The sequence below is a fragment of the Salvelinus alpinus genome, chromosome 37 (genome assembly GCF_045679555.1).
Source record: "Salvelinus alpinus chromosome 37, SLU_Salpinus.1, whole genome shotgun sequence".
Classification (NCBI taxonomy): Eukaryota; Metazoa; Chordata; class Actinopteri; order Salmoniformes; family Salmonidae; genus Salvelinus; species Salvelinus alpinus.
In genome coordinates, this window is record NC_092122.1 from 12,748,860 (window position 1) to 12,820,948 (window position 72,089).

General features: G+C 42.5%; 2 protein-coding genes across 2 annotated transcripts in view; one reads left to right on the forward strand and one right to left on the reverse strand.

The window, feature by feature from the left end:
• Positions 1 to 12,279, reverse strand: part of lrig3 (leucine-rich repeats and immunoglobulin-like domains 3) — a 20,670-nt gene extending 8,391 nt beyond the window's left edge. The window contains exons 1-7 of the mRNA XM_071386116.1: positions 11,929 to 12,279; positions 8,347 to 8,418; positions 8,153 to 8,227; positions 1,811 to 1,945; positions 1,496 to 1,639; positions 1,001 to 1,144; positions 582 to 725 (exon numbers count right to left, since the gene is read on the reverse strand). Coding sequence (XP_071242217.1) covers positions 582 to 725; positions 1,001 to 1,144; positions 1,496 to 1,639; positions 1,811 to 1,945; positions 8,153 to 8,227; positions 8,347 to 8,418; positions 11,929 to 12,131 — 917 coding nt within the window. The 5' untranslated portion in view covers positions 12,132 to 12,279. The remainder of the gene's footprint in view (positions 1 to 581; positions 726 to 1,000; positions 1,145 to 1,495; positions 1,640 to 1,810; positions 1,946 to 8,152; positions 8,228 to 8,346; positions 8,419 to 11,928) is intronic.
• Positions 12,280 to 37,502: 25,223 nt separating this feature from the next.
• On the forward strand, positions 37,503 to 59,717 carry LOC139565613 (monocarboxylate transporter 2-like). The gene is made up of 5 exons (XM_071386040.1): positions 37,503 to 37,642; positions 49,846 to 50,097; positions 57,479 to 57,622; positions 57,886 to 58,695; positions 59,151 to 59,717. The coding sequence occupies exons 2-5, from the start codon at positions 49,881 to 49,883 to the stop codon at positions 59,423 to 59,425; spliced, it is 1,446 nt and encodes a 481-aa protein (XP_071242141.1). The 5' UTR covers positions 37,503 to 37,642; positions 49,846 to 49,880; the 3' UTR covers positions 59,426 to 59,717.
• The last annotated feature ends 12,372 nt before the right edge of the window (positions 59,718 to 72,089 follow it).

Genomic DNA, 72,089 nt, shown 5'->3' on the forward strand with positions numbered 1-72,089 from the left:
AACCAGGAAGAAGGCTATTTACCAAAGAGCGGTTGAAAAAAGATCAGTCAACTGCCAATTTGTTTAACGCTCAGCCTCACTTGATAAGAGAAAAGGAAAAAACAACAACTCTCCTTTCAGAAACAACCTAGTCGCTAGTAAAAAAAAAACATGGCGGACTTAGTAATTGGCCAGTGCCATAAACAAAGTTAACAACAAAGGAAACAATATGTTGCTACCGCCACTTGTCGCAGCAGACACTCTGGTTGTGAAATCCCTCCCTCCTTATCCCCCCCTTCTCCCCTATAGACGTGGCGAGGCATTAAAGGAAGGGGGCTATAGTGGCGGGGGTGAAGTGGGGGAGTAATATTTTGTCAGGAGCCCTGCATTGGTGTTGGCACTGGGCACTAGGGGTGGAGGAAGAGAGGGTGTGTGTGTGGGTTGGGGGGGGGGGTGGAGAGTTGGAGACTGCGAGGAAGGTGGGGGAGAGCAAAGGAGAGAGCGAAAGAGAGAGGTGTTTGGAGTTCACAGTGTGAGTAGGAGAGAAAGCGAGAGGGAAAAAGAGAGGGAGGGAGAAGAAGAAGAAGAAAAGGGTCACTCACAGCTCGCTGAGTTTCTGGCAGAACTCCCAGGCGTCGGGCTGGATCCGGCTGATGGCGTTGTGGCCCAGGTGGAGCTGCTGCAGAGTCAGCAGGCCGTACAGCCAGCCCTTACTCACCTCCGTCAGGTTGTTGTAGTCCAGCTGCCTGCAGGGACACACAGAGACATACTAACAGAGGTCAGTCATCAACATATAGACATATAGGCACACACAGACAGACAGAGATGAAGACGTATGTTAGCCTGGACTGATACCACACTGTATAGGCTATAGTCAACTATCGTTGTCTAGACATATGGCTGCAAATATGTATCCAAAGACGGTATGCAGACACTTGCAACCAGACATATGCTGTTAAATCCACCAATGTACACTAGTAAAGGAAGACACATTTTCTTGTCACAGAGGACAGTTACTTACAGGACCTCCATGTTACTGAGGCCCCAGAAGGCTCCGTCCATCAGGCGGCTGATACCGTTCCTCTGGATCTTCAGCGAGCGCAGCGCATGTAGGCCGTGGAACGTCAGGCCCTCCACCCTGCGCACTCGGTTCCTGTTCAGCTCCCTGCAAGGTTGGACCACAACCAGACCGTAAGAGAACCGCAGCATCATATATGCAGGGAAGGAATAAGAGTTCACTCAACTCAAGAAGTGAGGCTGAAAAGGAATCTAATTCATCCAAGAGAAGCCAAGAAGATGTCAATGACTGTTGGAAGAGTGGTCAAAGAGTGGTTGGATATGTCAACACACTGTCAATAAGTGCAGTCACAATGCGTTTTCAGGAAGTTCACAGAGCAGTCAGAGAAACATCAAAGAGTAGTGAAAAGTCGTGGACCGTTACACATGCGTTCAAAGAGCGGTCATAGTATAGTTTGTGGTCAACCCCAACAGTGCTCAAAGTGCAATTGTCACTTACAGGTGCTGGAGGTTGGGGAGCTGGAAGATCTTGGCAGGGATGGTTGAGAGGCGGTTGCGGTTGAGCCTGAGGACCTGCAGGGTGCTGGACAGGTTGACAAAACAGCCCATCTCCAGGGTGGAAACGCGGTTGTTGTTCATGATACTAGAGGAGAAGAAAATACATAATGAGATATTGATTATATAACTAATTCCAAAGAGGAAAAATGTTGTACTTCCACCAAAATTTTACTATTTGATCCAAACACTTATATAGTATTCTTGGACTGAGTTTAACCATGAATTTTAGTTAAAAAGTCCAAACGGACAGACTCACAGGTTCTTGAGAGGCAGCGCAGGGAAGGAGTCAGCCTTGATATCCACTATGCTGTTATTGCTGAGGTCCAGGGTCTCCAGGCGTTGCAGGGGCCTCAGCTGCTCCAGTGAGATCTGCGTGATTCTGTTGTTTGCTCTGAAAACACAGATAGAACGGCTCCAATGAACGACAGAAAATACTGTGTATTTTAACAACGCGGGTCACCAGTCTAACGTTTCCAGACATACAAACACTCAGAGCAGTCAATTAGCGGGCGGTATTAAATAAATGACCAACCTCGCCTGAGCGTTCCCTTCGACCCTCACTACCCGTTTTCCCATTATTATTATGTTATTAGACATTTTTCCTAGAACATTGAGTCTCTCCCTGAACCATGAAAAAGACCACCGTTCCCTGGTTGTCTAGGAAAGGGGGGAGGACGGGGCAATACTAAGGCTAACCAATGTCACTACTCATCTCAACAGGTCAAAACAGCCGTTTGGTTTAGTGCTGTGTTATTTTGTTTATAAGGTAATTACTAACAAGGTATTTAAAAAAATAACCTGCCAATTACTTGGCTGATGAATACCATTCCCTCAGTTAAAGCATGCCTCAGCAGAGGCTGGCAATTTCCTGAGCTGCACGCCTCCTAAATTGCAGTGCAGGGACTGCTTAGTTATAAACAGTGTCTGTACAGAGCCGTCTTTGTGTATGGGCCTCGACGGGTAGAGAAACAGAGAGCGAGGGAAAGGGAGAGTGAGGGAAAAGAGTTGGAATTCCCTCTAATACACCAGACTGCAGGCCCCGTTTCAGTATTAATTGCAAGGCTAACATAACAACAACCCCCCCGCCCCCCAAAATGTATAACTTGTATTAACGCATCAGTTCTTAATTTTATCTTCTTTATGATACGTATTTTTTGTGCATTTTCCTGATACTGACCAAAGTGAATGTTAGCGTTTTCCCTATACTGTGCATGCATGCAATGCACACGTCAACATACAGCCCTCTGGAGAAATGGATGAACATTGACATGGCTGAGAAGTACTGGTTTATGTGAACACTAGCACCCTTCAAGAAGCTGCCAATAAGAAAACAACAATGAAACGAACACACTGAACCAGACACAAAGTCTCAAACTGACTCAGCTCCTCTGTACGCCTGGCCAAAGCGAGACTAAAACAGCACTGAAGATACAATCAAGCGAGAAATTGAGCACAGTGGCAACGTAGCTTCTCAGTCCATCATAAAGCCTCAGAAAGTGGGATCTTTGACTTGGACAGAGCAGTCATTTTCCACACATTTCCCTAAATCTGCCATCCATACCTCTCTTATGACTAGGCTCCCCACGTTGAGACAGTGACACCCCTTGGCAGCCTTACCACCAAAACATACAGAGGAAAACAGACGAGTGTGTCTGTCAGTCATTCCAACCTGGAACAAAGGCAATACCAGGAGGATATATGGATAGAGGCCCAGAAAGGAGAGGCTGATGGGGTGTCTGGGGCACGTAGGAGTAGAACCTGCCACAGCACGTCCCTCTGCCTAGCCTTAGGCAAGGCCAAGACTCAACGCTTGGTTCTATGCCAACCGACTGTAAGAGTGTGGGGCTGAGGGTGGGGGTAGAGTGTGGGGCTGAGGGTGGGGGTAGAGTGTGGGGCTGAGGGTAGGTTCTGGGAGGCTGAAACTAAATCCCCCTTTTTTCTTCTTAAACACTCAGTCACTGCCTAAAAATGGTTTTATTTCATTTTTTTTTTTTTATAATAACACAATTTAGGCAACTGCCACAGGCTGAGCTAGGTGCAGTGCAGCACACCACCTGCAGTAGAAAGGGTACAAGACAGCCTTTTGTGTGCAGATTTGCAAAGGACTTTCCACGCACCACGGCCTCTGTGGTACCAAACAAAGGGGGCACACACCACCTGGGCCTGGGTTTTCATGTTCCCCTGACTGGTCGCTGAGAGAAGAGGAGAAGAGAGGCTGGCGAGAAAAATAGAAAAAACCTGTATTTCCAGTTTTGTGGAGCCCCGGATATTTTGAGGGGAGGGGGCAGTTGGAAAGCAACTGTCAACGCTGGCTGCTCAGTCCATGTTCCTCTACAAAAGACGGACTGACCCTGGGGCCTGTCAACTGGAGGGAGGTGTGATGTGGTGGTGATGATGATGATGATGATGAGTCCCTGGTCTTTGTACCCCAACACCCTCTCCCTTCCCCCCACAGTAAACATCTGGCCAGCTGTGGAGACCAGACAACTCATATATGAACAAACCTTGTTTGTTTGAGTGCAAATGGGCCAGATACATCAAGGATTCCGTTCAGCTGCTTGTGATGCTAACCCTCAGCTAAGTTGTGGAGAATGAGCAGCCCCTCCATCGGAGAAGCCCCAAATACAACATGGTGTCCCAAGCTGATGTTGTTAATGCTTACTCTCTGACACACTTCCCACTTGAACCAAAACAGTGCTGCTACAAATGAGCCTCTCCATGAAAACTTGACATGACCCATGCGGAGCATAAGAATCCATACAAGAGTCATGTCATGGGAAGTACAAAGACCACACAAGTCAATGCCTTTTATAACCCTCATGAGGACCCCTATTTTGAAGGAAGCGGTCAAGACCATCTGGCAAAACATGGACTACACACAGCAGAGGCCAGCCCTCTCCAGATAGACAGAGAGATAGGCTAGGTGAGGACCTACAGGAGCTGTTATGGCTTCACTTGCTTGAATCTCAGAGACCACTGAGCAATTAATTGAACCCGGTTGTATTAACCTGTAAGTACAACATACTACAGAATCTCAACACCCAACCTACTCTAACTTTAAACATTGTGGCAGATGAGGTCTGTGATATCAACTGAGACTGTGCAGTTGAAGCCTACAGGGATAGACGTGAAGGAGAATTGTCTACGGTCCACTCAACAAAACAGTTTCTCTCCGTCTCTCTCTACTCCCCAACATCTGCCCAGAGATCTAATGGGAGCTTTTGAAAGGACAACCTAAATGCTGTGTACAAGAGAGTTCCAAGTGCTTATCTGTTGATCTCCACCCGTCGGGCCAACTCCACGGACAAACAAGCGGGAGCATTGTCCATTCGGACAGCACACACTTCAAATTTGTTTAACCAATTTTCTCGCAAATAAGGTTACTATGCACCGTTGTGTTAATAGTTTCAAGATCTGCCTGTCATTCTCGTTTGGGTCTCTTCAGGTTTTAGCTTCTCATTTTAACACACATTGAAACGTATGACCAGGGAAATTTAAAGCATCTATAAAACTGTGCTTTGTTTATTCATTAAATGAATCAGGTAGCACATGCATGTGTCCCAATTTGAGGAAACTCCAAGCCTTTGGGTATAGTAGGCAACTTAATAACTATTTGAATAGAAGGCGGTGTACCCTACATTAATGCTGAGCTGATCCTAGATCAGCTGAAATGTGCTGCCCATTAAAGTGTACTCTAAGGAATTTGATTGATATCAGTCAAAAAAAGCTAACATTAAAAAAACAAGACCACACAAGCAGCACATCTAAATTTGAATTACACTTGGGTCTAATTTGTCAGTTTTCGAGCAAATCTACTCCATATTTTTGGACTGTATTGCCTTCACACGCTGAATGTGTTTATCTGAAGAAATATGACCTACATAAACAAGACCACAGTGTCAGACTATTATAGACAGCTAACGCTGCAACAGAAATATTCCTTTTTGAATTAAAGAATTTAAAAAATCCACATAAATTATAGCTAAACAGCAGAATACGCTGTCAGTCAGATACACACATACACAAACAAGTTACCCCAAAGGCAGCAACACTCCACTTTTTAATAACGCAATAAGATGGAATCAACAACGGATGCCTGATAATCCTGAAACCCCCTTTTTTTCTCCATTTAGTACAGTCTGATTTTTCCCTTCCATTCGCACATACTGGAGATTTTCTTCCCCTTCCTCCATTTCTCTGGCCTGGGAGGGGAGTAATGAAAAAAAAGCCCCGGGGTATCGAATGCCACTTATTCAAACAGCCAGGCAGACATAGCGGCAGCTCTCGTCAACTTCCTTGACCCCACAGCCCAGAATAAAAACAAACGGCAATAACCCTGCAGCTGGTAGTAATTGAGTTGTGATCATCTTAATTAATTGAACAATTTCCCAGGAATTTATGGTAGGGGATGGGGGCTTTAACCAGATTGCTGTGAAACCACCTCTCGTTGAGTTTGGTGGGCTCTACAAATGATCTGGTGATTCCAGGGCTGATTAGGTATTTGGAGAAGACGGTTTGATGGAATCTCTGTGTATGGAAAAGGTAACTGAGTTGGAACTGGAAAGAGCTTCATATTCTGCTTATCTACCAATTCATTCTTTCTTATAAAGGGTTAGGTCTGTGGCTAACTAAGCTGACAGATATACTTGGATGTCTTGCTTACAAAGCTCTTGGCAACAAACATTGTAACTTTGTAACTCAATACTGTAATAACCTAATATCTACTAAACCAGTGTTTCCCAACCCTGGTCCTCAAGTACACCCAACAGTACACATTTTTATTGTAACCCGGGACAAACACACCTGATTCAACTGGTCAACTAATCATCAAGCCCTCAATTAGCAAGAAGCAGGTGTGTTTGTACAGGGCTACAACAAAAATGTGTACTGTTACGGGGTACTCGAGGATCGGGGTTTGGAAACACTGTACGAAACCAACAATATAACTCTTTCTCTCATCGTTCAACCATGTTTCCCTTCAGACAGACATTGTGTATTATGTATCAGTTATAGCACTGTAGTTGATGCGGTCCTACTGCAACCTGACAATGTACAGGAACAATGTCGTGATGATGTGTTAACTGTGCTATTAGCCATTTGGGTCAGATGCTGGTGTAGTGTTTAATATAGTGTCTGGTGTGTGCCTGAGCCGGCCCAGCTAACGCAGCAGCCCTGCTTCTCATTACAGGCGCCAGTCTGAAAAATAAGTCATCTGATGGCTTCTCAAAACTCAGTTCTTTTTCCAATAGGAAATACCACACACATATTCTCCATCAATGATGCCAATACCAGCAACAAAAAGAAAGAGAGCACGGGGGGAGAGGGATTGTGTATTTAAATCCCCCCCTCAGAGATTTGAGTTGCCGAGTAGACACTAAGCAGTGCAACTGGGAATACTATGCACGCACTCACAGACACAAATGAACACACGTTGTGGTAAGAAAGTATGAATTGATCATTCCCAAATGCACATTGAGGATGACAACTAGGCTGGCTGACATACTTTGGAACATTCAATGGTGAAATCTATTGGAATTGTTCTCCTATTCATACATTATATGTTTTAATAAGAAGCATCAACCAAATATGCATATTGAGTGGAGAATTGAGAGTAGAGGGGAATACTATAGAACAACTCCTAAAACCTCTGAATGTTGTCAAAACGATAATGTTCACATTATCATAAATGAATCAGCCCTATTGGAAATCAAACATACCCTGGTGCACTGTATTTTGCTTTAGTTCCAGGTAATACCGCCAGCCGCATCTGTGGCCTATAGGCTATACACCTAAAAGTCTGAAGACAAATTGACTAATAGCAGACGTCTGAAACCCCTTAGGCTTCTTTCTCTGGTGTTACTGCTTGTCAAGTTCAGGCTTGATGAGGAATATGCCTCTTCTAGTTTTTGAGATGGATGCATTCTTGTTGGGGGAAAAAACGTCCTATCCATTGATTTTGTGAGACATTGTGCCGGGGGAAAAGTTGGAAATCAATGCCTTTGAAACCTCTGACATTGACGGGTCTATTTGTCTTTGAAAACACATGAAAGCCCCACATTGCTCCATCATGTTCTGGGGCCATCCTACTAGGAGTGTATACAAACACTCAACCTCCAGATGGATGAAATACCACACTACTCGTACAATCAATCAATCAATCAAAATAATTTATAAAGCCCTTCTTACATCAGCTGATGTCACAAAGTGCTGTACAGAAACCCAGCCTAAAACCCCAAACAGCAAGCAATGCAGGTGTAGAAGCACCTAAGTAGATACAGACTATCTATAACGGAAATGAGATGGACGGACAGAGAACTCCAATCTTACAGATCCTGGATCAACACTTATGGAAACGCTGGAACCACCTCTGGCGATTCCATTTTTAACAATGACATTTATTTTCAGACATGTGACTGACTTGTCTCAAACTGGCTGCCATGCCTGGGACAACCCCGTCTGGGAACCAACTCAGCCAAAAGGGGTTCCACCAAGGAGGGAGGAGCAGGGCTTAGCAGCTCTACACTGTTAACTAGCACTGACAACTCTGATGGGTGGGTTGGTGGGGGGGAGGGTTGTTTCAAAAGTAATTCATACTTACAGAATGAGGGTGGTGATGTTTGCCGCATGAGGGCCCAAATCAGGTACCGTCTCGAATTCATTGTTGTTAAGCTTTCTGTAAACATACAGGAATAAAGGTTGGTTGTCACATGTGGTGTGAAGGGGCGGTGGAGGGAGAGTGTTTGTGACTGACGTTGTTTACTCTAGGAAGTACAGAACACAGAGTATACTTACATCTCACTTAGGTGCCGCAGTTTCCTAAACACAGTGCTGTCGAGCGACTGCAATTTATTATGGCTCAGGTCCCTGTGAAGAAAGACGTTTGTTAGAGGAAAGTTACACAACATGGAGGGCCGTACACTTCACAACCAATCATATACTGGCCTTTCTGTTTTTAAACAGGAGACATAACTTGTCTGAGTGAGCCTAGCCTATACAGCTTCAACTGAAGTAATGTGGGAAAGCAACTGAGTCATTTTCAAAACAAACCACTGTATGCAAAAAAAAACATTGCAAAAACATTGAGAGAAAATCCAGCCAGACAAGCTCACGCATCCAATCCGCTCTTGATTCACCGAGCCAAAACAGACAACCAGATAAGTTATGGAAGGGAGAGATTCCATTTTTTTCCCTTTTTGAGGGGGGGGGTGGAAAACAGGCCTAGAGAAGCCTGCCTTGCCCAGAGTGTTATAAAGCTGTGGAGTTATTGACGCTGCTGCGCACGATCAACATTGTGGTGCCAGACCCTTTTTTTGGCTTGCCCCCATCTGGAATCCATCAACTGGAGCTGAGAGGAGGGAGGGAAAAAACTAACAACTGGTAATCTATTCACAATGCCGGGGAAGTGAGTTTCCAAGCCGAAACACTCCTGTTGCATTTTTCTAGATCTGGCCCTGGTTTTATTCTTCAGCTAATAGTTTTTTCAACTCTTCAACAAGAGTTTTACTTCTCTCTCTGAAACTTTTTTCCCTTCCCAACATGCAGCTGTATGTTTTTGTTCCACTAATCAGGCCATATGGGAGAGGTGGAGAGGTGTAGTATCAAAAATGTCCAGATAAGCCCTGAGGGTTTCTGACACTTACACTTCCTTCAGAAATCCAGGTCCAGAAGTGGACCCGATTAAATCAGTACAGCTATATATGCTTTGGCCTGTATATATTAGACTGTGCGCCACACATTTATCCGTGTCTGAAGAGTGAATGAAACCAAGCTATCCATCCTCTTAGTAATGAGATAAGATAGACCTGCTGGTTCTTTGATGTGGTTCTTAAAGCACTTGGACTAATATAGATCACAAGGGAAAATAGGTAATTGACTTCCAAGCTGACAAAAGGCATTCCCTTCCCCACCAGCTAAAACTCTAACGTTATAATCCAGAGAGCTTTCTCTCCTTATCTTTGAAGTGCCATAACATAATGGCTTGATCTCACACTTTAACTGGGATTTTTTCAGTAGACACTGAAGCCCGTCTCGCTCATGTAAATCTGTGAAAACGTAAAGTTATTTTATAGGTGAGAACTGGCTGTGGATGGGATGGTCTGGTAATACAGCAATGTTGAGTGAGTCTCCTGAGAGAGCTTACCTCCTCAAATGCATACTACGCTACATTCCAGGCTATAAATCCGAAAAAACTCGGAAAAACGAAAACTTGTCTAAATTTGAATCGTAAAATCTTTACCCCTCACTCACTCACTGAGAAATGTGAAGCTCAAACTAAATGCCTCTCCCTCCTTCCCTCCCACATTCACTCCCTCCCACACTCACTCCCTCCATCACTCCCACATTCACTCCCTCCCTCCCTCCATCCATCCCTCCTTCCCTCGCTTTCTCTCTCTTTCAGAGAGTTTGTACGAACTAATCCAAGAGTGACTCCTTAATCAGTACCATCGGTGGCTCTGGAGATGCTAATTCAGCAGAAATAACCGGGTGTGGGAAAACAAAGGGCCGGGCCGTTTAAGATGTGCTGGAGAGACACTCATAAATTAGCATGCCGGAGTGCAAAGAATTTTCCCCCTGTGCGGAACTTTTTTTCTCCCTTTTTGGCCGGCTTGCCTTGGTTATGAGGCTGTGCCTGTGTTTTCTGGCAATGTGAAATTTCCAGAGCAGGCAGCACACATTTTGTAAATGCCAAACAAACATTGTAACGGGGGACTAACTAGCCTAGCTGTGTTGTGAAATACGAACTAAAAAAAAACACAAGCTAGTAGTGAGGATACATCAACATGGTGCAGTCTGAATGGAAGCCAGGCAGGCAGACCTATGAACATCTGCTTATTAATACATGTTAAACAATTATTTGAGGCGTTACCATGGGAGATTGGCCTGGAGTGTCTATGACTTCATTTGACATTATGCATTTATTGTCTTAATAGCCCTGGGGCCTGAAGAGCTACTGAGTTCACAGAATATGGAAAGGCCCAATGATGGTATCACCTCATAAACAAAAGGCAAACAATTGTCATTCAGCAGTTGGTCTCATCTAGGGCCTAGTGTAATGGACATCTGTATTCTGCATTAGCTCCTTATCATGATGTCACCTGATATTTACATGCTGAAAAAGGTTCAACAAGTTGTCAAAATGAATTGTAATCAATTGTTTATGATGGCATTTTAGGCTCTTCATTCATGGAAATTGTGATAGCACCAAAATCCCAAAAGTCTGTTGAAAGGTCTCCGTGAACTATATAACATTGGGAAATGATTGTACCTCACTGCACTGACAACAAACTCAAAAGCAAACAGTACTACCAACTCACTAGCCTACTGATGTTGGCATGTCTTGTTGGGCCTACTGGGTGATTGGAATAATCCTAATATAAAAACGCTATGCAGTAGGTAGGCCAACTAATGATTCACTAGTGTAGAAAGACTGACAATGGGACGTTGATGTGTAAAGGTCATCGTGTTATATCTTCTAAAACGGTCTGCTTTATTATTCACAAGACTGCGCTTTCCTGCTGTTCCTGAGGAGTATGGCTCACATGTCCTAAAGGTATTGACATGGAAGAATTGTAGGCAGTGTGACATTGCAAGAAATACGTTTGATTTAAATTACAGTGTTGTTCCGAGTGCAAAATCTCAATTTCCTTGATGTTTAGAGTAATTTTCTATCTCTTAAATAACACCAAATGTTGTTAAGGAATGATAAACAATAGAGTATTTGAAATTTGAATTTGAAATCACAATAAAAAAATACAATAATATAATTCTAAATGTGACAAACACAACTTTTATTCAGTAAATATCTCTATGCCTCAGTTGGTAGAACATGGCGCTTGCAACGCCAGGGTTGTGTGTTCGATTCTCACGGGGGACCAGTACGGAAAAAAGTACACAAATGTATCAAGTCGCACTGGATGAGAGCTTCAACTAAATTACAAAAAAATAAATCTGTTCTGGCCCTCGCACCTTGTAAAATGGAGAGGCCTATCATGCGTTATTGCGAAATACTTTCTAAATAAACAGCAAATCAGTCCATGGGAATCAAAAAGTACAGTTTTAGGACTAATTTCCCTTTCTTGTTGATGTGAAGTGAAATAAACTTTGTTTCCAAACGGTTTCATTCTCTTCGAATCGTCAGTAAGCAACAACGTAAAAAAGTTGGCAACAATGTAACAAATCACGTCGTTAATTCTCTGCATAAATGTATCTATTCGAGTATTCCATTTATACACTTGTTGTAACTATGTTAAAACCTATATCTATCAAACTACTAATTTCAAACATAGGTGTGAAAAGTAATTAAGATAGCTGTTCGTATCTATGGGCAGTGAAGATTAAATGGCAAGTCAACAAACGCTCTCTAAATTGACTTACAATTGTACCGTCCATTCGGGAAGATTTTCAGGAATTCCACGCCTTTTCAACCGACTGCAGTCCAAAAGGTCTCCAACACATGTGCATGGAGACGGACACGTCCTTGTGTTTTCATCATATCCAAGTATAAGTTCTATTCGGGAAAACAGTAAGAAAACGACCGCATATCTCGCAGCGTTGAGAGGCTGCATAGATGCGGACATTTTAGCCACACCGAAGTTCCCCCCAAGTTTTAGAGAAAAGCACGAGAAAATCCGATATAGTAAAAGTTCCAACCCAAGGACAATGTTGTACGGTTTAGTCAGAGGTTAGTCCTTAAATCCAATTCCTCGACCGTATTCCTTTGAAACTACGAACATGTAAAATATTTTTACGGGACCCAAACTTCTCCATACCTTCGTAAAAGTTTTAGCCTGTACTAGCATACTTTTCGCCTTGCACTCGCAGCAGCTACTACTTTCAAGGCTCCCAACAGCGCGCCTCTCTATTGGTTGTTGTAGTGATGCGCACCGGGGGGGGGGGGGGGGGGGTGTAAATAGTAGGCCTATTTTACAACTGTTCCAATTTCATTTTATTCAAATTTTACACAACTTTGTTTACACCATATTGTTGATGACACAAACAGACTGCTTATTCTAGTCTAATGTAGACATTTCACATAAATATTTGCTAATGTGTGTCAAAGACTTAACACAGATAAAACCAAGGTTTTTGAGAATGCCTGGCCAAAGGTCATTTGTTTTATGACTTATTACTGGTTGTAAATTCTCGAAAGCTTAACAATGTGTAGTCTCTGATAAATGATTACATTAGCAAGATAAAGGCTACTTTCCCCTATCTTTGCTTATTACCATGTGAAATACAACAGGTGTAAAACAGTACAGTGAAATTCTCGCCTTGAGAGCTCTTTCCAACAATACAATGACAATAACATAGATAACAGAAAATAGAATAAAAAATGTAAGTAAGAATAAAAACCAAACAAGAACTACTATTAGAATTTAAGAAACTCCCGTCTCATTGTTTATTACCATGTGAAATACACATCATGACACTTCATGGCCCATTTCAATGTATTGAGCCTTCCCGTAGGCAGAGTGTGAAAGAGCAGTTTCCTGTAAATTCTCTTTTCTGTTGTTTCTCCTCGTCTTATCATTCAATCTCCCATGCTATTAGGTGTGACTGTGGACATACTGTAGGTGTTCTTTGGCCAGGGTCTGATACCAGTTGGTTACATTTCCATAAATTGCAGTTCACTCCGTGAGATCCTTCAGGCAAACAACCTGAATAATGCATGCTTCTAATAAGTCCTGATTGCTTGCAGCATAACTGACTCTATTTCCTCCCCCATTTTGTCCAATTACAACAACAAAAAACTCACCCCAATTTCGTCTGAAAACTGCACGTCCTCTGGCTATCCCAAACGGGCTCAATCTGTCCTTTTCCCCCAAAGTACCTCTTGTTTGGACAGACATTGTATTAGTTTTTCCACTCCAACTCACAATGAAGGTCATTTAGTTGAGGCATGTGTATTGTTGTCTTTAAGCAGTCTCTTGACTGCTTTATTGCATCAATAATTGAAACAGCAAGGTGTGAGACTTGTCCTTCGGCCCAGTTGCCCCAATTATCTTTGTCATTTGTATTCAAAATGGGCCACCTGGTCAATTGAAAATGAGATTGGGCCTCTAGAATCAGAATACAAGCAAACTGGGGCACAGGAGAATCAATTCTCATTGCCGCCAGTACAGCCAGAGAGCAACTTCATTATTTTATTCTGTGCTAAAACTTCAGCAACAAATTAGGAGCTATCTTATTGGACTGTCCTGTTAATTATCTTTATAAGTATAGCTCTCTGTGCTCCAAATTCAGAATTATGTCTGAGGCACATTAGAGGTGTGGGTTGCCATTATGTAAGGTGCTTATATTCTGAATGGTTTGCAGTCAAATTGCACAAAATAAATGCTGCAATTTACGTGAGTATCTTTTTGTAAGGTATTAAGGTATGCACCTTAAATAAGGTAGGATATACATCTAAAACACCAACATGGTGTGTTGGCAATTTAGAACGTGAGAAGCACAGATAAGACAGTATTGGTATACCAATCATACCAGTCAATCCAATGCATAGTCAAATTTTCCATTAAAAACGATTGATCAATGATAATTATTGTATTGTACTAGAACTAGGTAGAATTATGGTCCCCTTTAACATATAATTAGAGACTCAACTAGGTTTCAATCATCTGTAAAAGTTTATTTGAGATCAGTATTGAACAATTATGAAATAACCTGAAAAAAACGGTCCTTTGTCTTTTGTAGCCTAGAACCATTAGTTGTTTTTCATCAATCTGTTATAGACAATGCTCAAATAAGGACAGCAAAAGTATTGTTGTTCTGTGTCTATGTGTTATCTGCTATTTTACCAGCAGCAAAAACAGTCTTCAACACTTCATTCCAATACATTGAATTGGACTAAATCCACAGACAACAACACATTTTCCAGAACGTCTGACTTAGTAATAGCACCCTGGAACAATCACAGTGTGGGAATGCATGGGGAGTTTGGGGGTGGAAAGGCATGCCTATGCATCTGCATGACCGCCGTGATTGATTAGGTCCCTGGGGACCCCTGCTGGATTAGGGGAAAGAGGGGAGGGGGGGACGTGTAGGCCAGCCAGGCCTGGATGGTGGGTGAAATGCCCAAAGGGCCCTAGGAAGTCCAATCCCTGATCAGTTGATTGCTTCCTCATGCTTCACCACTCTGCAGTGGTCTCACTCTCAGACTGAGAGCAGGGAGACGAGAGCAACAACAGCAGTTGTTTAACCAACCAACCCACACTCTTTAACATATAAACCACTGGGTGAACACGAACCGACACATGTCTTTGCATGTCTCCACAAACCTTTATGAAAATCACCTGCCAGTGATAGAGAGAAAGCACATTACAAAGACAGAACTTTGTTTGTAATCTGACTGTGTGTAATGCGAGTGACATTTATTGTGACACGTTCCCAAACAAACATTTGAGACACATTCAACAAAGACACACATTTTTCTGCTGTCTGGAGAAGCACTGAAGCAGACCCTCGTTCAGCTAAAACATATGCCAGCTAAAGCAATCCCTACTTGGTGAAATCATATTTTCTCTTCTTGGCTGCCGAGTTGTTTGGCGCCTAGATGATGGATGCTTCACTGGCCACGGAACATCCACCGCACCCCACACAGAGGATAGCTTGAGGTACTTTTCTCTTACATGAGAACTACAGGTCCATCAAGTGTGGTTTAATAAGACAAGTGTCTGGAATGTAAGAAAATAAAGGCGTTGAAGACCTGGTGAAGTCCTCAGAAGCACGTACAGAGGTTGGCAGTGGACTGCTTTCACCCGCTCTCTCCAAGTGGCTAGGTGCCAGTCATTATACTCAAAATAGTAACAGAATTAAAACATGTCTACCCAGCATGCCTAGCTCCAGGTATCAACGTTTGCCAGTAAAAACATTGAGGAGGGTTGACGGGTGTGTGTGTTTGTGTGTGTGCATGGGAGGGAGGGGTCTCTCTACAAGCAACAGAAGGCAGACACTGTTTATTCACGTTTCTTTACCCAGAGTCAGAATGAGGTACTGTGTCTGTATAAACCTGCAGTCCACTCCATCTAAAATGTCAGACACAGTTGCACTTGATAAAATTTTAATTTGGGTTGGGGGAGGACATGGAAAATAGTTGATAGTATCCAATGGAAATATAATAAACCACAGTTAAAAACAGTCATTGGAAAATAAAACATTTTAGTAACAGTTTCACCTCATAATGTGACTGAGTGACTAAAATGTGACTGCATATGTTTGTGTCACATTGAAAACGGATCTTTAGCAAATGAGATTCTAACTGCAAACCGATGCATCATGCTTCTGAGAGTGAAACCAGCCATTGGAATGTGGAACATCTAGACACACATCTTGACACATACCAGGTTTATGAGACCTCGTCTCACCTCAAAAGTCTTGACTACCAAAACACACAAGCAACATCACTTTTCCCAGACTCCTCGGCTCATCGACTCGCTACCACAGGAAAGTGTCAGAACAGAGTGGCCGCTGTCAAGGTTACACACACAAGCCTCCTATCCCCATGACTGTGTGAGGTTTCTGTTGATGGGTGGCTGAGTGGGTGCAAAAGTGGTCTGTGTTCGGGTCTGAGTTGTGTGGCCTTCGCCAATTACAGGTCGGAGACCCCTAAACAAAATAAACTTTGTGCTGACTGGGACGTGGCATAAAGAGGGCAGTGTGCGGATGCATATTTCATGGTCAGGGATACATGCCGCTTATAATTAATGAGATGACAGCCGTGGGCATTGAGTGTGGTCGCCAGTCGATCACCCAGCAATTTGTCAACAAGCCCTCACTCACCCTATAACCCATAAAGCCATAGTACCACTTTCTCTGCATGCATAGAGGGGATCCACGTTTTTAGCAGACAGAATTCCCACAACCTTCTCCCTGTCCAATTTGGGACTCTAAAAAGAAGTGTACTACTGTTAAATTGTGGGTCCTAGTAGGCTAATGTCTGTACATTGAAAGAACACTAGTGGAACATTGTATTCGTGTTTTATGGTTGAATGCTAAAAGTTTACATTCTCATGTCACTATTGATTATAGATATGTAATTATCTAGTTGTCCTCTGAAGCAGTATTTCAGTAATTTATAACAACTTAAACAGGTGATATTACAGCAGTGAGTAAACACAAGTCATGTAAGAGCGTCTGCTAAATGACTTAAATGTAAATGTAAATGTAATGTTGTTTGATATGGGGGACAGCTGTACTAAAAGTAGATATTGTCCAAATGTAGTCACTACTACACTGGGATTGCAGGATATAAGGCAATCACAGACACTGGGTGCGAGTACACATTATGACTACAGTATTGCTGGTGAAAGACTGTCCTAATTCCTGCCTCAATCAATACCTCACACTGTGGGAGACAAAATGTAATGACATTTCAACAGCTCACAATATGATGGTCATGACACTCAATGCCTGTGGCAATGTCCAAACTAACCCGTTGTAATCACTCTTACTTGTGTGTGTGCACGTGTGAGAGTTGTGTAAGGGAATTCTGCCCTATGTGCACACAAGTGACCCCAGGAAACTTTGATCAGAGGTTAGTTTGTAATAATGATTGCAATCCGGAGTATACACTTACAGTAATTTGCAAGTAACACACTCAGTACAAAAGATGGTGTTTTCCCTTTTTATCCCTACTGAGGATCACCCCACCCAGGGTGATGTCCTTTAACTTTAATACCAAATAAGCTCATAATTAATAGTTGCTAATACAAAGATGTCTCTGCTAGGAGTTCAGCTTATTGTTATTTGCAGTTAGTTTCCCAATCCTTCTTCCTCCTATTGCTACCATGTGCTAGAAGTAAGACTGGAACATAGTATCAACAGGAACTGAAAGTATAGTTTCAACACACAGACATCTGATTTTGTACAGTTGACCTCTTCATGCACTTACAAAGTCTCTACCACTGATTCTTAATCTCAAGCTAAAGCAAAACATGAATCATTGTACTTTTGTAATTACAGGTGTTCCTATAATGTACAGATATTATACAATTAATTTCTGTTGACAGAGCCGGGGTTCATATTAATTGCTCAAAAAGGTAACGAGAAGAACAGTGGAGACATGAGTTCCCCAGATGCTGAGTTTTCCCTCTTGAAAAACTGCGGAGCTGAAAAAAGAGCCAAAGGACCCTGACTGAACCTCTGCCAACGATGTTAACACTGAACGTCTGAATGGAATCCAGCAATATTAAAAGATGACTAGTGACATCATCTGAAGGAAAACGATGACACATCGCTGATGCCTTCTCAGATTAGATGGGAAGAGCAGAGTCAGTTTTACAGTGGGGCTCGGCATCTGCACCATTCATCACAAAACCATCTGTGTGTCCCTCACCATGACAGACAGGGCTGTGTGACGGTTGTCAGGCAGGATGTGGCTGTGTCTCGTATCTCATTTGAATGTCCCCATAAGGCTTACTGTCCACACAAACAAAAACTGTCCCCACAAGTCAGTGTGAAATGTCCCACAGAGGTCATCTGTCCTGTTTACTGCCACATATGAGAGTACTGTTTTTCATAGTACCATGTAGACTACGGTTGTAGACCTCTCCATGCTCTGGCAGCCCTACCTCTTATAACCACTGAACCCAGTAATAGGGGTTGTCTCAAATTACCTATAATTACTCCAATAAAACATACCAAATTATATAACATTTCTGACGGTCATGACTTGTATTTCTTATAAATCCAGACCAGAGGCAGCAAACTTCCATGTTGACAACTCAAACAAGGACATTGATAGCCTAGATGGATGAAGACCCCCTAGGAGGTCTGATTTTGTTTGCAGCTTATCTTAAATTACATTCCCTTGGTGTTGTTTATCTCCAAGTTAATAATTGTTTCACTCTCCCACTCACCAGTACAATGCAGTGGGTCATAGAATCACAATGATTTTAATACAGACTCAGGTTCATCCATCTTATAATGACGGGTAAGGCATTATTTTCAGTCCCAGGAAATGAGCCTGTTTTTCTGACAAATAGCTTCTGGGACACTCAGTGGCTGGAGACTATACATTTATCATGTTTCAGACTAATAGTTTTAGTGTGTAAACATGTATCCATCACCATGAGAACATAGTCTTCAGTGGTGGTGATCCATAAAATCTGTCCTACTGTAGTTTGTTACGTCTCCTGACAGATATGAAGTGAAAAGGTCCAGACTTTTTTGTTTGTTGGTCAAATATAGATAGAAGAACGGCTACAGCAATTATGAGCATTTTACAATATATAGGGGCTTACCCATAAACCAGAAAACGGTGGTGGTTTGTTGGTCGCGGCTGCACTTGGCCAAACAAGGAGGCGTCAGTCAAGTCAGACAAGATCTCTCTCCTGCTGGGCCCTTCGCACATGAGGAACCCTCCCCTACCAGGAGAAATCAGTAGTGGAGTCAAACTCAATGATAAAGAAACACTAGCTGTTGCAACAGTACAGATTAACCCCCACAGGAGATCTGAGCCACACATGGAAGAAAAAAGGGGGTTGATTTGAATTACAAATAGACAGCTAGTATTTTTGTGTTTACAAATAAATAAAATAAATAAAAATGCAGCCTCAACAGCTCAGGATAGACTCAAGAAACTACACACCAGCACCCATTCATGTTACTTTTTTTTAAGCAAAACACCTTTAATTATCCATTTTATTGTTCATTTATTTAAGTGAATGCTTTTAACATTAACAGTATGACAAGAAAAAACTATCTAAAATTAACCGAAAATAAATAATTTGGTGAAGGATAGTAAGATCCTGACATGCAAAACTAAATGCAACTGGCTAAAATGCTGAAGAGCAACAAACAAATAAACTTTGATAGTTAGACCATTTAATAGGTATTTGATTAAAACCTGCATTACCATTGTAGATTCCAGTATCATCGAAGACAACCCTGGTAGCCCATAGCTATATGTAAACACTGTCTCCCACCTCCAGCTTCACTACTGCTGTGTTACTGTTGTTGTAACCATCTTTGGTGCTGTACCAGGAAGACGCAGGTAGCCTCTCTTCATCATAGACACGACAGACGGTTAACTTCCTTGGTTGTACATGGTGTAATGCTGCGTTTCCCAAACTTGGTCCTGGGGACACGAAGGGGTGCACGTTTAGTTTTTTGCCCTAGCTCTACACAGCTGATTCAAATAATCAAAGCTTGATGATGAGTTAATTATTTAAATCAACTGTGTAGTGCTAGGGCAAAAAACTAAACGTACACCCCTTGTGGTCCCCAGGACGGAATTTGGGAAACGCTGGTGTAACGAAAGAAATATACTCCTTTCACCATGGCTGTGAAGACGCCTTTAGCAGAGTCGTAGCCACTGCCAACGTTGGAGATTACTCACTTGTACTGTAAATGGATGTCGGTGGAGATCGGTCCAAAGGCCCAGAACCAGACACTTTAAACCCTCCTTCAAAGTCTTCAGTTCTTCCTCTTGAGCTTTGTTCACACTCCTCAGCTCCTCCACAGCTCTGAGTTTCTGGTCCGTGGTTCCCAGTTTCTCCTTCAGCACAGCCAGCTCTCTGATCAAAGAGCAGGGGTCAGGCTGGCAGACAGGCAAACTGGTTCCAGGCCTCTAGTGAGGCAAAGAGAAAGCATTAGTAGGACTAAAACTTCCTTCAATCTTACAATGGGTGGCAGGTAGCCTAGCGCTAGCGTGTGGGCCAGTGTCGATCAAATCAAATCTAATCAAAATCTAATTTTATTGGTCACATACACATGGTTAGCAGATGTTAATGCGAGTGTAGCGAAATGCTTGTGCTTCTAGTTCTGACCATGCAGTAATATCTAACAAGTAATCTAACAATTTCACAACAACTACCTTTTACACACAAGTGTAAAGGAATGAATAAGAAAATGTACATATAAATATATGGATGAGCGATGGCCGAACGGCATAGGCAAGATGCAGTAGATGGTATAGAGTACAGTATATACATATGAGATGAGTAATGTAGGGTATGTAAACATTATATAAAGTGGCATTGTTTAAAGTGACTAGTGATACATTTATTACATACAATTTTTTATTATTAAGGTGGCTAGAGATTTGAGTCAGTATGTTGGCAGCAGCCACTCAATGTTAGTGATGGCTGTTTAACAGTCTGATGGCCTTGAGATAGAAGCTGTTTTTCAGTCTCTCGGTCCCAGCTTTGATGCACCTGTGAACAGGCAGTGGCTCGGGTGGTTGTTGTCGTTGATGATCTTTTTGGCCTTCCTGTGACATCGGGTGGTGTAGGTGTCCTGGAGGGCAGGTAGTTTGCCCGCGGTGATGCGTTGCGCAGACCTCACAGCCCTCTGGAGAGCCTTACGGTTGTGGGCGGAGCAGTTGCCGCACCAGGCGGTGATACAGCCCGACAGGATGTTCTCGATTGTGCATCTGTAAAAGTTTGTGAGTGTTTTTGGTGACAAGCCAAATTCCTTCAGCCTCCTGAGGTTGAGGCGGCATTGTTGCGTCTACTTCACCATGCTGTCTGTGTGGGTGGACAATTTCAGTTTGTCCGTGATGTGTACACCGAGGAACTTAAAACTTTCCACCTTCTCCACTACTGTCCCGTCAATGTGGATTGGGGAGTGCTCCCTCTGCTGTTTCCTGAAGTTCACGATCATCTCCTTTGTTTTGTTGATGTTGAGTGTGAGGTTATTTTCCCGACACCACACTCAGAGGGCCCTCACCTCCTCCCTGTAGGCCGTCTCGTCGTTGTTGGTAATCAAGCCTACCACTGTAGTGTCGTCTGCAAACTTGATGATTGAGTTGGAGGCGTGCATGGCCACGCAGTCATGGGTGAATGGGAAAGGACTGACCTACATAGTAATAATAAAGGTTATACCCTATGGGTTTCACTTTACATGAAGTTACATGCTCCTGGGTAAGTACATGATAATTAAGCAAGAAGGCCCTCGGGGGTGTTGTATATGGCCAATATTCCACGGCTCAGAGCTGTTCTTATGGGAGTGCTTGGATACAAACTTTAGCCGTGGTATATTGGCCATATACCACAAACCCCCGAGATGCCTTATTGCTATTATAAACTGGTTACCAATGTAATTAGAGCAGTAAAAATACATGTATTGTCATATCCTTGGTATACGGTCTGATATACCATGGCTGTCAGCCAATCAGCATTCAGGACTCGAACCACCCAGTTTATAATTACAATTATATCCTACGTAACTACATTGTTCTTACTTTACACCTTGACTAGGTATAGCCTTTGAGCCAGGTCATAACATAGAAATAAACTAATTGAAAATGACTGGAAGGTGTGCCTTGTTAAAATTGTTGTTGACAGGTAGTTGCACTTTGTAGTTACATGTAACGAAGGTCAGATTTTGGTTTGAGTTATTAACATGATACATTACATACATTAAAACGTTAATTACATAGTGGAAAAAGAACATGTGTAATAACATCAGTAATTACACATGCGGAATAACCTTCACCAAGTGGATGTGCAATTACACTTGTTCCAATTGTCTAACAACCCATAGCCCTACAACCGTATTACCATGTAATTACATAGTAACACCTATGTAATTAGTATGTCGTCATTACAGTAATTACTGTGTAGTTACATAGTAATAGTGCAAACTTAATGGAAAGTGTTTTTTCCTTTTCTTACGAAGTTACACTACCCAAAGGATACTTATTTGGCGGAATGACCCAGTGATCAGTGAATTTTCAAAGTGTGTTGCATTATGGTTATAAAAGCCGCAAGTCAACTGCATGAACTTTACAAGAACCGATGGAAGGCCACGCAGTTTTTGATAGTCACAGCAAGTCCCTACAGTCATCAAATGCATTGTGGAAGGCAGAGTTGTATCATTCGGGTGTTTTTGTTGACCCACGTGAACGTGACTGAAACAGGAGAAGACTTTCTGCCACAAACTTCAAGCTATGGTGGATTCAAATAAACAGGATATTTGAGAAACCTTTCTAATCTAGTGATTTGCCATAACCCATCCATCCGGGTCACTATTTCACCCATGCATGCTAGGTTTCTGGAATATTGTTCCACTACCTAGTATAGAAAATAATGTAACTGCATCTATGTGAGTCAGATTATATTAACATGACAACCAAGATTTACATGAAATCATCCCTTTAGTGCTCTAACCAACCTGTATAGTCATGCATTGTTCCAAACCATAGGTCTAGGAGGAATTATATCAAATTTTCCATTGTGAGCACTTATGTCCAATGGCGCAAACATGTGGCAAAGATGCCTGTGGTCAAAACAGGATGTGTGCCTCTGTAGAAAATGTGATTCTTTATGTGCTGCTATAGATGGCATCCGGTCTAGAAAATCTTTATTGTGAAGTAAAGTACAGTGCCTCAGGGAACCTGACAACCATGATGGATCCACCAAATCTCCAGCTAGCTGTCACTGCTGAGAAGGTCAATATTAGTCCATGACAGAGGTTGATCCTGACATATTGTACATCCCTGTCTCAGTCCAGACTGATTCCAGTTCTGCCTATACGGTGGACCATTGGAGAACGTTCTTCAAAATAATTGGTCTCTAAGGTTTAAAAAATATATAAATCACCCTGGTAAATTTGATACTATCTCCAGGTTTTCGAGACAAAATTAGTTAGATATTCGCTGTTTAGTTTAATTTGCATTTCAAAGACTTGAAAACAGGCATGCAACCCCCTAACACTCAGGTCAGCAGTGTTAAGGGTGATCAGCAGTGTTAAGGGATGTCAAGGAAAACAATGTAGAGTTAATAATATGTAACTGATTTCTAATTTGCAAGAGGACCTACAATAGGCCTAGCTAATGCATTTCCTGTGAATCACAAGGTGACACATCAGGAATGTGTTATCAATTACAATACATCATTAAATGGAAAGGGACAAAAATATCCATGCATAACTCTTTTCACAGCGTCAGTTCCCTGTGTAGGTTGAATACAAAGAAGATGCAGGGAACGTGGTGAATTGGTGGCAGGGAAAAAGACAAAAGGCATTACCACCTCTGGAAAGCAAGGGGAGAGGGGGTGAACTCCACAGCGACAGCACCTATAGGGTTCCCTGTGGAGTGCTGATTATGCACCTACCTCCCCCTCCTCTCTTCCTACCTCCCCTATCCCTCCCTCCTTCCTGTGCTTTTGTTTGTAGGCCAACCGTGCAAGGCTGGTATATTCAGGGGCAGCATGGGATACCTCAGTAGCAACTGCACTACCCTTTGTGTGAGGTACAAGGAACTTTAGCAAATGGGAAATAGATTGAAGTTTGTCCGTAGAAGGACATAAACTGTTTTTGTGTGTATGTGTACATGAAAGTGTGTGTGCCTGCCAGTTTCTGTGTGTGTACTGTGAAAGCATGGAAAGGCCCTGGTCAGAGGGCTTGGTAGAATACAGCTGCTGGTTGTCTCCTCTCTCCCCCCACCATGTTACAGGGGGAGGCGGTAAGGTGAGAATGGGGGAAGGGGGAAGCCCTCCATATCTCCATTCCACATATCAACACTATACTACCCCCAGCTGCAGCTTCTCAAAACACCCAAGGTCTTTTACACAGGTACGCCTGCCTTTGTGGAAACAACGTGACAGCAGAAGTAAACACTAAGGTGTTGAGAGAACCGCTTCCTACGGTGGTCTTATCAGTCACTGGATCAAATGGTGTCTAAATGAAGCTTGAATTAGAAGTGCAGTGCACTTAAGCAGTACTCTAGCAGGCTTGCATATTTTGAGTTGATACAGTAGATGGTACAGGATGAGAACATTTGTCATGAGTAGCACAGTTGCTTTAATACCAAGTAAAGTTGTCAGCAACAATTGAACAGAAGATGATGCAGATAGACATGGCAGCTCTGCATCTAGCTCCCTAGGAACTTTGCAGTATTACATTTTGTTTTGTGTGTGTTATATTTTTTACAAGCATTTTACTTCACCCGCAATAACATCTGCTAAATATGTGTATGCGACCAATAAAATTTGATTTGATTGGGATCTTGATTTTCTTCCTGGTTAGTTGAAGCCCCAATGGGATGTTTCTAGTGACTAGTGACCTCTAGGGGCAGAAGTTAGAGATGAATTGACATTACAGAGACTTGAAAGCCTTGGGACAGTAGTACGCTACCATGAAATCAACCAAGAGCAATATCATCTAACACTGCAATCTGAAATACGAATGAACTGATTAGTAGATCGAAAGATAGAATGGATTGGGTAAGTAAAAAGAGAAGTTACCTACAGTCAATATGAAGCACAGCCATTAAGAATTTTCTTCAGGGGTATGTGCCTAGCACAGAAAGTACTGTGGTTCAGCAATCAATTTTCTAAAAAGCAGCACAGACCAACTTGCAAAAACATCTTGGGTTGATAACCTCAAGACAGAAAAACTACAAGAGGAGAGTATGAATATGGATATATAGTATGAATTCTACGGGCCAAAACCAATATAAATACAACCAACGCAATAAAACTCACATATTACATATTGACCTTCTCACAAATCCTGCTCCTTTAATAATAGGTCTTCAGTTAGCACAGAACCCAAGTTGGTAACTTACTATAATTTACTCTTATACATTTGTTATTACATGGTTATTACTAGTAACAACATTGTATTCAAGCATTTACTACACATCAAGCTGTCCCTTCATGGCTGGGCAACACCCATATTCATTGACAATATTGCCACCTGGTGGTGATCAGTTGGCGTCAGTCATACAAAGAACAGTGCCCATGGCAACAGTGCCCATGGCGATACATTGATAGATTAGCCAATATTGATTATTTCAATAATTCAATTCAGTGTGTCTTTAGTCTATTTTCACACGCTCTTTGAATATACACTGAACAAAAATATAAACATTGATACCACATTTCTTGAGCTGAAATAAAAGATCCCAGAAATGTTCCATAAGCACAAAAGCTTATTTCTCTCAAGTTTTGAGGGAGCATACAATTGGCATGCTGACAGCGGGGTTATGGCATGGGCAGGCATAAGTTACGGACAACAAACACAATTGCATTTTATCGATTACAATTTAAATGCACAGAGATACCGTGACAAGATCTTGAGGCCCATTGTCGTGCCATTCATTCGCCACCATCACCTCATGTTTCAGCATGATAACGCACGGCCCCATGTTGCAAGGATCTGTACACAATTACTGGAAGCTGAAAATGTCAGCTTTCTCACCAGACATGTCACCCATTGAGCATGTTTGGGATACTCTGGATCGACGTGTACGACAGCGTGTTCCAGATCCAGACAATATACAGCAACTTCGCACAGCCATTGAAGAGGAGTGGGGCAACATTTCACAGGCTACAATCAACAATAGCCTGATCAACTCTATGCAAAGAAGATGTGTTGCGCTGCATGAGGCAAATGGTGGTCACACCAGATACTGACTGGTTTTCTGATCCACACCCCTACTTTTTTTTACGGTATCTGTCATATCTGTATTCCCAGTCATGTGAAATCCATAGGTTAGGGCCTAATTAATTTACTTAATTTTCTTATATGAACTGTAACTCAGTAAAATCTTTGAAATTGTTGCATGTTGCGTTTACATGTTTGTTCAGTGAATTTCAATTTCTGTTTATTTTCTGATTACATGCACCATGGCGACTAGTTTACTGTATATTATGATGGTGTTTTCCCATCAAAGAAGGTGCTTATCTTTAACTTTTTATGGTATTTTTCTCTCTTGGTCCAGTTTAAAATACACACAGCCCTTTGTTGTAACTATACATACTACAGCAGTGAAAAGCTCATTTATTTTTCTTGGCTTTCACTTGAAACTTCACCTATACTTCATAGAAAACACACACTAGTTGGATGTTTTTGTTTAGCTTTTGGGAGCGCCAAGCTTCCTTAAATTCTACTCCCATGTTTGGGTGGGGAATTATTTTCGAACATGGAAAAGGGAACTGAGGTTTTCAAAGCATGTTCATGTGGAGGGAGATGATAGCTTATTGTTTTGTCCATTATTTGAAGCAGGTAGGGGGCATCTTCTGAAGAAGTGTATATCACATATGGATCACATGCTTTCATATAAACTATTGAGCAACAGTTACTAACTAGGTATGAAGGATCGGGAGACAGACGCAGGAATGCGTAATAGGGTTTCTTATTAAGCCCCAAATTACGGCGTGCCGTGTAAAGGCACAGGGACAAAGACCAAATAAACACGTACACAAAACACAGGGTTGAAACCCAAACATAAGAGCGAGGAGTACCTCAAATAAATACACACGCACACAATGATTATCATACGGGACGAGACCTGTAATCATCTGCACAATCCACAAGGACACAAATGCGCAAAACACACAGCACAGGTACTCACAGGCACCAACGAACATTGCAACAATAATCGACAGACTACGGAAACCAAAGGGCACACTTATACAAGTACTTATCAGTGGGAATAGGGGCCAGGTGTGCGCAATGAAAGTTCCAGAGGGATCCCTGACACTAGGCTACTTCAGTTAATCAACAAAATGTTGATGAATTTATTGAGCAACTACAGTATGTGATATACTACCTGATTATCCATGACTTATTTCTTGCAGCTGTTAAGTAATACACCATATATACAAAAGTATGTGGACACCTTCAAATGAATGCATTCGGCTATTTCAGCCACACCCGTTGCTGACAGGTATATCAAATTGAGCAGAGAGCCTTGCACTCTCCATAGACATAACATTGGCAGTAGAATGACCTTACTGAAGTGCTCTGTTATTTTCAATGCGGCACCGTCATAGGATGTCACATTTCCAACAAGTCAGTTTGTCAAATTTCTGCCCTGCTAGAGCTGCCCCGGTCAACTGTAAGTGCTATTATTGTGAAGTGGAAATGTCTATGAGCAACAACAGCTCAGCCTTGAAGTGGTAGGCCACACAAGCTCACAGAACGGGACCGCCGAGTGCTGAAGCGCGTATCGCATAAAAATCATCTATCCTAGGTTGCAACACTCACTACCGAGTTCCAAACTGCCTCTGGAAGCAACGTCAGCACAATAACTGTTCGTCGGGAGCTTCATGAAATGGGTTTCCATGGCCGAGCAGCCGCACACAAGCCTAAGATCCCCATGTGCAATGCCAAGTGCCGGCTGGAGTGGTGTAAAGCTGGCCGCCATTGGACTCTGGAGCAGTAGAAACGCGTTGTCTGGGGTGATGAATCATGCTTCACCATCTGGCAGTTCTACGGAACAATCTGGATTTGGCGGATGCCAGGAGAACTCTACCTTCCCCAATACATAGTGCCAACTGTAAAGTTTGGTGGAGGAGGAATAATGGTCTGGGGCTGTTTTTTATGGTTCGGATTAGGCCCCTTAGTTCCAGTGAAGAGAAATCTTAATGCTACAGCATACAATTACATTCTAGACAATTCTGTTCTTCTAACTTTGTGGCAACAGTTTAGGGAAGGCCCTTTCCTGTTTCAGCATGACAATGACCCTGTGCACAGTGTGAAGTCCATACAGAAATGGTTTGTTGAGGTCAGTGTGGAAGAACTTGACTGGCCTGCACAGAGCCCTGACCTCAACCCCATCAAACACCTTTGGGATGAATTGGTACGCCGACTGCAAGCTAGGCCTAATCGCCCAACGTCAGTGCCCGACCTCACTAATGCTCTTGTGGCTGAATGGATGCAAGTCTCCCCAACAATGTTCCAACATCAAGTGGAATGCCTTCCCAGAAGAGTGGAGGCTGTTATAGTAGCAACCTCCAAAAGTGATGTGTGATGGACTGTCGTGAAAGACAATATGGATGACTGAAAATAATAATTATGTAACAATATTGATTATAGAAACATTGGGTCTAATACAAGACAAGGTGTGCAAATCTTTGTTTTCTAATACATTGAAACACATTTAAACTGCTCTGAAGAAACAATGTTTTGTGGTATTTACCATCTATCATGAAATTGGGAACCAAACTAATAATTGCTGGCTGGCTTATGGCACTTGAGAGACTGGTTTCAGTTCAAGATTCAGAATAAGAAAAGATATCTGTGACAAAGAAGAATGATATCACATAGATTTGTATCACTGACTGCAATGTTTCCTGCCTATTCGTACTCCTCGCAATTTTACCACTGTCTATGTAGCCTAACGTATAGCTCCAGTGATGATGGAAGCAATGCACTCAATGAATTTAATCTATCCTGCCATGACACTGGTGCTACAGAGAGCAAACATCAATCACCTTAAGATGCCAGGCTATTTATATCACCCACCACCACCAACTGTAACTCTCTCTCTCCCCACACGCAGTGACACCTGGGCCTGTGCAGGCAGCATCTCTGTGTCACTGTGCATGTCATGCACCAGTAGCTCTCTATTCCAGTGAATACATTACTCAGTTTGTGTGATACTTCTGTAATAACCAGCCTTGTTATTACTAGAATAAACTAGAGTTCATTGCCTTCAGAAATGTATCCTGCTCAGAGAGAATTAACTCATGCATAAGCCCAAAGGCTAAGCTATAGTACATGGAATGTTTCTATGTCTAATATAATAGTGGGAACAAAGACAATACATTTTGGTTGGATGGACATTTGAGAGTGATTATGAGGCCTAAGGGGATTCCCCAAGTCAGAGACAGAAAGAAAGATCATTGATAGATTCTGGATAAGCCCAAAGGGTCTATCAGAGTACCAGAGTACACACAGCAGTGTTCTAGAATATTGGACCGTTGGATTTCATATTTTTCTAATTCTCAGCGCAGCTCAAGCAATTTCTCCAACTGTCAACAGATTCAAATGAATTGAGGATGTGTACCAGAGACATGTTGGTTGGGAATTGTAGGGAGGTGCTCGTCCGTCTGTGTGTCCCCTGGAGATGGTGCTCTCAGAGCCGCTTAACTATGTCACAAGGGGACGCCGGACTATCGCTTCTCAGGATGGATGAATAAAATGTACTTTTATGTCCATGTGCACAGTGTAAAATTTGTGTTTGGATTAATGTAGGCCTAATTACAGTTTGAGACAGACACTGTGTGAGGCAAACATAATCTGTTTGGTTATGTAGCTTTTAGTAGGTTATTCAAATTAGTATGATTAGTGGCATCAGGTGTTTGTCATTATCTGGCATGCACAGTGGTGTAGTGGTGTCTGAAGAAGTGTATATACAGTACTTTAATTATGCAAAAAAATATCAAAACAGCCTGTCTGTCGAAGAATGTAAAAAAATATATATGTTTTCCTATAGTTTTTTTCAGATTTTAACTCTCAGAATCACACTTATTTACACAAATGTGATGTTCACAACAATGCCCAAACTACATCAGGAGACCATTTTACAGGACTGGGAAAAATGTTTTGGGTGGGTGTAGTTTCTCTTTAATTCAGTTGTGTAGATGTTAGGCTAGTGGTGTTTATGTACTGTACAATGTAGTCCTACAGTGTACATGTGATAGCAGAGTTTGCAAAGCAAATGCCCTCACGATTGATACAAATCATCATGATATCATTCTGATAGGTAGACTTTGCAGTCAACATTTAATTGGGAAGGTTTTTTGGAATAGCCTTCAAACGTGCATGATGACTGAATTGCGCATGGCAAAGATCAACCAAGACTTCAGACCAAAGTTTTTCAATACCTGGTTAGCATCAGAGGCAAATTTGATGTGTTTTATTGACTCCTGACTATTACATTTTTTTGAAAAGGCAATGGAGGTTCCTGGGATCTAATTGGTTGATCAAACATGCCTACTAGCTGGATAACTGTGTGCAAAGTGTTTTGACCCTCTGCAATTATTTCCTAATGTCAATGGCAGCCCATGAGGAGATTAGCATGGCTACTACTTCGACTTCCACAGCCAAGCAAGCTCAGCATCGCCTGGCCCCACCTCGTCACGGTGAGCATGTCATCACGAGTCCATGACATGCGAGTGTTCCCCACTACAGTGATCGATGGAAAGTGCAGTGTTTCTCATGGAAGTGGTATGGACAGTTTTATTTGCAGTTTGAAAAGGGATGCTGTTTTCTGTAAAATGTGTAGACATTTCCCAGAGGCCACTATGGAAGGCTAATTTGTTTGAGACAGATATAAGGATTGGAAGTACCTTTGCAAGGCATGCTTCAAGCACCAGGCTAGCCAACCCCACTCTTTTGTACTGGATCAATTTGAAGGCTACAGTGCAAATCATCGCAATTTAACCAGGAGTAAATCAACTTTTAAATCAACTTAACCGCGAGGCCATGGACTATTCGTTTGTAGAAAGGAATCGTGATCATGCCAAAGTAAACAGGACATAGCACTATGTGGACATAAGGAGAGTGAAGAAGCCCTTAATTAATAAGGGCAGCAACTTTTGAAATGAAAAAAATGTATATCTAAATATGATCCAAAAATTATTAATCGTCTGACTGAGCTGCAGACCCGGTTCCAGGAGGATAAATATGGAGTAATGAGAGCAGCAACTGCCTGTCTGCCAGGGTCTAGGACTTTTGCACTGAAATAATCACTGTTGGCTCCATGTAATCACTATCATATATCCTCTGCTGAGGATGCTGAATTAAAGGTGTTTATTCAGCAACTGCGTCAGAATGTAGAGGGAGGTCAGGAATTCCCAACCGAAGTTATGGACAGCTGCAGCCCTGACATTTTCCCTAGCATCAATAGACTACTATAGTATTATATACAGTATATACTGTATACAGTGCCATCAGAAAGTCTTCTAACCCCTTGACTTATTCCAAATGTAGAGTTACAGGCTGAATTCAAATTGATTCAATATTTATTATTCACCCATCTACACACAAACCCCCGGAATGACAATTTGAAAACATGTTTTCAGAAAGGTTTGCAAGTTTATTGAAAATGAAAATGAAATAAAGAAATATCAAATTTACATAAGTATTCACACCCCTGAGTCAAAATTTTAAAGAAGCACCTTTGGAAGTGATTACAGCTGTGAGTCTCTAAGAGCTTTCCACACCTGGATTGTGCAACATTTCCCCATTTATTATTTTCTAAATTCTTCAAGGTCTGTCAAATTGGTTGTTGATCATTGCTAGACAACCATTTTCAGGTCTTGTCATATATTTTCAAGTAGATTTAAGTCAAAACTAACTCGGCCACTCAGGAACAGTCATTGTCTTCTTGGAAATCAACTCCAATGTAGATATGGCCTTGTTTTTTAGGTTATTATCCTGCTCAAAGGTGAATTCATCTCCCAGTGTTTGGTGCAAAGTAGACAAACATGTTTTCCTCTAGTATTTTGCCTGAAACATAATACTTTGTATTCAGTACAAAAAGTATATTTTTTTATATAGTATTACTTTAGTGCCTTGTTGCAAACGGGATGCATGTTTTTGGAATATCTTTCTTTTCACTGTGTCAATTCGGTTATTATTGTGGAGTAACTACAATGTTGCTGATCCATCCTCAGTTTTCTCCTAATACAGCCATTCAATTCTGTAACTGTTTTAAAGTCCCCATTGGCTAGGGTTGAATATTTCCCAGGTATTTTACAAATGTTCCACGGCGAGAATAAATCACAAGTCATTCAAAAGCATTATAATACATTTACAGTGGGGAGAACAAGTATTTGATACACTGCCGATTTTGCAGGTTTTCCTACTTACAAAGCATGTAGAGGTCTGTAGTTTTTATCATAGGTACACTTCAACTGTGAGAGACGGAATCTAAAACAAAAATCCAGAAAATCACATTGTATGATTTTTAAGTAATTAATTTGCATTTTATTGCATGACATAAGTATTTGATCACCTACCAACCAGTAAGAATTCCTTTTTCTTTAAGAAGCCCTCCTGTTCTCCACTCATTACCTGTATTAACTGCACCTGTTTGAACTCGTTACCTGTATAAAAGACACCTGTCCACACACTCAATCAAACAGACTCCAACCTCTCCACAATGGCCAAGACCAGAGAGCTGATGTCCTTACATCAGGGGTAAAATTGTAGACCTGCACAAGGCTGGGATGGGCTACAGGACAATAGGCAAGCAGCTTGGTGAGAAGGCAACAACTGTTGGCGCAATTATTAGAAAATGGAAGAAGTTCAAGATGACGGTCAATCACCCTCGGTCTGGGGCTCCATGCAAGATCTCACCTCGTGGGGCATCAATGATCATGAGGAAGGTGAGGGATCAGCCCAGAACTACACGGCAGGACCTGGTCAATGACCTGAAGAGAGCTGGGACCACAGTCTCAAAGAAAACCATTAGTAACACACTACGCCGTCATGGATTAAAATCCTGCAGCGCACGCAAGGTCCCCCTGCTCAAGCCAGCGCATGTCCAGGCCCGTCTGAAGTTTGCCAATGACCATCTGGATGATCCAGAGGAGGAATGGGAGGAGGTCATGTGGTCTGATAAGACAAAAATAGAGCTTTTTGGTCTAAACTCCACTCGCCGTGTTTGGAGGAAGAAGAAGGATGAGTACAACCCCAAGAACACCATCCCAACCGTGAAGCATGGAGGTGGAAACATCATTCTTTGGGGATGCTTTTCTGCAAAGGGTATAGGACGACTGCACCGTATTGAGGGGAGGATGGATGGGGCCTCGCGAGATCTTGGCCAACAACCTCCTTCCCTCAGTAAGAGCATTGAAGATGGGTCGTGGCTGGCTCTTCCAGCATGTCAACGACCCGAAACACACAGCCAGGGCAACTAAGGAGTGGCTCCGTAAGAAGCATCTCAAGGTCCTGGAGTGCCCTAGCCAGTCTCCAGACCTGAACCCAATAGAAAATCTTTGGAGGGAGCTGAAAGTCCGTATTGCCCAGCGACAGCCCCGAAACCTGAAGGATCTGGAGAAGGTTTGTATGGAGGAGTGGGCCAAAATCCCTGCTGCAGTGTGGGCAAACCTGGTCAAGAACTACAGGAAACGTATGATCTCTGTAATTGCATAGAAAGGTTTCTGTACCAAATGTTAAGTTCTGCTTTTCTGATGTATCAAATACTTATGTCATGCAATAAAATGCAAATTATTTCCTTAAAAATCATACAATGTGATTTTCTGGATTTTTGTTTTAGATTCCGTCTCTCACAGTTGAAGTGTACCTATGATACAAATTACAGACCTCAACATGCTTTGTAAGTAGGAAAACCTGCAAAATCGGCAGTGTATCAAATACTTGTTCTCCCCACTGTAAATGTCTGGATTTGAGAGCTTTGATCAGCATGAAAACTCAAACCTGATGCTACCTTTTCATGAGCCCTACGTTAACAACATTTAATAAACCCAAGCCCAAAAAATCCCAAATGATTGTATCAGGAATCAAGGTAAGACCCAGACACAGACCGTGTCGAAGTAACAATGTTAATTACAGCAACAGGGGCAAAGGTACAGGACGGCAGGCAGGCTCAAGGTCAGGTCAGATAGAGGTTGTTAATCCAGAGGTGGGGCAAAGGTACAGGACGGCAGGCAGGTTCAGGGTCAGGCAGAGTGGTCAGGCAGGTGGGCGGGCTCGGGGTCAGGACAGGCAAGGATCAAAACCAGGAGGAAGATAAAAGAGAGACTGGGGAAAAGCAGGAGCTGATACAAAAAACACTGGTTGACTTGTCAAAACAGGAAACAAAGGGCTGTGAGACATGGGTTTAACTCAGGACACATGAAAGGTGTGGTGTATACAAAGGGTACGGGGCAACAGACGACGGCAGATGGACTAATAATTTTAGAGATGGGAGATCTTGCGGGATTCCACCCGGAGCGGCAGATCCCGGGTGGATAGCCATACCTTCTGCCAGAGACGATCCCGGGGAGCAGGGTTCTGAGGTCGATCTGCTTGTCATCGATACCGACCGGGCTCTCCTCCGGGTACGACGACAGCGGCGGACAAACATCTGGGCAGAAGGTACGCCGGCCTTTTCCTCCTACTTGGGGAAGAGCGGGGGCTGATACCCCAGAGAACATTCAAAGGGTGATAGTCCCATGGCAGTAGGGAAGGGTGTTGCATGCGTATTCCACCCACACAAGCTGCTGGCTCCAGGTGGTGGGGTTGGCAGAGACCAGGCAGTGCAGAGTTGTCTCAAGATCGTGGTTGGCTCGCTCTGACTGGCCATTGGACTGGGGGTGGAACCCAGAGGACAGGCTGGCCGACGACCCAATGAGGGTGCAAAACGCCTTCCAGAACCGGGACGAGAACTGAGGGCCCCGGTCGGAGACCATGTCCACGGGCAGTTCATGGATCCGGAAGGAGTGCTGCACCATGAGCTGGGATGTCTCCTTGGCCGAGGGTAGTTTGGGGAGAGGAATGAAGTGGGCGGCCTTGGAAAAGCGGTCGACCACCGTCAGGATGGCACTGTTGCCCTCAGATGGGGGGAGACCTGTGACAAAATCCAGGGATATGTGGGACCAGGGACGGTGAGGGCAGGCAAAGGTTGCAGAAGGCTAGCCGGAGCTTGCCGAGGAGTCTTGTTCTGAGCATACACTGTGTAAGCGGAGACGAATGCGAAGACGTCAGGAACCATGGTGGGCCACCAAAAGCGTTGTCGCACAAACGCCAGGGTCAGGCGGGAACCCGGGTGGCAGGCCAGTCTGGAGGAGTGGGCCAACTCCAGGACCGCGGAGTGGACCGCGTCAGGCACGAACATCCGGTTATCAGGACCCCCCCGGGGTTCAGCTGCGAACAATGTTGCCAGGCACGAGGTGGGAAGGATGGTCTCGGTCTCCGGGGTAATAGCTGTGGGACTATAACGGTGAGAGTGCATCCGGCTTGACATTCTTGGATCCCGGCCGATATGAGAGGGAGAAGTTGAACCATGTGAACAGCAGAGCACATCTAGCTTGCCTGGAGTTGAGACGTTTGGCGGTGCGGAGATACTCCAGATTTTTGTGGTCGGTACATACGATGAACGGATGTTCTGCCCCTTCCAGCCAATGCCTCCATTCCTCCATCTCCATCTTCACTGCGAGAAGCTCACGATTTCCAACATCGTAGTTTCTCTCCGTGGCATTGACGCGATGGGAGAAGAAGGCGCAGGGATGTAGCTTCAGGTCCAGGGCAGAACAATTGGACAGGACCGCCTCCACTCCTACATCCAACACATCGGCCTCCACCACGAACTGACGGGAAGGGTCAGGATGAACCAGGATGGGAGCAGTGGTGAAGCGGTGTTTGAGGTCCTTGAGGTCCAGCAGGGGACCACGTGAACGGAACCTTGGATGAAGTGAGTGCTGACAGGGGGGAAGCCAGGGTGCTGTAACCCGAGATTAAGCGGCGATAGGAGTTGGTGAACACCAGGAAACGTTGCAGCTGCATCCTGGACGAAGGCTGGGGCCAATCCACCACCACTCTCACCTTCCTAGGATCCATCTGGACACTCCCAGCGGAGATGATGTACCCCAGAAAGGGGATGGCGGAGCGATGGAACTCGCACTTCACTGCCTTAACAAACAGCTGGTTCTCTAGAAGGCGTTGAAGAACCTGTCGGACATGGAGCACATGTTCTTGGGGGGAGCGGGAGAAGACGAGGATGTCATCAATGTAGACGAAGACGAATCTGTTCAACATGTCGCAGAGAACAGAATTTACCAGAGCCTGGAACACAGCAGGGGCGTTGGTCAGGCCAAATTGCATGACCAAATATTCGTAGTGGTTTTCCATTCATCCTCCTCCCGCATCTGCACCAGGTGGTAGGCGTTCCATGGATCCAGCTTGGAAAACACGGTTGGCCCCTGGCGCGGCTCAAAGGCCGAGGAGATGAGTGGTAGCGGGTAGCGGTTCTTCACCGTTATGTCATTGAGTCCCCGGTAGTCGATGCACAGGCGCAGGGTCTTGTCCTTCTTCTCCACAAAGAAGAACCCCTGCGCCGGCAGGAGAGGACGAAGGACGTATAAATCCTGCAGCTAAGGAGTCCCCAATGTAGGTGTCCATAGCCTTGGTCTCCGGTCCCGACAACGAGTACAGTTGTCCCCGGAGCGGAGTGGTGCTAGGGAGAAGGTCAATCCCGCATTCATAAGGTCGGTGCGGCGGAAGCGAAGTGGCCTGGGCCTTGTTGAACACCTTCCGAAGGTCCTGGTACTTCACAGGAATGGCGGAGAGGTCCGGGGAACCTGATGATAGCAGCATGATAATGTACATCCCAATGTCACAAGGATTTGTACACAATTCCTGGAAGTTGAAAATGTCCCAGTTCTTCCATGACCTGCATACTGACCAGAAATGTCACCCATTGAGCATGTTTGGGATGCTCTGGATTGACGTGTATGACAGCATGTTCCAATTCCCGCCAATACCCAGCAACTTCGCACAGCCATTGAAGAGGAGTGGGACAACATTCCATAGGCCACAATCAACAACCTGATCAACTCTATGCAAATGAAATGGGTGGCCTGGTTTTCTGATCCATGACCCTACTTTTTTTAAAAAGGTAAATGTATCTGTGACAAACAGCTTCCTATGTGTATACCCAGTCCATAGATTAGGGCCTAATGAACTCATTTTGACTGACTTTCTTTTATGAACTGTAACTCAGTAAAACCTTTGAAATTGTTGCATGTTGCGTTTATATTTTTGCTCTGTGTATATACTGTATACAAAATGTGTATCACAAGTTGGACGCTGCGCCTAACGCCTTTATGGGCGATTCAATTGCTCTTCAAACAGGTAAACTGGTCAAATTGGCCAACATAAGTGATGTGAAATTATATTCGCTACAATATTTTTGTTGCATCGTTTGCTAGCATGAAACAAGCGTTTAGACAACTCTCTCATTACATGACTGTTTAAATGAATCCCTGTGATAAATCGGATGACCTACTTTGAGTTTGTTTTGAAGTGTTGAATGGGGCACAACACGCGGATCGTTCTTCCAGTGGAAGCAGACGCTAAACCACATAAGGTTTCAATAACAAAAGATTGAGAAACTCCCTCAAACAAATTATCGAACGCCCCCCTCTCCTCCCTATCCGTATTGGAGCGCAAGCCGGCTGGTTTTACTTGATGCTCTGGCCGGTCTCTTGTCTCCAGCGCTATGCTTCCCGTGGTCCAGAATAACAGCAGGTTGGGCCGCCTTCTTTCAACGCTCTACGTCACATTCAGCTTCCTAGTAAGCGAATTCAAATAGAATACAGCCCCATCTTCCCGCAACACTGACAAGGTCAGCGACCAAGGACCACATACCACATTTGGGGATAGACCGCGCCTATATTCGCAAAAGGTAATATGCGTTTCCTGAAAGTTATCAGTGATGGAATAATGCTTACTAAACTCTGAACAGCTGCCCGTGCGTTCACAATTATTATTTTTGTCCTACAATGATACGCTTTGCTTCGGCATTTAGAGAGCTGCTTGGTCATCGGGACAACAATAGCCTACACCACGTAGGCTACATGCTTTATAAAACAAACAATAGGCTGGATTTTGAATTACATTATGTTTCAGCTTGAAATGTACGTATATTGTGCGTAATCACGGAGTTAACCAAATGTGGCACCGACAGACATGTTATTCGTTACTCTTATTACTCCCAGTATTGTGCGAATGATGCTTATAGACTACATTAGCCTAGAGAATTATGAATACTTTTTTTTATGTAGGCCCAGTGTAGACTATGATATGCATATTTGGCTGGTTCCATCCGGTTTCTATCAGCAGCACACGCACACAGAGTATCTGACTACACGGATTAGGATCTACACGCGGGTATTGCATCATAGTTTGAGGCATCACTGATCAGTAGGTCTACATCTCTCTTCTCATCCCGTGCGTCTCGATGCCTAATATGATGTAGCCATTTTCCCACTGAGATGACACAGTTACCAAATCATACTAGTCTATTATTATCTAAGGATCTGATCTGAAGGTTTTTCGTAAACAGGTTTGGGCCAAGCAGAGGATGTTTCACTCTCCGGGTCAGCTGGTGCGCTTTAAATATAACATCGGTCAGTCACGTTTGGTCTGTCTTTTTTCCACCTTGACTTGATATAGCACGAGATAAAAATGTTTTTTTTTTTACAAAATGACCAGCGAAGTCTGCCTGGTTCTTGGGTAATGCAAGATGTTATGGGAAATTGGGCAATATATGGCTTGCATTGTTGAAAGAAATGTAGACAAATAACAATGGGCCATAGAGTTGGCTATGTGCACATATTGATTATGAATTAATAATGCTTTCGTGTTCCTCCCCAGGTCATGACTTTGCTCTATGGTAGGCCTACTGGATACGTGTTGGTACTGGCGTAGGCTGGTTCTGTCTCTGGTACTGGACTACTTTTTTGGGGTTACTAATGGCAGGGTAATATGTAGACATTGCAGACATGAGAAACATTTGTAACATTGTTGTATTGTAACCTAGATAGGGGCCTCTCCACTTTATTGAGCCACCACTTCATAGTTGACCTGACAGATGGCTAGGAAACATTAAAATCTCAATATAAATGGTGCATTCTAGTGCGCTAGTCTATGTAGCTAAATAATACATGGATGGTTAGCTTCAAGCTTAGCTGACTCATCTCCACAACCCTTTGTCATCTGCCTCTTAGCCTCACCATCCATCTGGCTTCCCAACCCCTCTGGAGATAAATCCGTTTTATAGACGGCCATCTCACAGGGGAAAGGGTTTCTCATCGTGACTAAAACAAGCAGTGACCAGCCAACCATCGTCAGCAGCCCGTAGGCCATCTTTCACTGTTGTGATTTGGGTAACATGACCTCTGACTCGATCCTGAGTACTGGAAGGTTGTCATAGCCCTCAAGCCACATTCATTTTCCTCTCCTCTAATGTGTTTCACTGTTTTCATGTAAACTAAAGCAGTGTTCCCCCTGAGCATGTGGGTAGAAAATCAAACCTTAGGGCTGCTGAGTTGCTGAGGTTTTAACACTTAGGTGTTACAATCATTCCCAAACAAGTTTGTGGTGTTGACATAGTATTTACAAAGCTGTTGTTATGATTATTGTTGTGTACACAATAGTGATGGGGGAAAAATCGATACAGTTACATTTAGCAATATTATTTTGGACAAATATATAGATACAGTGGGGAGAACAAGTATTTGATACACTGCCGATTTTGCAGGTTTTCCTACTTACAAAGCATGTAGAGGTCTGTCATTTTTATCATAGGTACACTTCAACTGTGAGAGACGGAATCTAAAACAAAAATCCAGAAAATCACATTGTATGATTTTTAAATAATTAATTTGCATTTTATTGCATGACATAAGTATTTGATCACCTACCAACCAGTAAGAATTCCGGCTCTCACAGACCTGTTAGTTTTTCTTTAAGAAGCCCTCCTGTTCTCCACTCATTACCTGTATTAACTGCACCTGTTTGAACTCGTTACCTGTATAAAAAACACCTGTCCACACACTCAATCAAACAGATTCCAACCTCTCCACAATGGCCAAGACCAGAGAGCTGTGTAAGGACATCAGGGATAAAATTGTAGACCTGCACAAGGCTGGGATGGGCTACAGGACAATAGGCAAGCAGCTTGGTGAGAAGGAAACAACTGTTGGCGCAATTATTAGAAAATGGAAGAAGTTCAAGATGACGGTCAATCACCCTCGGTCTGGGGCTCCATGCAAGATTTCACCTCGTGGGGCATCAATGATCATGAGGAAGGTGAGGGATCAGCCCAGAACTACACGGCAGGACCTGGTCAATGACCTGAAGAGAGCTGGGACCACAGTCTCAAAGAAAACCATTAGTAACACACTACGCCGTCATGGATTAAAATCCTGCAGCGCACGCAAGGTCCCCCTGCTTAAGCCAGTGCATGTCCAGGCCCGTCTGAAGTTTGCCAATGACCATCTGGATGATCCAGAGGAGGAATGGGAGAAGGTCATGTGGTCTGATGAGACAAAAATAGAGCTTTTTGGTCTAACTCCACTCGCCGTGTTTGGAGGAAGAAGAAGTATGAGTACAACCCCAAGAACACCATCCCAACCGTGAAGCATGGAGGTGGAAACATCATTCTTTGGGGATGCTTTTCTGCAAAGGGGACAGGACGACTGCACCGTATTGAGGGGAGGATGGATGGGGCCATGTATCGCGAGATCTTGGCCAACAACCTCCTTCCCTCAGTAAGAGCATTGAAGATGGGTCGTGGCTGGGTCTTCCAGCATGACAACGACACGAAGCACACAGCCATGGCAACTAAGGAGTGGCTCCGTAAGAAGCATCTCAAGGTCCTGGAGTGGCCTAGCCAGTCTCCAGACCTGAACCCAATAGAAAATCTTTGGAGGGAGCTGAAAGTCCGTATTGCCCAGCGACAGCCCCGAAACCTGAAGGATCTGGAGAAGATCTGTAGGGAGGAGTGGGCCAAAATCCCTGCTGCAGTGTGTGCAAACCTAGTCAAGAACTACAGGAAACGTATGATCTCTGTAATTGCAAACAAAGGTTTCTGTACCAAATATTAAGTTCTGCTTTTCTGATGTATCAAATACTTATGTCATGCAATAAAATGCAAATTAATTACTTAAAAATCATACAATGTGATTTTCTGGATTTTTGTTTTAGATTCCGTCTCTCATAGTTGAAGTGTACCTATGATAAAAATTACAGACCTCTACATGCTTTGTAAGTAGGAAAACCTGCAAAATCGGCAGTGTATCAAATACTTGTTCTCCCCACTGTATAGTAATGATTTTCTAATCAGCGTTAGCTAGTGCTAGTCAGTTGTACCTGTGCCAAAACTCTGGTATTGTTCATCCTTAAGCTTGTTCTCCATCTTCTTTTTAAATATTGAGCCAACATGTTTCCAGCACTTTTATTTCCATGACTAATCAAAACTCATTTTCTCATGCTCTCTCTTGTCTCTCTGCAGTAGATATAGTGAGCAATATGTTCCCATATGTTTGCAAATTTGGAGCATCAAATTGCAATAAAATCTCAGTATCGAATCGCAATACATATAGAATTGTGAGAATCGCAATACATATCGTATAAGCAGCTTAAATATCGTGATAATATCATGACGTGAGCTCCCTGGCAATTTCCGGCCCTAGTATACAATCTATTATGCCACCGTGCTTCTACACCTGCATTGCTTGCTGTTTGGGGTTTTAGGCTGGGTTTCTGTACAGCACTTTGATATATCAGCTGATGTAAGAAGGGCTATATAAATACATTTGATTTGATATTATGCTGTTTCCGTTGTCCAGTTTTGGTGCTTTTGATGTTTAATAAGTGCTTGCACGATTCAATATAAAACAATTTCCGGTGTCCTACACCACAGTATATTAGGCATAGAAATGCCTTAGATGTATACCGTCTAATATGTCAACTGGAGTCAGGTATGTATTAGGTTGCATACCTTCAGTAAGTCCCTAGCCTGGCACAAGAACCCTTGATCAACAACGAGGCTTCGGTGCTGCGTCCAGCACTCCAGTCCCATGGTGCTGTAGTAGAAAACAGGAAGTGGAGCTCAGACTAATCCCCTGTGAGTAGTTGAGCAGTCCTCTACAGCCGTAGCTTATCAAAAGAAGTTGTAAGAGACAGTTCATGTTCGGTCAGAGCCCAGTTTGTTTATGCTTTTTCTCCAGTTATGGATGTCCTGTTTGGCGTTTACGTAGCCTAACCCTTACTCAGTGGTCCTCTTTGACCCCCCCTCAAACAAATACTTGGATTAAATGTCCCTCAAATCAATGTAAGCTAATGAAAAAACGTTTGTTGTACAAGAATTTAGAAGAATCATCTACACACTGTTATCAAACTACTAAAACTTTACACTTAAAATGTGTGGTGTAATATGTAATGTTTTCCCATACCATTACTTAGGTATTGACGCTGCAGAACATATTGGCATGGTTCTTGGCAGGTTGGTTCTTGGCACTGGCAGTACTGGATGTTGCTCCGGGGCCATGACACTGCCTAGACAGAAATCACCACTTGTTTTAGCTCACCCTGTGCACCAGGAGGGCAGAGTTGGCACTTAAAGACCAATGGAACGGTTCCAAAAGTTAACACCACCTACCTGGCACGCTGGGTGAGCTAAATCAATCGCACCTGCTGACTACGCACAGGCACCGCTCAAGGCCTTCCATGGTAATTAAAGGTAGTTACTTAGCAGCTGAAGACATGTCTAATAAGTAGTCTAAGTGGGTGTGGTTAGCTGGTAGATGGTAGATACGTCACCACCCATGCATTTGAACAAAATCAGCTCGGTAATGGGTTAAGAGAACCTTTAGTAAAAGGCATCCGGTAATACTTTACACCAAGTTGTTCTCAAACCTGTGTAGTAATTTGGTATTTACTCTTGTAATGCCATTATATTAACAGGTCTATTGTTGCTCAAAATATCTCCTTATAGCCCTAAATGTGGTAGAAAGACTTATTGTGTGCTTTGCCATTATCAGTTGTAAGACTACTTTCTGGGTGTGTTGCCATAGAAGTTAGAAAGCAGAAACTACAATAATAGGGTATCAAACACCTATTGATTATTTTCATGGAAAGACCCCTGACTGCTGGGCAGGGTGTGTCTACTCTGGCTGTCAATGGCCCCATTGTCTCTCAGTAGTCTTTCTTCTATTGAGAAACCATGGAGGTTGTTGTTCCTGTTGCGTCTTTACTATACAGGTCTTCAAAGAGGAAACTTTATACTGGATCACTGTTTCTGGTAGATTACTTTCCATCTTGATGAATGTTTATGTCAACGTTGAATCGTTTTGTGTGAAGTGAGAGATGGCAGTTGTGGTTAATGATGAGCTAGTTGTACGGACACACGTTTGCTACAGTACATACATTACTTTAAGGTGACCTTGAGGTCAGGTGCCTGCTTTCGAAAAGGCTACAAGCCCCTTCAACACCACCCTGGCTTACACTTTTGACATGCCAAGTCCTAGAATTAATGTATTGAGAGAATGAGAGTTCATTTGTTTCAACAGTTTGCTTTCGCGCGTAGCCTATATCATTAAAACTGCAATATGCAACTTTTTGGGCCACCTGACCAAATTCACATAGAAATGTGCATTATATGTCTGTCATTCCTTCTGGGCTCCCGAGTGGCGCAGTGGTCTAAGACTCTGTATTCCAGTGCAGGAGGCGTCACTGCAGTATCTGGTTCGAATCCAGGCTGCATCACATCTGGCCATGATTGGGAGTTCCATAGGATGGTGCACAATTGGCCCAGCATTGTCCGGGTTTGACTGGGGTAGTTCGTCATTGTAAATAACAATTTGTTCTTAACTGACTTGCCTAGTTAAATAAAGGTTATAAAAAATATATACAATTCACATTGAAGCAAGTCTAAGAAGTGGTAGATCTGTTCTAGGTGTGCTATTTCTATGCTCATCATTAAAAGCGCTCACTATGTGGTAGTGATACAGTGAATAGACTGAATAGAATTTTAAATCCTATGTCACCATTTTCCACTGCCACTTTGACCTCAACCAAAGCATGTTTTGGGCGTCGAACCAGAATTGGTTGGTTTTCTACTTGAGAAGAACAAATCAGGAATTCCAGAAACAGTCTGTGTTTTGGGAAAACATATAAACACGGTGGTAATATTAACGTTTTGGAGCCTCTTCTTGAAAAAGGAAAAGTCTGCAAGTTGTACTATGAGGCCAACAATTTAAACTTTATTTAACTAGGTAAGTCAGTTAAGAACAAATTCTTATTAACAATGATGGCCTACCGGGGAACAGTGGGTTAACTACCTTGTTCAGGAGCAGAATGACAGATTTTTACCTTGTCAGCTCGGGGATTCAATCCAGCAACCTTTTGGTTACTGGCCCAACGCTCAAACCATTAGGCTACCTGCCGCCCCAATAAGCCAACAGGTATGGAAAGCATGTTGTATAGGAAAATGTTTTGATTGGGGCCGGGGATGGGCACCTGCAGTATGGCCGGACATATGGCAATGGTCAATGAAAATTGCTTCTGAAAGACAACATAGAGTTGTATAGAGCACTGTAATAGGGAACATTTCAGATGGATAAAGTTAATATTCAGTTAAGAGTAATTAACACAATACTTAGCATATTTATGAACTTTCTCTTTATTGTATACACATGATTTCCAGTGTTCTATTTGTGACACTCATTTGTGTCACAGGTTGATGGTCACTAAACTCCTTGCTGTATGTTATGTATTAAACTCATCTGTTGATAGTGAAGGACGTCAGACTCGATGTCACGATCGTCAAAGGTAGAGAGTGAGGACCAAGGCGCAGCGCGTGAAAAGAACATCTTCTTTTATTTAGAAGAGGAAAAACACGAAGACGAACACTACACAAACTAACCAAAATAACAAACGACCGTGAAGCTATAAACGTAGTGCAAACAAAAAGCAACAAACGTTCAACATAGACAATTACCCACAAATACATGATGCCTATGGCCACCTTAAATATGGCTCCCAATCAGAGACAAATGAAAAACATCTGTCTCTGATTGAGAACCACTCAGGCAACCATAGACATAACTAGACACATACACTCAACCATAGACTTCCCTAGAAACATTCACTCAACACAAACCCATACACTCTAACAAATCCCCCTAGACACTACAACCACCCAAGACAAGACAAAAACACAAACATACCCCATGTCACACCCTGACCTAACTAAAATAATAAAGAAAACAAAGAATACTAAGGCCAGGGCGTGACACTCGAGGTACACTGAGCCGAGGGCACACTGATATTGTATTGATGACCTTATGAGCTTTGTGTGAATTCATCACCCAGTGTCTGGTGGAAAGCAGAAACTTACTATCTTTTGTCGTGACTTTGTACAAGACTCTCTGGCTGTTGTTTAGAGAACATTGGTGCTGTGAGTTAAAACAAAAAGGGGGTGGGGGAAATATGTTTAATTGTCACATACAGTGAAATGTGTTGCTTTAACATGGTCAGCCATAGTAGTACGGCGCCCCTGGAGCAAATTATGTTTAAGTGCCTGCTCAAGATCACATCGACAGGTTTTACACCTTTGTCAGCTCAGGTATTCGAACCAGCGACATTCAGAGAAGGCGGATTAGACATTTCTCTTGGCTTCTGCTCTGGAGATGTTCTCCCTGAATTCTTATAATCAATCAAAATGATTTTGATTGATGTGATCAATAACTGCTCTCCATTTTGTTCACCTGGAAAGTCCCTTTTACAAGCACTAATTTTCTCCCTCTCAATTGATTTGCTCTCTATCTCTTCCTCATGTCTTCCTCTCCCACAGGCTATTCAGACCTACTTAATCAGGTAGTGTATGATGCTAATGAAAACACTTGGCTCAAATCTTCTTGTCAGTTTCATCCAAGGTGACACAAGATTCCCTGAGGACTAGACTGTCACAGGAGTGGCCTGTACCTGCCTGAAGGTCTGTGGATACACAAACCAGACTACAGCATGGTGACGTTAGTGACCTCGCAATGCCTGAATGCCATTCATACCTCTGAGCAAGGGCCCAACAAGAAACTTCTATACTGCCTGTTTTACATTTAGGCAGAAGTCAAATGCAGTTACTAGATATGAGAAAAATAGTTTTTCATCTACTTCACCTCTATGACCGTGGCAATTGGCGTAGCTGCTATTTATAAAACCAAAATTATAACACGTCAATGAAAAAAAGTGTGATTATCCCGTAATTTGCAAAGCTCAAAACCGCAACCAGCCTCAGAGTGGCTCTATATTTACTCAAATCGTTCTGTCAACGTGGTGCCAAGATAACTCTGAGTAGGTTACCTATCCATTTTCATTTTCCCTCTGCACACTCTATGCCACATAATCCTGTTGGGTGTACCAAGAGACACAAAGCCACCAATCCTGCTCATCATGTGGCTCATGGGCAGTCAGTCGTGTTGCTGCAGGTGGTACATTGTGTCCGTTAACTCAGTTACACGGCTTCTCTGTTTCTGGCTCCATTGTTACTCAACGTAGCTCACCTGAAATAGAACACAGACAGGCTCAGAAGTTGTACCCCTTAGTCAGCACAGGTCTAGGATCAGTTTACCTTGGCCATGAATGTCAGAGGGCAGACTTTAGGCAGCCTGTCAAGCTATCCCTCAGGTTCGACCTTGGAGGAAGTAGCCTTGTGATTTACAAAGGAAAATGCAGACCTACCAGCTTGACAAACTGCCAAACCAAAGACACACACACACTATTGTGTTACATGCTCTGATCAGCTTGTCATTGAGATAATTTGATTAGAGGAATGCTGTTGTAGTGGTTGGCTACCTGCCTCTGCATTCTAAGGCTCCATTGTCCATTTAACCTTCCCTGAAGTTTAAGGTAACAGGAGAGTTTCGAGCACAGGTAGACCTAAGGTAGGCACACTGTTTGCTCAGTTCAACAACGGGCAAGGACAGGCATCTGACGTGTCTTGTGATTGGCTTAGATGGGACACATCCCTCTGGTTGGACGGGACTGGGGTTGGTTGTCTCTGGCTGTGAAAGCGTCTGCCCATCCCTCTGTGTCAGCTGCTATTCTGAGACACCAAACAGAGGAAAGACACATTACAGAGGACACATGACATCATGGGGAGAGGGGAGAAACTTCTGTGGAGCACAAAGAATGAATAAACTTATCTTGAAAAACACAAGTAGGCTCATGTAAGTCAAACAGCCTAAACAAACTTGTTTTGTATACTCACAGAAAGTTTTTTTGTGTGACTGTTATCATCGCTTACACTGTGTGTTTTGGTATGTTCACTATACTATTCAGACTTATAAACCTAAGCAGCTTGAGTCCGGAGACCCCGTTATGCATTGTCGTCACGTTCAATCAACCAACCCCACTATCAACCCCAGCCAATAATCAGATTAGACTTTAATACCATATGGATGTTTGAAAAATAGATCATCTCTGAGTTTAATTAAAAGAGCAACACATGGGAATATGCACAGAGGATTATATATTTGAGTGATAAGCAAAACATTTAGCTTAAGTTAGAAATGTAAAAATATTGTAAGTCAAACACCTGAAAAGAGTGATGTGAAGATGCCCGGAATGCCTGTAGGAATACATGTTCTGTACCACTTCACCCTCCGTTAAGACCACATAATACAGGTCACAAATACTCATGGTGTCTGTTAAATAAGAACTGTGTTTACATAGTTGTGATGAAACAACGTCTTTATTTAGAAAAGCTAGGCTGGAGATATTCCTTACCTAAACAATGTTGTGTTTGTGTGTGTGTGTGTGTGTGTGTGTCAGAAGTCGTGTAGTGTAGTGTAGTGTAGTGTAGAGGTCGACCTCTAGTGTAGTGTAGTAGTTATAAACCAGCTGATAAAATCTCAAATTTCAACTACTATTAGTTTTAGCATAAGATATAAATAGGCTTTCTAACATCTTTATAGTGACGTTGAGTCACTGTCTTCATTCACGTTTTCCTTTTTTCTTCTGAAAGGTCAACCTTTCAGAATTAGCTAAACTAGCGACTAGTTTAGCTAATTACCTGCCGTTGTCAGCTGAGATGGGACTGAATATGAATGAGGCTCCACAGCAGTGCAATCTGATCTGGCCACGACTTGATGAGAGACAGAGACGGATATAATTTATTGATGCCACTGCACCATGTTGTTGCCATGGAGCCCGTTTTACAGCCACTCTTGAGATTGAAATGGTAGGTTCTAGTTTTAGTGCTTTTGTGCCCTTCTGGTTTGGTTGGAACTTCAACCACTTTCCTCAACTCTTTACCTTGAATAGAGGTAATGTGCTATGGGTCTTCCTTCATGCTTCTAACCCACCTAATCAAAGCCATGCCATACCCCTGTTAAGCTGTATCGTCTAGAGTATGGCTGAGCACGTTTTACTAAACTACGATAATCCCATTTCAATAAGCTTTTACTTGTGATGTTGAAATGCCTTCATAAGCCAGTGGTTGGTTGTGTTATGTCAACGTATGTGAGATCAGAAAAAAATAGAATGTTAATTAAGCTCATTGGATCACGAAGGCACATATTAATATCACTCATCAGGTGTTGTAGATTGTGTGTCTGGAACTAAGCAGCTGCCTCTTACCCATGATATCTCTTGAACAATTTAGAAAGTGTGTATGTGTGGTGTATGTGTGTATATACGATCAGAGACATGTTTGCTTTGTCAATAAAGACACGTGATCTTGGTCACTGCTGCCCGTACACCACTCCCCTGTCACTCCACTCTCCACCCATTCTGGTTTCCATTACTCCATTACCTTCTGGAAATGGGAGGGCAGAATGGGGGGTGGGGGTGGAGGGGGCTACCCTCAAGGTGAAAAGTGGGTGGGCCAAGAGCTGATCTGGTTTCAGGTAGAAACTCAACCTTGTGACAAGGGTGATTAACTCTGTCAGTGTGCTCACGTGCTTTCTGGAGCTGAGATCTGGTCTTATGACCCAGCAGTCAAGAGTTTAAATGACAGGGACATGGTCTCAACCTGTGGGAAACTGATTTTCAGTAGGGCGTACACTTAAAACATGCCATTGTCAATGTGGTATTGGTGTTAGCTACAATTGTCTCCAAACAACCTTTAACCTCTGAAGATTGTGCCTAATGGTCCACATAAGTAGTCCACCTTATGTGGGAGAGAATTGTCCACAAGTAGTGCACATATGAGAGTTTTTTTATTATACATTTTTTATAACTTACATTTTTTATTCGTTTTTCAAGCATAAATTTACAGTACAGAAATTAATCTTAGAGGGAGTGGAGACGTCATTATCATCATGTTGTCATGTTGTCATCATGTTGTCCAGCTACCCTACCCAGAGAGCTTTTCAACGGTTTCTCCCCCTGTTCCTCTTCATATCTCCCCTGTACCGACACTCTCTTTCCTCTTCCTCTTCATATTTCCCCTGTACCGACCCTCTCTTTCCTCTTCCTCTTTATATCTCCCCTGTACCGACCCTCTCTTTCCTCTTCCTCTTCATATCTCCCCTGTACTGACCCTCTCTTTCCTCTTCCTCTTCATATCTCCCCTGTACCGACCCTCTCTTTCCTCTTCCTCTTCATATCTCCCCTGTACCGACCCTCTCTTTCCTCTTCCTCTTCATATCTCCCCTGTACTGACCCTCTCTTTCCTCTTCCTCTTCATATCTCCCCTGTACCGACCCTCTCTTTCCTCTTACTCTTCATATCTCCCGTTTGCCGACCCTCTCTTTCCTCTTCCTCTTCATATTTCCCCTGTACTGATCCTCTCTTTCCTCTTCCTCTTCATATCTCCCGTTTGCCGACCCTCTCTTTCCTCTTCCTCTTCATATTTCCCCTGTACCGACCCTTTCTTTCCTCTTCCTCTTCATATCTCCCCTGTACCGACCCTCTCTTTCCTCTTCCTCTTCATATCTCCCCTGTACCGACCCTCTCTTTCCTCTTCCTCTTCATATCTCCCCTGTACTGACTCTCTCTTTCCTCTTCCTCTTCATGTTTCCCCTGTACCGACCCTCTCTTTCCTCTGCCTCTTCATATTTCCCCTGTACTGACCCCTGTTCTTCCTCTTTCCCCCTCCAGTAAACAGTGAGCGCTGAGAGCCAGCCGGGTCAGAGATGCCACCCCCTGCCGCAGGCCCCCCAGCAGTGACCCCTCCGGACGGGGGCTGGGGCTGGGCCGTGGTGCTGGGATCCTTCATCTCCATCGGCTTCTCCTACGCCTTCCCCAAGGCCATCACCGTCTACTTCAAGGACATCCAGAAGATCTTTGATTGCTCCTACAGCCAGATAGCATGGATCTCCTCCATCATGCTGGCCGTCATGTACGCAGGAGGTAAGACCAAGACAAGAAGTTGGTGTCTAGGTAGTCTCTTGTTGAAGTCGTCTATCTGATTTGTTAAGAAGGTTGGGGTTCTGTATATGTAGTGCCCTGAGTTTATCTTCACCATGTGACCTGTCCAGGGAAAACTCAGGCCCTAAGTATGGGACAAGGTACCTGTACTGATCTTATTGTGTGTCTACTATGAGAACCTATGACCATCTTTAAATTGACATTCAAGAGGAACACATGGTTTCTGTGACTAGTCATCAGCATATTGTAGTAGTCATGCATCACATTTTCTCCTTCTCAGCATGACTTTACCCCTCACTAGGTTACCCAGTAGGCACCTTGCTTGGCAGTGCTATGCTGGCCATCTGTTAGCGTATGCCATCCTATCCAGTCATTTCTAATTGTTGCTGTCAACAGGGTTTGTTGTATCCTAGACCGTTGTTGTGATGGCGGTGACAGTGATGGCCAATTGGCCATAGAGAGCCAAGGACACCCAATACCATCCTCTATATGTGACAAGCCTGTACAAGGCTCTTGTCCCTCATTAAAATGTTTAGTGTAATTCATTCATATTGATCTCTGAGCAAAAGGGGAGAACAGAGCTTCATCAGCTATTCATTAAACACCTGCTCTCTTGTCCTATGTGTTTGCACCAGCTGTAGGCTGATAAAGCAATTGTCCTTTTAGTGTTTAATGAATTCTTCATTTCTACAAGCAACGGACAGCCCAGTGCGGTATATGCTGCTCTCTGGAATAACATGGCAGAAAAACAAATCACGCATCACCAAATATTTACCCCAATCAGAGAGCTGCTTATTGAGGGTGTTTGTCCTCTTGGAAGAGGAAGGAGACTTGTGGCTCCTTTACAACGCACCTGTTGTTTTTCGCACCGCCTGCCGTCTGTGCTTTTGACGCAACTGCCACCTCAACCACGAGTTCAGAGGTCAGACACATACTGAATTCTCCAGGGCAGTCATCAGGCAGACTCCCTAACTGATAAGATAGCAGTGCCACTTATGATGCTGATTGGATGTCAATCACAGAGCAAACAAACTGGAAATGCTTGCCATATCCTCAAACATCAGGATAAGACAATGTGTGTGTAACGATCATTGTCCTCGTCTGATGAGGAATATGAAGGATCGGACCAAAATGCAGCGTGGTACGTGTCCATGATAAATTTATTAAACAGAACACTGAATACAAAATAAAGGTGAAACAACGAAAAAGTCCTATCAGGTGACACAACACAAAACAGGAAACAACTACCCACAAACCCAGGTGGGAACAGGATACCTAAGTATGGTTCTCAATCAGAGACAACGATTGACAGCTGCCTCTGATTGGGAACCATACCAGGCCAAACACAGAAATACAAAACATAGAACAAAACATAGAATGGCCACCCCAACTCACGCCCTGACCAAACCAAAATAGAGACATAAAAAAGGAACTAAGGTCAGAACGTGACACTGTGGCTCTTGCTGATTTCAAACAACAGCAGCCAACCTATTTTTATGATGTATGGCCACACACACATATTAGATACAGTTGTTGTGCATTTGTGGTCGTAAGTGAAGGCAACTATTTCATATCTTCCTGGATGTTGTGTGTCTCCATAACCCAGGGTGTAACACAGACACTGAGATGAATGATTAGTAATGATGTTGATGGGTGCAGAAAAGAGCCCAAAGGGAATTTATTGTCAAATATTGCACACTATTACATCAGCTATATGGACGCCTACTGCAGATCTCCCGTCCCTCCCTTCTAGCCTGGCTGAGTGTCGCTCTGCAGTGACGTGCTAAAATGGAGGCTGTGTGTGTGTCAGTGTTGGATCAATGTCACTAATCCACACAGAGAGAGGGACAGTTGACCTTGGCTAGGCTAGGCAGCATGGCTACGTACAGTACCATCCTCTGTTGACGGTCTGCACAGCAGAGCTCTCTCACTGCCAGGCACATTAGCCTCAATGCTAACTGAACTGTCCAGAAGAAATATGGCTAGCTAAGCTGTGTTATTAGTCGATCAACCACTTATAGAATTCATGTTTGCGTCCTTGCATAACTGTTCTGGAAAACAACTCTAAGTTTCATATATCAGCGCTTTATTCCGTAATGAGAGAGACATTAATAGTATGATGGATTGCAAACATCAGTTTCCTGCATAGTCAGCTATCTTGACGGTTTATCAACCTTTTCTTTTCCAACCTCACAAATCAGGGAGTGGTAGAAAAATGTGTTACACAAACTTCCATCTTTCTGCTGTCAAACTAGCTTTTAGGTCCTGTGAAATAAATCACAGCTGGAAGGGTAACTGACGGGTGTACCCATGCTCTTGTAGGTATTTGTTTCCATGATTGAGTCCATATTTTGCCTCAAGTCTGGACACAAGCAACATTAAGTTATGGTATCTGATCATGCTTCATTAAAATGTTTTATTATTGATCCCAATCATATTGGTAGGGCCTGAGATACAGTATGTTCAAATATAGCGTGTTCAATGTCAATAATAGTCAAATTTATTGTCCTTAAAGTTACTGTCAAAACAAACTCCTAATTTGCTTTTGGTAACCTGGAAAGTGTGTCCAGCTATTGCAGCAATTAAACTTCACGTATGAATTCCTTTTTAAAAGGAGCTAATATGAAACCTCAAGGGCTCCCTCCACTTGGCCTATCCAGGTTCTACCACCAGACTCAGGAGAATACTGACAAGTGCTCTGTATGCAAACGAGGATGGCTCCTCTCATCAAGGTCGAAAAAAGATTCAAGCATAGCAAATGAAGTCAGGCGACTTCTTCCCCAACCTGCTTTTTAAAAAGCACCGCTCCCCGAGTCCAACACAGATACGGCACATCTTCTGCTTGCTAATAGGGGCATTATTCAAAAAAAGGGAAAAATCTTTCATTACTCTTATCGTTTCTTATTCAATTTACTCTTCCTTTTGTTTAACGTCTGTCATGAAAGGGGACATTGTGACATGCCATAGAATCAGAGTCTTTCCTCACCCTATCAAGTAATGGAGACCAGACGTTCAAACATAACAGGACTTTAGAAATAGAAAGGACAAAGTTTCCCTCAACAACAACTTTTAGAAATTTGACAAGGACACAATTTAAAAGGAATTGTTTGGACCTGTCAGTTTGATGTACTATCAATGACCATAGAGAGGGTTGAATAACGGGTTGACCCACTAAAACCAACATCTGCTAAGATTCACTTGCTGCCAGTTGTCTTGTGTTGTATGCCTCTAAGAAGTTGTGTGGCAAGCCCTTATTGAAGGTAACAAGGAAATGGAAAGTGCAGTGTGGCATAGTAGCGTGATGCTGGTCGGCCCCACTCAATTCAACTGCGTGTGTACCGGTACTACCAATATCAAGTGCTTACTGTTACTCATGGAAAATTGTGAATGAAAAAGAAACGGCGCTCAGGGACAAATGGGCCATGGAGCCAAGGTCTTCTGATCACTTCAAGGTGTGTGTCATAGTTCCTGACCCCCCCCCCCCCCTCACCCCTCTTTTTAGATACGAAAACATTGCAGTGCACTTTCAGAAAATACATCTGGTAATCCTTTAATCCAGTGTAACCAGACCAATTCAGAGGAGTCCATTTACGTTAACCAGTGTTGTCTCACTGTTACATCTGAAACCTATCTATGCCCATACAGTGTGTATTCACACAGTCAGTGCCTATTATCCATTTCATAAGATAACTGGTTGCCACATTGGGTCTCTGTTTTGCATTAGCATGGCAGCTGTGCCTTGAAAGCTTATGAAACAGAGAGAACCATTGCGTGTCCAACCAGAGCTCAGTTCATTGACTTCACTCAGCATGTCGATGGTGCTTGACGGGCATGATCGATTCTGACTCATTCTGTTGGACTAACGCTCTATTAGTTTGGCCCTCAGCTCTCAGTGCAGCCTGTCCAAGGCTGACAGGCACCCATTGGTTAATTGTCTAGGTGCTGAGTTATGTCCAAGACCTCACCTGCACTCTGTGTCATTGGTCTTGCTGGTCCAACAGTACATTTATTGCTTGTCATGATGGGATCTCTGATACATATGTAGCAAAGTTGGAAAATAACTGATGTTTTGTCAATGTGCTCTGTACTTATTGGCAATAAGGCATTTTTTTGTTTGACTACTAAGATAATGCTGTGTTATACCCATACCTGTTTGTTACTGATCTCTCAATACAGCCCTCGCCCCCTTAATTAAGAATACATGCAGAACACACAACACAATGTTGTACATTGTTTACCAGTATCAACAAGGTCTTGTTACAGTACTTCTATTTCCAGAGCCGGGAAGTTTCACGCTGTCTTTCAACGCTAACAAGCTTAAATCATTAAGTAATCATTACATGATTACCCTACTTCTAAAAATTCACCTTTCCAGAAACAAGTCTCTCACTGTTGCCGCTTGCTATAGACCTCCCTCTGCCCCCAGCTGTGCCCTCGATACCATATGTGAATTGATTGCCCCTCATATATCTTCTGAGCTCGTGCTACTAGGTGACCTAAACTGGGACATGCTTAACACCCCGGCCATCCTACAATCTAAGCTTGATTCCCTCAATCTCACACAAATTATCAATGAACCTACCAGGTACAACCCCAAATCCGTAAACACGGGCACCCTCATAGATGTCATCCTAACTAACTCGCCCTCCAAATACACCTCTGCTGTTTTCACTGCCTCATTGCCTGCATCTGTAATGGGTCTGCGACCAAATGACCACCCCTCATCACTGTCAAACGCTCCCTAAAACACTTCTGCGAGCAGGCCTTTCTAATCGACCTGGCCGGGGTATCCTGGAATGACATTGACCTCATCCCGTCAGTAGATGATGCCTGGCTATTCTTTAAAAATGCCTTCCTCACCATCTTAAATAAGCATGCCCCATTCAATTTTTAAAAAACTAGGAATAGATATAGTCCTTTGTTCACTCCAGACCTGTCTGCCCTTGACCAGCACAAAAACATCCTGTGGCGTTCTGCATTAGCATCAAATAGCCCCCGTGATATGCAACTTTTCAGGGAAGTTAGGATCAAATATACACAGGCAGTTAGGAAAGCTAAGGCTAGCTTTTTCAAACAGAAATTTGCATCCTGTAGTACTAACTCAAAAAAGTTCTGGGACACTGTAAAGTCCATGGAGAATAAGAACACCTCCTCCCAGCTGCCCACTGCTCTGAGGCTAGGAAACACTGTCACCACCGATAAATCCACTATAATTGAGAATTTCAATAAGCATTTCTCTACGGCTGGCCATGCTTTCCACCTGGCTTCCTCGGTCAACTGCCCGGCACCCTCCACAGCAACCCGCCAAAGCCCCCACCATTTCTCCTTCACCCAAATCCAGATAGCTGATGTTCTGAAAGAGCTGCAAAATCTGGACCCCTACAAATCAGCCTGGCTAGACAATCTGGACCATCTCTTTCTAAAATTATCTGCCGAAATTGTTGCAACCCCTATTACTAGCCTGTTCAACCTCTCTTTCGTATCGTCTGAGATTCCCAAAGATTGGAAAGCTGCCACGGTCATCCCCCTCTTCAAAGGGGGTGACACTCTAGACCCAAACTGCTACAGACCTATATCTATCCTACTCTGTCTTTCTAAGGTCTTCGATTGCCAAGTTAACAAACAGATTACCGACCATTTCGAATCCCACCGTACCTTCTCCGCTATGCAATCTGGTTTCAGAGCTGGTCATGGGTGCAGCTCAGCCACGCTCAAGGTCCTAAACGACATCATAACCGCCATCGATAAGAGACATTACTGCGCAGCCGTATTCATCAACCTGGCCAAGGCTTTCGACTCTGTCAATCACCACATTCTTATTGGCAGACTCGACAGCCTTGGTTTCGCAAATGATTGCCTCGCCTGGTTTACCAACTACTTCTCTGATAGAGTTCAGTGTGTCAAATCGGAGGGCCTGTTGTCCGGATCTCTGGCAGTCTCTATGGGGGTGCCACAGGGTTTAATCCTCGGGCCGACTCTCTTCTCTGTATACATTAATGATGTTGCTCTTGCTGCTGGTGATTCTCTGATACACCTCTACGCAGACGACACCATTCTGTATACTTCTGGCCCCTCTTTGGACACTGTGTTAACTAACCTCCAGACGAGCTTCAATGCCATACAACTCTCCTTCCGTGGCCTCCAACTGCTCTTAAAAGCAAGTAAAACTAAGTGCATGGTATTCAACCGATCACTGCCCGCACCTGCTCGCCCGTCCAGCATCACTACTCTGGACGGCTCTGACTTAGAATACGTGGACAACTACAAATACCTAGGTGTCTGGTTAGACTGTAAACTCTCCTTCCAGACTCACATTAAGCATCTCCAATCCAAAATTAAATCTAGAATCGGCTTCCTATATCGCAACAAAGCATCCTTCACTCATGCTGCCAAACATACCCTCGTAAAACTGACCATCCTACCGATCCTCGACTTTGGTGATGTCATCTATAAAATAGCCTCCAACACTCTACTCAACAAACTGGATGCAGTCTATCACAGTGCCATCCGTTTTGTCACCAAAGCCCCATACACTACCCACCATTGCGACCTGTACACTCTCGCTGGTTGGCCCTCGCTTCATACTCGTCGCCAAACCCACTGGCTCCAGGTCATCTACAAGTCTCTGCTAGGTAAAGCCCCGCCTTATCTCAGCTCACTGGTCACCATAGCAGCACCCACACGTAGCACGCGCTCCAGCAGGTATATCTCATTGGTCACCCCCAAAGCCAATTCCTCCTTTGGTCGTCTTTCCTTCCAGTTCTCTTCTGCCAATGACTGGAACGAACTGCAAAAATCTCTGAAGCTGGAAACACTTATCTCCCTCACTAGCTTTAAGAACCAGCTGTCAGAGCAGCTCACAGATTACTGCACCTGTTCATAGCCCATCTATAATTTAGCCAAAACAACTACCGCTTCCCCTACTGTATTTATTTATTTATTTATTTTGCTACTTTGCACCCCATTATTTCTATTTCTACTTTTCACATTCTTCCACTGCAAATATACCATTCCAGTGTTTTACTTCCTATATTGTATTTACCTCGCCACCATGGCCTTTTTTTGCCTTTAACTCCCTTATCTCACCTCATTTGCTCACATTGTATATAGACTTATTTTTCTACTGTGTTATTGACTGTATGTTTTGTTTATTCCATGTGTAACTTTGTGTTGTTGTATGTGTCAAATTGCTATGCTTTATCTTGGCCAGGTCGCAGTTGCAAATGAGAACTTGTTCTCAACTAGCCTACCTGGTTAAATAAAGGTGAAATAAAACATATTTTTTTAAATAGTCTATTACAGGCTGAATGTATGAGTTGGATGAAAGACCATGTTTTTAGTATCTTATTTGTTTCTCTTCCAGGTCCCATAAGCAGTGTACTGGTAAACACATATGGCTGCAGACCTGTCATGATCATGGGGGGAGTACTGTCTTCTATCGGGTTGATATCCGCTTCCTTCTGCAACAGCGTGGTGGAGCTTTATGTTTGCATCGGTCTTATAGGAGGTAATTCCAAACTCCTTAAGTGACTGGTTAAAAATAGGCCTACAACTGATTTGGAGTTTTCCATTCTGTCTTTCATAGTAAAATACTATAGATACATTACAAGAGTACAGTTAAGCTTGATTTGTCAAATCATTTAATGACCACAGTCTGGCTACTTGAAGAAAATGTATATTATTCCGAATGTGTACTTATCAGATAATTATCTTGTTAGAAATGTATGATCTTTTTAACTCTAAATCATATTATCCTCTCTCCTCACAAAGGCCTGGGCCTAGCCTTTAACCTTCAGCCAGCCCTGACTATGATTGGCAAGTATTTCTATAAGAAGCGTCCCATCGCTAACGGAATAGCCATGGCCGGTAGCCCAGTGTTCCTGAGCAGCCTAGCCCCTTTCAACCAGTACCTGTTCAACTCCTTCGGCTGGAGGGGCAGCTTCCTCATCCTGGGGGGCATACTGCTCAATTGCTGTGTGGCTGGCTCCCTGATGAGGCCCCTGGGGCCACCGCTAGGCAAGATCAAAAAGGATGAGGAGTTGGTTGTTGCCAAAACCGCCACCAAGAAGAAGGAGACGACCACTTGTTTGGGGACTGTCAACAAGTTCATTGACCTGTCGCTTTTCAAGCACCGCGGTTTCCTCATCTACCTGTCAGGCAACGTCATCATGTTCTTGGGCTTTTTCTCGCCAATCGTCTTCCTGACGGCCTATGCCAAGGACATAGGCGTGGACGAGTACTCGGCCGCCTTCCTGCTCTCCATCCTGGCCTTCGTGGACATGTTTGCCCGGCCCTCCATGGGGCTCCTGGCCAACTCCAAGTGGATCCGGCCCAGGATCCAATACTTCTTCAGTTTCGCCGTGCTCTACAATGGGGTGTGCCACATCCTCTGCCCCCTGGTGGAGAGCTACACAGGCCTGGTGGTGTACGCTGTGTTCTTTGGTTTTGCGTTCGGCATGGTCAGCTCGGTGCTGTTTGAGACCCTGATGGACCTGGTGGGGGCTCAGAGGTTCTCCAGCGCTGTGGGGCTCACCACCATTGTGGAGTGCTGCCCTGTCCTCATTGGTCCACCCCTGGCAGGTATGTCACTGATCTCTCAAGTCATTACTACTTAATTCAGTTGTGAGACATTGTTTACTTTTTAAGCAGTTGATATGCCAAAGGAATAAATGAAAGTCACCCAATTATTGTTTTATGGAGTGTTATTGCTTAGTAATCATTCACTTGGTTTGATCTTGATTATAGAGTTTGCTGATTTAGAGTGGAAAAGCCATATTATGTTTTGGCATTCTTATAATATGTGCTTATTTGTCTAATTACAATAACAACAAATGGAAAGTTCATTCTGTGATTATTGGTCCTTGACAAAATGCTTCATTTACTTGACATAATGTCCTCATTAAAGATCAGTAGACATGAAGAAACTGATAAAGGCATATTTGGAAATGCAGAACATAACAATATGACAGACCAAAACATTAAAAAACTTTTACAAAATGTATTAACATTTACCCTTTCTATGCTCTTATTTACAGGTAAACTGGTGGACATCACCAAAAACTACAAGTACATGTATTTCTGCTGTGGGGCTGTGGTGATCATGGCCAGTATTTGGCTGTTCATTGGCAACTTCATCAACTACAGACTCCTGGCCAAGGAGCGCAAGCAGGAGGAGATGTACAAACGGACTGAAACCGAGGACCCTGACAGGGACCATGACCAAAAGGAGACAGATGGGGACGCCCAGGCATTGGAGGACATGGTAGACCCCAAAGATGAGGACGCCATGCAGAGGGAGACCAACATCTAGAGCCCCTGCCTCTAGCCAACCACACCCCTCTCCACCACCACCCTCACGTCCCCCTCTGCCACTATCAAACTGCAGACTGAGCTCAAGTGGGGTGCCTCCTGGTCTTTCACTCTCCAGGGTTCCGCTCAGGGGCCTCCCCGCAGGGGCCCCTCTGTTTCAGAGACACTCAAACTGCCAGAGTAACAACGACAACCATGTCGTGGGATACTGCAAGGTGTATTGCTGGAGGAAGGGGTAGGACTTCCCTGACTACTACTCAAACATCAGACTAGCCGGAGATAATGGTGTAAGATATGTTAGGAGGCCACAAGGCTTGGAATATGAGAAAGAAGCTTTTGTCGCGTATCTAGGAATCTGTGAAATGCGACCTGTCGACAGAAATCTAGTACTGCTCATGTATTTAGCCTGTGCCACTAAACCTACCACACCAGCAAGCCAATTCAACTGTTCTGATTGAAATCAATACAGGTTAATATCCCAGCTTCCTATGCTGGGAGCTGACATGCGAGGACACATAAAGTCTGTTAGTACCAGGGTTATGGTGAGAGACATATCATTGCAACACAGGAACAGAGATGAGTTCATGGTTTGGTGGCTCCAGTGACCATGTATTATACTGTCCTTTAGCGCACTGTGTCCGTTGTGTTCGTTAGCTAAACCTGCACAACTGCCAAGCTTCTAATCTAACGATATCACACCCGCTATTTTATTCACTATTGCATATTGCACATGGAGTCTGTATACGCTGCACTACTTCTAAACTGGCCATGTTTAGGCCTTATCCAAAACAACAATGAAACAAATGCAATTTAATCATATTTAATGAGGTTGAATGTAAATTCGTTTTATTGGCTGTATTTTCAATGGCCTTATTAAGAATACTTGATATTCACAATCAAAATCATCTAGAAATGTGCATATTGCTGGTTTATACCAAATAAAGAATCCATGAGCAATATAACCTATTCCTAGCCATTGTTTTGATGTACGTATAAACAGGGATATTCATTTGTGTAGTCAATGGTCATTTCTGGGAGTAGCTGTTTAACTTTCACCAATGATACATTGCCTTATGTAAAGAATGCAACTAAGTTGTGTCATATATACAGTACCAGTCAAAAGCTACTCATTTAAGTGTTTTTCTTTATTTTTACTATTTTCTACATTGTAGAATAAGAGTGAAGACATCAGAACGATGAAATAACACATATGGAATAATGTAGTAACCAAAAAAGGGTTAAGCAAATCAAAAAATATTTTATATTTGAGATTCTTCAAAGTAGCCACCCTTTGCCTTGATGACAGGTTTGCACACTCTTGGCATTCTCTCAACCAGCTTCACCTGGAATGCTTTTCAAACCGTCTTGAAGGAGTTCCCACATATGCTGACCACTTGTTGGCTGCTTTTCCTTCACTCTACTGTCCACTCTACTGTCTGACCAAACCATCTCAATTGGGTTGAGGTCAGGTGATTGTGGAGGCCAGGTCATCTGATGCAGATAACCTCTACTTCTTGGTCAAAAAGCCCTTACACAGGAGGTGTGCTGGGTCATTGTCCTGTTGAAAAACAAATGATATTCCCACTAAGCGCAAACTAGATGGGTTGGAGTATCGCTGCAGAATGCTGTGGTAGCCATGCTGGTTAAGTGTGCCTTGAACTCTAAATAAATAATTGACAGTGTCACCAGCAAAGCCTACTCTACATCTCACAAAGACACTGTGGTTGGAAAGAAAACATCTCAAATTTGGACTCGTCAGACCAAAGGACAGATTTCAACCGGTCTGATGTCCATTGCTCGTGTTTCTTGGCCCAAGCAAGTCTCTTCTTATTGGTGTCCTTTAGTAGTGGTTTCTTTGCAGCAATTCGGCCTAATTCACGCAGTCTCCTCTGAACAGTTGATGTTGAGATGTGTCTGTTACTTGAACTCTGTGAAGCATTTATTTTGGGCAGCAATTTCTGAGGCTGGTAACTCCAATGAACTTATCCTCTGCAGCAGAGGTAACTCTGCGTCTTCCTTTCCTGTGGCGGTCCTCATGAGAGACAGTTTCATCATAGCGCTTGATGGTTTTTGCGACTGCACTTGAAGAAACATTCAAAGTTCTTGACATTTTCGGAATTGACTGACCTTCATGTCTTAAAGTAATGATAGATTGTCGTTTCTCCTTGCCTCTTTCAGCTGTTCTTGCCATAATATGGACTCGGTCTTTTACCAAATAGGGATATCTTCTGTATACCACCCCTACCTTGTGACAACAACTGATTGGCTTAAAAGCATTAAGAAGGAAAGAAATTCCACAAATTAACTTTTAACAAGGCACACCTGTTAATTAAAATGCATTCCAGGTGACTACCTCATGAAGCTGGTTGAGAGAATGCCAAGTGTGTGCAAAGCTGTCATTAAGTCAAAGGGTGGCTACTTTGAAGAACCTCAAATATAAAGTATATTTTGATTTGTTTAACACTTTTTTGGTTACTACATGATTCCATATGTGTTATTTCATAGTTTTGATGTCTTCACTATTATTCTACAATGTAGGAAATATAAAAAATATAGAGAAACACTGTAATGAGTAGGTGTGTCCAAACTTTTGACTGGTACTGTGTATATATATATATATATATATATTTATATAATATATATACATTAGAAAGTATTTATTGAAGTGTTATAGAAATTACCAAATTAACATGCCTATTGTGAAACAGTTAAACAGCTTCTTGTGTGACCTTAATTTTTAAGTACAGTATTTCTTCCTTTCAACTCTAACTCTCTGAAATGACTTTTTGTGGGAAGTTGTAGTAAGCATAATGTTTGCTTGAAGAATTTTGTCAGCAATTTCTATTAACATAATAATGAACATCGTTTAACCAACTATGTACAGTACCATATGTACACAATTCAAAGTATAGCTTCACTCAATTAATAATATCTGTTTCATTGCACCACAAAATGTATACATGTTAATATGATTTAATATATGTTTAATAATAATTTGTACAGATAATATGCAAATAATTACCTAAATTAACAATAATTAACAAAATTATGTTATATGCAATATATTTTAATGTGCAATATACCATAACATTGTTTGACATTGATTCTAAATCCTCCATTGGCTGGATGCCATCCACAGAGAAAATTATTCATATTTTTTAAGAATTCTTAATACCCATCACTTCTTGTGTTCTAGTCAAATAGCTCAACACAGCTTGAAACATACTTAGGCACTTGTTAGATTGCGGTAGTTTGCTTACCGTCCCAATTTGTGTGTAGCCTACCAGCATTTCATATTTAGATATCTATTTTTTTTATATCATTATGATTATGTGATTTATGGTAGTTTTTAACTTGACTGTGGGCTGGATTACATTGGCAAGTGTCTACTTTTTGCTTGCAGCTGCAGTGTCTCTATTCCCAGTCACTGACAACAGGGGTCAGTCAGTATGCAGTAGTTCTTATTAAAGGATGAATGTACTGTACAATCACTTTTATATATCAAATAGCACTGCCCCCTACTGGTTTCAAAAGACCTAGACCAAATGTAACAATCTGAGCTGCCCTCAAATAGCAAAACGACACATTGTTCTCAGTGGCTGCTCTTGTGTGATGTCAAAAGATAAGAAATTCCTAAATGAAATAAGTTAATAAAAAAAAGGTTTTCTCTTTAGTTAAAATGTTCTGTATTTTAAGTTTTTTTAAAGTTTTTTTTATGGCCATTGAATATATTTTCTTTGTACTTTTATTTCCCTTCTATAGCTTCAACAGGTGTGTATATACTAGTATTTCACAGGGTGTACATTAACGGTAGATTGACTTAATAAACACACTGCATTCATGTGCTGCTGTGGCAAAGCCATTTGTAAGCAATTATGTTTGTTCTGGAGCAAAATCATGTTCATTTCCATTTTCAACCATGTGTAGTATGTGTATGATTTGAGTTTGTGTTTTGTATAATCAGAAGCATTATTTCTCAAATAATAAAATCATAGTGTTGCTTTTCCCTTAAGTTACCATATCAATTGCTAAACTGAAGGATTTGTTGTGCTGTTTTTGGAATGATTTAACTCTTCAGTATTCAACAGTTTCTTTCCTTTTCTTATAAGTTATATCCTGTTTTTATTGTGAAGGAAACATAATCATATAAGGTTGTAACACTTTCACTTAAATAGTCTATTCTTTATTCCAATGCAACGCAGTATAACGATCAGGCTGTAACTTTGATTTGTGCCACAATTAAGTATAATATACATGACTTATATTGAAAAAAAAAAAATACTTCACTATACTCATTATATACAATGAATCTACAGTATTCAGATTGTTCTGTACATAGTAATGAAGGCGATGTGATGCGTTTTTAAATGTGTCATGCTGAAATTATTTGCATATTATTTAAGGACCAAAAGGAAATTGTATTGATTCAGACTATTATTAATGTGAACATTTAAATTTGGGTCAATTGAATAACAATTATGCACCATTAGCCTTATCAAATACACTTGGCTCCTATGTATGAAGGATTCTGTATTATAATGTTGTATTTTGGGCATGTTTGGTATGTCTGTAGGCTTATCATAATACCAAGACTTTTTGATTTATAAATATATATATTTTCTGTAAAGGTTAATCTGAACAAAATGCTAAGCCTAAATAGTTATACATGGAATCAGATGATCAAACAGCATCTGATACATCACAAGGAATTTCAAAGAATGTTTCTACTTTTTATTTTTGTTAATGCGTTTTCTGTTTTTATCTCTTATACGCACATGTTTATTATCCTATTGTAGCTAATGAAAATGTTGCCTACTATGATAAGGCTGTAACTCTAGTAATGATGCATTTAAAGATGGAGTTCTCTTGATTTGCTGACTGTGGACATAATGTAATTGACTCGGGTTGTGTCATAGCGTAATGTAAATTGTTTTTGGAAGTAAAACAATCCTCTTCTGATTAATTCACAGCTTAGACTGTATCTCAATTATGACTCCTACAAGACTTGTGACAAAACACTTTAATTGTCATTCTTTTTTAATCAGAAGGGCTGAAAAGCACTTAGAAGCTTAACCGTGCAATGGACAGTGTTGGTGTGGCAAGGAAAACACTCAACACAGTATGCAAATACATATTTAGCCGCAATACATTTTTATTTCACACATCTGTTTTCACAGATGGATCTGGATATCAACATAGGGATTAAAAACTTAAAGGAACTGCAGATGATTTGCAGTTGCAGGAATGTCTTGCTGTACTAGGAGGCTAAAGCTGTCATTCATTTCATACTATTGAAAAGGTATTGTCAGTAAATGTTTAAGTTAACAAGTTACTGTGCCTTATTAGACCCTGATGAATATTGTATTTAAATATTATCCATTCATAAGCAAGTAAGGGTTTGCCTATAAACAACATTGTTTAATTGGTGTTGACACTGCATTTTGTGAGAGAGTCAACTGACAGTATTTTGGGGGGAATTTGTGTAATTTTTTCTCAGTTTACTCCTTGATGTTTACAAATCCTATTCCATCATCTGATCTCATGTGAGTAATTCATTTGGACATCTGAATGTGACATTTATTTTCCTTTTCAGTCTTCCACAGATGTTATATTCATCACATTTTGAGAACATACTCTTGGATTTATGTGGTAGGGAACCCAGCCACAGTGACAAACAAAAATCCTAACCTTTCAGTACCTGTATGTCTGCCTTACATCAGAACACACAGAAGTCAATGGGCATAACACCTTGGTGATAACGACTCTTAAACTGGAATATAAAAGGTCATGTTTTCAACTACGTTGGTTGTATGTATAACAACACATACATTACCATACAAGCGCGCAGGAAAGTTTCATGCACCGATTCTGAGTGAATTATGTATATTATATGGATTTGTGTACTCCAACGATTTCACTTGAGGAGTACATAAATTAGCTCCTGTCAGTAGCTGAGTCCTAGTGTTGTAATAGCATAGACAATCATACTATATGTCAGATCGTGTCAATAATTCCACTACCTCTGCAATTGTCATTTTAAAGCAAGTATAAGTGTCACACGGGTACGCAGACGACCAATTACATTTTTGTAATTGTAATATAAAGAAGTTGCATCACAATAGTCCAATAAAAGATCATGCGAACACATCCTCTGTTCACTGCACTTTTTTAAATGTATTATCTTTGCATAATTGGTGTGAATCTCTGATTGATCGTTTGGGCATGAATTGATTAATGGACATGCTAATATTGGCTACATTGACTTTCATTGTTTGTTGTTCAGAAATGCTCATGTTAGCGACGTGTTGAAGCGGCTAGATGTACAAAACGAAAGCAGGGATTACTGCTTCTCCTTTCAGGGTAAGAAAATAAATAAGCAATTAGGAAATGTTGATGAACTATCCCTTTAAACCTATAGTTTTGACAGACACCTTATGATGATCCCAATATCAAAATGTGAAGTGGTCTTTTTGAGCGAGGCAAATCACTTTTTCCCAGCAAGGTACTGTAACATTCCAAACCATCAACCACCTGATAACCCTATCAGTAAACAGTGTGTTTGTTCCCTCCCTAACATTCACCATACAGGAAACTTTACATTTGTATTCGATCAATAGTCAATGTGAAAGCGCATAGCAGCTTTAAGAACGCCAGTCCCCAGTTCTGATTCCGCATTTGCCTATAAATATGAGAGATCATTTCTATTGTCACATTTTAGGATGCAAGCCACAGTCTCCTTCAACTCTGTGCATACCCTCTCGTTAGTATGCAACGCTGTTTACCAAGGCATGCGTGCCGATGATGGCTGAAGACCCTCAGGCTGGGTTTCAGGCTAGATTTTAATGGGGCGGTAAGGGTCAACAGGAGAGGGGAGAACAATGAGCCTCTCTAGTTTCCTGTGATAGGCATTTTAACAGGGCAGGGGACCCCAAGGGAATGGTATGGGGTTTGAATGCAGGAGGAATTGACCTTCAAAACAGTGTCAAACTGCAGAGCCTCAGTTCAACACCATTCCCCCACGGATTAATTTAGTCCTCATAGTTTGCAATTAATTGTCCCCATTGTGTTTCGACGTAGACACAGAACCTATTTTCTTGACATTGTTGTGATAAGTTGATGTACTAAAGGGGGACCCTTGGCACTATAGGGGCAAGATACACATTTCTTTCATGTAGAATTGACTTGGTAATAATAACATTAGGCTAGTTGTATCAGCACAGAAACAATGACATGTGAGCATATGTGTGACAGACAGGACAGGCTTTTTACAATGACTCGGCTCCACGTATCTCATGTAGCTATTGTGTAGCAGTCAATTGTGCCACATTCCCAAGCAAAACAATTAATTTCATTCTGTATGTGCCTAATATATAGCAAGAGCATGAAATGGACCCATCTGTCCATGTCTTAATTATCAATAAGAAATACACAGATCATTGAAGTACATCCACCTAATACTCTACACCACTATATCAACCTAATACCCCTACACCCATACATCTACCTAATACCCCTACACCACTACATCTACCTAATACCCCTACACCACTAATTCACCTACACTACATCTACCTAATACCCCTACACCACTACATCTACCTAAAACCCCTACACCACTACATCTACCTAAAACCCCTACACCACTACATATACCTAATACCCCTACACCACTACATCCACCTAATACCCCCACACCCATACATCTACCTAATACCCCTACACCACTACATCTACTAAATACACCTACACCACTACATCTACCTAATACCCCAACATCCCAACATCTACCTAATACCCCTACACCACTACATCTATCCAATACCCCTACACCACTACATCTACCTAATACCCCTACATCTACCTAATACCCCTACACCACTACATCTACCTAATACCCCTACACCACTACATCTACCTAATACCCCCACACCACTACATCTACCTAATACCCCTACACCACTACATCTACCTAATACCCCTACACCACTACATCTACCTAATACCCCTACACCACTACATCTACCTAATACCCCTACATCCCTAATACCCCTACATACATCTACCTAATACCACTACATCTACCTAATACCCCTACACCACTACATCTATATAATACCCCTATACCCCTACATCTACCTAATACCCCTACACCACTACATCTACCTAATACCCCTACACCAGTACAGCTACCCAATACCCCTACACCACTACATCTACCCAATACCCCTACACCCCTACATCCACCTAATACCCCTACATCTACCTAATCCCCTAATACCACTACATCTACCTAATACCCCTACACCACTACATCTACCTAATACCCCTACACCAGTACATCTACCTAATACCCCTACACCAGTACATATACCTAATACCCCTACACCAGTACATATATCTAATACCCCTACTCCCCTACATCTACCTTACACCACTACATCTACCTAATACCACTACATCTACCTAACCTAATACCCCTACACCACTACATCTACCTAATACCTACACCACTACATCTACCTAATACCCCTACACCACTACATCTACCTAATACCCCTACACCACTACATCTACCTAATACCCCTACATCTACCTAATACCCCTACACCACTACATCTACCTAATACCCCTACACCACTACATCTACCTAATACCACTACACCACTACATCTACCTAATACCCCTACCTATACCCCCACATCTACCTAATACCCCTACATCTACCTAATACCCCTACACCACTACATCTACCTAATACCCCTACATCTACCTAATACCCCTACACCACTACATCCACCTAATACCCCTACACCACTACATCTACCTAATACCCCTACATCTACCTAATACCCCTACACCTCTACCGAATACCCCTACACCACTACATCTACCTAATACCCCTACATCTACCTAATACCCCTACACCACTACATCTACCTAATACCCCTACATCTACCTAATTCCCCCACACCCCTACATCTACCTAATACCCCTACACCACTACATCTACCTAATACCCCTACACCACTACATCTACCTAATACCCACTACATCTACCTAATACCCCTACACCACTACATCTACCTAATACCCCTACACCACTACATCTACCTAATACCCCTACACCTACCTACATCTACCTAATACCCCTACCTCTACCTAATACCCCTACCTCTACCTAATACCCCTACACCACTACATCTACCTAATACCCCTACATCTACCTAATACCCCTACACCACTACATCTACCTAATACCCCTACCTCTACCTAATACCCCTACATCTACATAATACCCCTACACCCCTACATCTACCTAATATGCATACACCACTACATCTACCTAATATCCATACAGCACTACATTTACCAAATACCTCTACACCACTACATCCACCTAATACCCCTACACCAGTACATCTACCTAATACCCCTACACCAGTACATATACCTAATACCCCTACACCAGTACATATACCTAATACCCCTACACAATTTAATCTACCTAATACCTATACACCACTACATTTCCCTAATACCCCTACACCCCTACATCTACATAATACCCCTACACCCCTACATGTCCCTAATACCCCTACACCCCTACATCTACCTAATACCCCTACACCACTACATGTCCCTAATAACCCTACACCCCTACATCTACCTAATACCCCTACATCTACCTAATACCCCTACACCAGTACATATACCTAATACCACTACATATACCTAAAACACCTACATCTACCTAATACCCCTACACCCCTACATCTACCTAATACCCCTACACCCCTACATCTACCTAATACCCCTACACCAGTACATCTACCTAATACCCCTACACCAGTACATCTACCTAATACCCCTACACCAGTACATATACCTAATACCCCTACACCAGTACATATACCTAATACCCCTACACCAGTACATATACCTAATACCCCTACACCAGTACATATACCTAATACCCCTACACCAGTATATATACCTAATATCCCTACACCACTACATATACGTAATACCCCTACACCAGTACATCTACCTAATACCCCTACACCAGTACATCTACCTAATACCCCTACACCAGTACATATACCTAATACCCCTACACCAGTACATATACCTAATACCCCTACACAATTTAATCTACCTAATACCTATACACCACTACATTTCCCTAATACCCCTACACCCCTACATCTACATAATACCCCTACACCCCTACATGTCCCTAATACCCCTACACCCCTACATCTACCTAATACCCCTACACCACTACATGTCCCTAATAACCCTACACCCCTACATCTACCTAATACCCCTACATCTACCTAATACCCCTACACCAGTACATATACCTAATACCACTACATATACCTAAAACACCTACATCTACCTAATACCCCTACACCCCTACATCTACCTAATACCCCTACACCCCTACATCTACCTAATACCCCTACACCAGTACATCTACCTAATACCCCTACACCAGTACATCTACCTAATACCCCTACACCAGTACATATACCTAATACCCCTACACCAGTACATATACCTAATACCCCTACACCAGTACATATACCTAATACCCCTACACCAGTACATATACCTAATACCCCTACACCAGTATATATACCTAATACCCCTACACCAGTACATATACCTAATACCCCTACACCAGTACATATACCTAATACCCCTACACCAGTACATATACCTAATACCCCTACACCAGTACATATACCTAATACCCGTACACCAGTACATATACCTAATACCCCTACACCAGTACATATACCTAATACCCCTACACCAGTACATATACCTAATACCCCTACACCAGTACATATACCTAATACCCCTACACCAGTACATATACCTAATACCCGTACACCAGTACATATACCTAATACCCCTACACCAGTACATATACCTAATACCCCTACACCAGTACATATACCTAATACCCCTACACCAGTACATATACCTAATACCCCTACACCAATATCATCCTCTCCTCTTTCCCCACCTGATAGTGACACTTCGTTGTTGGATGTTGGATACGTAAGGTAGAGCAGGTTGTGTGACCATCCCGCCATGCTGCTGACTTTTTATCCCAGGTGTTGAGGCATTGAAGTAGTTGCGGCATCAACCAAGAGGGGATTGGGTGAAAACTGCCGTTTCAAGTCATTTTAGGAAAACCCTATTTGTGTGCTAGTCGTCGTTGTTACTGGGTAAATGAAACCTGTACTGCCAGGCCCTGAGGCAGTCGGCTCAAACTGGACCTCAGACTTGCCATACCCAAAAGCTACAAGCTGCTGGGCTGTCTCAACAAAACACACATTAACCTTTTTTGTTATTTTTCTGTGGAGGATCTCCCACTTTGAAGTGCTTCCATTTAACCTTCATTTAACTTTTGTGTTGTGCGCTCCCCGGTGCTTCGTTTCTGACAGTGGAAGCCTTTAGAACTGTTGAAAATGCCTGGGGGCAATCGATGGCATATTCCGCTGCACATCTGTCTCCTCTGCGGCGTCAGGTTCCAACTCGGAACTGGAAGCACCACATTATTCTGCTATTGGTCGACCCTCCTGATCCTTTTACTAATCTCAATCCTGTTCTTGAGTCAAACTGTTGAAGTCTTTTCTCTTTCCGTAGGATGTTTACTGCATGCCTGGGGTTCACCTACATTTGAACAGATGCTAATTCCTCAGCTTTAAATGCAAATGCTTACAGTGTTCTTTGTTTGCTTGATCAGGTTTTGTGCATCATGTGCTCCCTACTAGTATCAACTACACAGTGTGCATTTTAATTTGTCTCATTCTCTTCTTGTGCAAAAGGGAATGTTTAAAGGTGATACGTGTATTTGGAGCCGTTTGATAGCCCTCTAGAGAGCACATGACAAAAGCTGTGTATAACACAGCACAGACCATATGTTCTAAGCAAACCATTATTCCCTTATCATGATGATTATGCTTTTCAAGAAGATCCCTGGTATTACTATATAACCCAAGAAGATCCCTGGTTATACTGTATTTCTAATGATGTTCTGTATTATGTCATTCTGTATTATGTTTCATGTTTTGTGTCGACCACAGGAAGAGTAGCTGCTGCTTTTGCAACAGCTAATGGGGATCCTAATAAAATACCAAAATACCAAATAACCCAAGAAGATCCCTGGTAATACTGCATAGCCCGGTTTGGGAATCCACTTATGTGCCTCATTGGATACACCTGACTGGTTTCTTTGATATGTTTTTGTCAGCCATTTGTTGAATTATTGTTCATTCTACTGTATTATATAAACATATATAAAATAGTTTGCATGCGATGGGACTATGTATATTTGGGTTACTCAGGCATGATATAAAATGCAATAATATTAATTAAGCATTTCTTACACAGATAATAAGGGCACCTATTGTGGACTATCTGAATGGTTTACAAGTTCCTTTCTAATCTATGTTAGGAATATGTGATTTATCTTAGCAGGCACGTCGTGGATGAGGTCTTGACAGGGTCTCTCTTGGTTTAGTGGATAAGACAGTGAAGATCTGCTGGCGGAGCTCTCTGATCTGACCTGTCTCTTCATTTACCTCCACTTGACACTGCACATAGAAAGGGCATTTTGAATGGGAACGTTTCTGATGTATCTTTCA

What these genes read in the sequence shown, in the direction of transcription:
- LOC139565613 (XM_071386040.1), top strand. Translation starts at nt 49,881, where the DNA reads ATGCCACCCCCTGCCGCAGGCCCCCCAGCAGTGACCCCTCCGGACGGG. An exon ending in GGCCGTCATGTACGCAGGAG is followed by an intron (nt 50,098 to 57,478) that starts GTAAGACCAAGA and finishes TTTCTCTTCCAG; the next exon opens with GTCCCATAAGCAGTGTACTG. An exon ending in TTGCATCGGTCTTATAGGAG is followed by an intron (nt 57,623 to 57,885) that starts GTAATTCCAAAC and finishes CTCCTCACAAAG; the next exon opens with GCCTGGGCCTAGCCTTTAAC.